We start from the raw sequence: 60948 nt of genomic DNA on the forward strand, positions 1-60948 counted from the left end.
TGACATTTGGTAACAACAGGCAATACACATACAGTATTAGATTTTAAACTGACATGTATTTCATTTCACTTGCCATTCAAAAGAATCTGGAATTTTGGACAACCCTACAACCATGCCTAACTCTAACACCCAGTTTATGAACTCAATATATGTCCCAGTACAAGTAAACACAGCGTCTTGAGGGGAGGGGGAGAAACAAGCTTATTTAACCCTTAGGACAGGAACTTTCCAAGACAATCCTGAAACTGCTTGTCATACACAAGATGGAAGGAAATAGAACTCAGATGTCACCGAATTCCACTAAAGAAGCTATTTTTGTACAATTTTCATACAGTAGTAACTCTAAAAAGTGGACTCAGGTAAACTAAATCTCTCTAAATGATATAAAATTAATTGCAAAAGTTAATGCTAGAAGAGCTTAAGGAAACAGCTCATTGTTCAGAAACTGAATAAGGGTAAATATCAAGCATTTCTCCCGCAGTAATTGCGTAGACAGTATTTCAGAGTAGGAAATCTTTGAACTGACACATAAACTGGACTGGTTTGGATAAGACCTGCAGATGCACATAATACATTGTCCATCATGGGAAAAGATACAACGATACAAGATGAAATAGAAATTCAACAACATGGTGGAGACTTCCCCACCATGAAGACAATTCCTTTTTCCAGATGAACTGATGTTTCAGTCTTGGGTGATGAGATAAGAGGACATTTTCAAACAGTGAAGACACAAATCCACTCTGCTGGACAGGGTGTTATTGAGTCACCACTTTCCTGGCATAGTCATTTCATTATGTCCAGAATAACAGCTATAATATGAATTTCCATTTCCATGATCAAGAACTGAAATGGTTTTACACTTGAGAAATAAAGGAAAGGAATTGTTATTATGATAGTAATACAATTCAGAATATCCATAAATCAAGATAGCCAATTTTTTTCTTTTGTGGCAAGAGTCTTCTTTAAATGTATAAAGAAAATAAATAAGTAAAATTTTGGAAAACAATATTAAAATTAACTAATGTGCAGAAAACAGTGAGTGAAAACCAAAAACTATATTTAAGCCATAGGATTCATTTTAAGTAATAGCAGAGAAAACTTTTGCCTTGGATGGAAATTTTCCCAGTGTGAATAATTCAGTTCTCACTAAGAAATATGCTACTGAATAAAAATTCCAATGAAAATTGAATACTAATATCAAAACAACACAAATTTTGTAGAAAAAAAAATTTAGTTTAACAAAGTGAACTTGCCTTACATGAAGTATGGTAATAATTACACATTGCCACTGACAATAGAAAAAAGCAGAACAGAACAAGGAGCTTGCATGTTATCTATGTTTGCAGGTATTTATATCATAAGTCTACATAGAAGTTTATATATGATAAAAGTTCATGAATTATATTAAAGCAATTACTTATTTAATATATGGTATTAGATTTAATTAGGACATTAGAGCTATATTTCCAACTTTAATCTCAGAGGAAAAAAATAAATACTAGATCTGCATTTAAGGAATTGTTAATGTCTTAGGTAAAAATGTTGAAATATATCCTCATAATGTTGCCTGGACAAAGTATTACTACGCATGTACCAAACCTGAGGATTTAAAACATTTTTCGCATATTTGTATTTATAAAAATTATAACTTTTTTCACTTTTATAATATCCTGTGCTGAAAAATTCCTAAAGCAAAGAAAATAAAGCCCAATGAAAACATTTAATGCAGATGGCCCCTGGTGCCCAGCTGCGGAAGTCCCCAGCAACGCCCAGGGCCTTCAGGGATTTCTCCCTGGCCTGACCTCGGCCTCAGGCACTTCTGGGCCCAGGGGGGCGGGTGGGGTAGGCCCTGCTGGAGCACCCATGGGGTGGGGGGTGGGGGGTGCTCAGAAAACCAGGCCACCCGCCCGGCCCCTCCCGGGGCAGCACCCGGCCCAGCGGCCCTGGGAGCACCCAAAGTACCGGCCCTGCTTCTCCAGGAGCAGCGGCCTGTCCTCCCACCCTCCTGGCGAGATGCGGCCAATCATCTCCATCTCAGATTGATTTCAAATAAGGAAGAGTCAACAAAATCACGAAAGAATAATTTATCACTCGTTAATAAAAGAGCAACTACTTATTCAGTACAAATAAAAGCTCAATGAAAATATTTAAATATATAGAACACCAAGAGGTGATTATAACCTCAGTGCTTTTGGGGGGAACTAGACAGGAATACGGAGAAGGCAATGGCACCCCACTCCAGTACTCTTGCCTGGAAAATCCCATGGACGGAGGAGCCTGGTAGGCTGCAGTCCATGGGGTCGCGAAGAGTCAGACGTGACTGAGCGACTTCACTTTCACTTTTCACTTTCATGCACTGGAGAAGGAAATGGCAACCCACTCCAGTGTTCTTGCCTGGAGAATCCCAGGGATGGGGTCGCACAGAGTTAGACACGACTGAAGTGACTTAGCAGCAGTAGCAGATAGGAATAACCAATTTCTAGAAATCACACATTATAAAATATGATGTTCCATAAACCAAAAAAGGCCAAATTATATTGAAATGGGCACTGAATGATTCATATATACACATATGAATGCTGAAATTTCATTTTAGGGTCAAGTCGTCTAATACAGAATTACATAATCTACCTTTTCTATCAAGATCCTAGTCAAATAAGATCACGGAGGCGTCTGCTTGCGGAGCCCGGCTCCGGGGCCAATGAGTGCTCCACCACCGAGGACCCGGCCTCCGCAGTTGTGACGCTCAGCTTACTGCCCTGCAGCTCACCTCGTGGACTTCGGGGACGGTGGGAATCAGGACAGCGTTCCCAAGTGCTTCCCGGTGCCCAGTGCTTGAGGAAACTGGAGCCGGGAGTGGGGCAGGCCGGGCGGGCAGGCTGCCTTCCTGTCTGGGGAGGGGGCTCGGACGCCCGGGGAGGCGTGGTGGCCGGGGTGCGCCGGGCCAGGGCGGCTGCTGTGCTGGGGCCGGGCTGAGGTTCACGGACAGAAGCAGGAGGCAGCCGGGGCCCCGCTGGGCAGGATGCCGCCTGTGGGTGAGGCCCTGAGTGTTGCTGCCCAGCCAGTCCTGCGGGTCAGGGGCCGCGCGGAGCGAGCGCTGTGGATGCAGCGCGGGCTGAGCTCACAGTCAACCCCTGGGCCCTCCCATTTCCCTTCCGGTGGGGCCCCACCTGACACCCCGCCTGGGGGCAGAAGAGACAGCAAGCACCGAGCTCACACCCCAGGCCCCCCGCCCTCCTGGCCCTGGGCCTGGTCAGCAGCCCCAGGCACAGAGGGTCCACCCTGGCCCTCCTGGCTCAGGCCCCGGCCCTTCCCACTGGGAGGGCCCCGCCCCTGAGGACAGAGAGGAGGAGTGAGCTGCGGGAAGGTCTGCTGATGCCTGCCCTTCTGGGGCAATCCTGGCGCCCATGCCGCCCTCTGAAATTTCATTTTAGGGTCCAGTCGTCTAATACAGAATTACATAATCTATCTTTTCTATCAAGATCCTAGTAAATATGATCTAAACTTTGGAGTTTGTAAAAAAAAAAAAATAATGACTCAGACATCCCTGTCGGTCCAGTGGCTAAGACATAGAGCTTTCCTGGTGGGGGAATATCCTGTATGCTGCACAGTGCAACAACAACAAAAAGAAACATTTAAAAAAGAAACCCAAAACCTGACTGTCTCTACTGTAAATTTTAAAACTTCATACTTTCCTGCTGTCTGAACATCCTCACGGGGTGTAAACATCCCACCAAGATGGCCAGGTGCCCCAGCGTGAAGGCTGGCCCTGCCACCAGTTGCTTTCTTGCCCTCCCCTCACCGTGACCACGGGCATTCAGACTTGCCATTGAGATCCCCCTTCACCCTTTGCTCTCGAAGAACCTCGGGAAAGGCACTGGCCCTCCGATCCATCCGCCCCTTCTCTCTCTCCTCCCCGCCTACTTGACAGAGCCCACTGCCTGGGTGAACTCTCCCCTGTGGCCTCCTCATCCACCAGTGACTGTCTCCCTGGGACCTGAGAGTATAGAAAACTGTGTTTTCCTGGGCCTCTCCCGTGTTCCATCTTGTAGCTGCTTCTGACAGAGCATATAAAAGGATACATGTCAACCACAAATTTAAGTCCTTTTGAAAATTAGTGTGCTAAACACATAAAATTTTATCTATTTTTCTAATCTTGTATGCAAAATGACTGTGCAGTTTAGGATTAGGTAAATCAAATGCTGTGTAAAATATATTTCAATCAAATTTCAAAAACTGAAATAATGAGAACAGTTTGTATTAAAGTAGGAGGACATGCCTTGGTAAACAAACTACAACACTTTTGAAGAAAAAATCTGGTGGGTTGAGGGGTGAGTAGGAGACTTACATATCTCATTACTGATGTCCATTCATATTCCTTGGACATTGATTAGCATGTTTTAGTAAAAGAGACGCAGAAGATGAATTCACTCTGCCATATGTCAGCAATTGTGATTTTAAGAGAAATCTTAGTGACTGAGTATAAGTTCGCCAGAACTATACTCACTGAGGGAAGCAAGTTTAACTATATAAGGTGAGAAGGTGGACAGGGTAGGGGCAGGGTAGGGGGTTTCAGAGTGAAATTTATCCATGAATTGATTTGTAAAAGTTTTCACAATCACATTTATAGTTCTACAATTAAAATTTTATCATTTGTGAAGCCCTTGAGATGAAAGGAGAAAATTGGGCATAATGGAATAACAATATGGAATTGCCTTGGGACAGTGAAGTACACTACATTAGGAAGCCTTAGGAAGAGACATCAGAAGTTAATTTAAAAGTAAAACATGCAAGAAGACATGGTAGAAAGATTAATAAAAATTTGTTTAACTAGAAAGCCAGGATGCTATGCATATGGAAGTTTCTGTGGTTACTATTCACTCCAGCTCTTAAAGAATTCAGCAACACATTACAATAAAGGATCATGATATTTCCCTGATCATAGGGTTTTGGGTAACAAAGGGAGGCTCCAAATTAAGTGCCTCCTATTCTCAGAGAGAAGCACATGGACCTGGCTATCAATGAAGTTCTCCAAGCAGAATTTTATTTTACTGTTTTATCTGTTTAGACTGATCAACATACATCATAGAGAGAGCAAGAAATTATTCGCAGAATGTAAATAGCAAAATATTTTAATATCTGGTTATGTTTGGGGAAGCACACTGACCAAAATCCCCCACCCTGGCCAGGCACCATAGTAACCATTTGCAGGAGCTCTTTTATGACAAGAGGTCCTGGTAAGGAACACGGAACTAATAAGCCACCACCAACTGGAAGAGTTGTGGAAAGGTCAAAAGGAGACACCACATGTCCGACCAGGTTCCAGAGTCCTTCTTGCTGGCATCCATCTTGGCTGAACAAGGCGCGCACCACCAGAAAGGACTCTGAGTTAGACTGGTTGGCTAAAGACAACCCGGAAACTAATCCCATCACCCTGAAACCCAAGACTGTGAGCCATGTGACAGAGCAGTTCTCCTGGGTTCCCTCAGCCTACTGCTCTCCACCCCGGTGCCCTTTCCCAATAAAATCTCTTGCTTTGTCAGCACACGTGTCTCCTCGGACAATTCATTTCCGAGTGTTAGACAAGAACCCAGTTTCGGGCCCTGGCAGGGATCCCCTTTCCTACAACAGTCATATTACATGTCAGGGTAATATTACTATCCTAAGATAGTGAAGCCTTTCATTCATCTTTTTTGTTCAGACCCCACAATCATTAGAGATAATTTCTTTGAAGATAAAGACTTCATTTCCTTACATGGAGAATGATAAGACTTTCAGTTCTCTAATCTGGAGAGAAATGTGAGCACCCTAGCTGATGAGAGAACTCTATTATAAAGACTCACCTTTACCACACAGGCTAACAAGAAAATACAACAAAACCAACTGTGCATTCCATCCTCTCAGTCAGACCTCAGGTAATTCACCACTCAGAGCTGGGAGATCGGCATCGTTATCTAGTTGCTGGCACTTGCCTGCTGAGTGAAGTCTTTAGTGAATGGTGACAGCTTCGGCATCTTTAGTCAGAGAAACATGAAGGAAGATTTCATAGAAACTGAAAATGTGAGGAAAGAGCAGAGACATCAGGCAGCAGAGGAGCGGGCAGAGAGGGAGGAATGCATCAAATGTGTGCAGGAAGCCTAATCCTCACTGTATACAAAGGTATATTTGTGTTCCAATCCCAGGAAACACGAGAGAGAGAAGCTGATTTATATTGGTGTTTCAAACTGAATTTTCTGTGATATAGTTATCCTGCGAATCTGACCCTTGACTAAAAAAGAGACACTTACCAAATAACATTCTCAATCAGAACCGTGTGTTCCCAGACAGCATCTGTGCAGAGGTGGAAAGGGCATCTGAACCCAACCAAGATAAAGGTTTGGAATACCCTGATGTCATCGCCTTACTGGGAAGTGATTATCCTGCCACCTGTCACTTCAGTGACAATGCTTTCAAAGGGAGTTGAAATTATCTTTGAAAAATAGTTGCAGATTGAACAATTCATTGAAAGCAATTATTATTGATTATAGTGTTTCCTATTGAAAATTGCAGAAATACCTCGGGAACAATTTTCCTGTGGAATATTTTTTAAAGACTCACAGAACATGGAGCAGGAGAGAAAAACTGAGATCTAATAAGTAAAAAACAATGCTGTCTTCTCATTATCTCATGTCAATAGAGATAATCACTGGTGCCCGTGTTGAAGAACCGGCTACCAATGAAGGAGACATAAGAGACACAGATTCGACCCGTGGGTTGGGAAGATCCCCTGGAGAAGGAAATGGCAATCCGCTCCAGTATTCTTACCTGGAGAATCCCAAGGACCGTGGCGCCTGGCAGATTACAGTCCATAGGATTGCGAAGAGCCAGACAGGACTGAAGTGACTTAGCACACTCAGCACACAGTAGGAATAGGAAACAGTTTTATTCAAGCCAAACTGAGGACTACAACCTAGGAGATAGGCAAGATGATAGTTCAGCAAATATTTTGAAGAGGTGAGGAGTGTTAACCAAAATTTTCATGAACAGAGACCTGATCGAAATAAAGAGATGTTTATTTGGGGTTGGTTAGGACTGTGGCGGAGAAGGCAATGGCACCCCACTCCAGTACTCTTGCCTGGAAAATCCCATGGACGGAGGAGCCTGGTAGGCTGCAGTCCATGGGGTCGCTAAGAGTCGGACACGACTGAGAAACTTCACTTTCACTTTTCACTTTCATGCACTGGAGAAGGAAATGGCAACCCACTCCAGTGTTCTTGCCTGGAGAATCCCAGGGACGGCAGAGCCTGGTGGGCTGCCGTCTATGGGGTTGCCCAGAGTCGGACACGACTGAAGCGACTTAGCAGCGGCAGGACTGTGGCAGGGGTGGCACTGATCCAAGAGGTATTTGAATGGTGTTCTGCCAGACTACAAAATTGGGGAGGGGGGCTTCTACAGGCAACCCCCCTGCAAGGTTACACAAATTCTTTGTTAAAAAGTTAGGATTGTATGGAAACACAATAGACCGTGAATAGCCACACACACAATGGAACACTATTAATAATAAGCCATAAGAAATATGAAATATTGTCATCTGTGACAACATGGATGACCTTGAGGGTTTCACACTAAGTGAAATAATCAGATGGAGAAAGATCATAAAATAAGATTCCTCTCACATATGGAATGGAAAAAAAATAAATTAACACACCAAACAAAAACAAAAATGTATAGACAGAGAACAGATTAGCAATTACCAGAAGGGAAGAGGTGGGGTGGGAGGGACAAATGGGTAAAAGGGGTCCACAGTATGTGATAAGTGGATATTAAACTTTTGGTGGTGAGCATGGTGTAGTGTGTGCAGAAGTAGAAATATAACATTTTACATAGAAATCTTATATAAGATGGAGTTGAATCATGCTTAGGGGGATCTGAGCGGCTTTTAACGAAAAATGTTTGGCCTTGCTCCCGGTGACATGTGGGATCTTAGTTCCCTGACCAGGATTGGACCCATGCACCCTGCATTGGAAGTGTGGAGTGTTAACCATTGGACCCCGAGGGAAATCCTTGAGTCCCTTTTCATATGTTCTGTCCTGAGCTGTTCTCCCAGACACTCCCCATCCCTTAATCTTGCAGCTCACAACTTAACACTCTGATTAAGATGAGAGAGACATGAGCCGCCTGGGAATGGGAACTGAGTGTCCTGAGCAGCTGGGGGAGCAGGCACTTCCTCACACGCTCTCCTTCTCCCCTACAGGAGAAATTGCAACTGAGAAGGCCTCTCTTGGAATTGGTTGTACTTCTTGGGGTGGGTTGACAGGAGAGTCAACTGATTCTCTTACTCTCGTCAATGTGCTCAATGTTCATTTTTTTTTTTCTCCAGTGATGAGCTGAAATTTCTCATCTGTACTGCTATGTTCCCACAAGGACCCTCTTCTCTGGACCCCCATTGCTGGGAATAAACCTGAAAGAATTGAAAGCCCAGACCCAAACACATTATTGTGCACCAGAGGTCATAGCAGCGTTATTTATGATAGCCAAAAGGTGGAAACAACTCAAGTGTCCATTAACACATGAATGGATTTCTAACACGTGGTACATTCATACTCTGGGATATCATTCAGTAATAAAAAGCACTGAAGTTCTGACACATGCTGCAATATGGCAAACCTTGAAAACAGCCTAAACAGTTAAAGCAAGACATAAAGGGAAAAATAATGTATGATGCCACTTATAAGGAATATCTCAAATAGACAAGCTTGCGCCAACTGAAAGTAGGTCAGAGATTTCCTGAGCCAGTGCCGAGAGGCGGATGGGGAGTTATTGCTTTATGGGTATATATTTTCCATCTGGCTTGATCTTTTTTTCAAGCTAGTGGTGGTAGATGCAAAACATTGCAAATATATTTATTGCCACTTAATTGAATACTTGAAAAGTATTTAAATGGCAAATTTCTTGTTATATATAATTAAACACTGTATATACACACACCAAAAAAGCTGCAAAGTGAGAGATTTTTGTCCAAATTGTCCCCAAAATTTTCCTCTTAGACTACTTGAAACCTTCATGAACTTTTCTGTTATTGAAGCTAACACAGCTAGTTTGATGGTATAAATATTCACCAACAATCTTAGACCTCTTATACAGATAAACATTTAGGACATAATTGTTTCCACCTACATAAAATATACTCTTTTATGAACAATCTGAAAATTGTGGCAATAATAACATATTGATAAATACCTTAAATGTAAGTGGATTAAATGATCCAACCAAAACACATAGACCACTTGAATGGATACAGAAATAAGACCCATATATATGCAGTCTATGAGACACACATCAGATCTAGGGATGCATATAGACTGAAAGTAATGGGAGGGAAAAAAGTATTCCACAGAAATGAAAATTAAAAAAAAAAAAAGCTGGAGTAGCAATATTCATACCAGACAAAGTAGAATTTAAAGTAAAGACTGGTATAGAGACCAAGGAGGGCACTACGTAATGACTAAGGGATCAATTTAAGAATATATAACCATTGTAAATATAGATGCACTAATATAGGAGGACCTCAATATATAACGTGAATACTAACAGCCATAAAGGGAGAACTTGACATTAATGCAATAATAATAGGGGTTGTTTATCACCCCACTTTCATCAATGGGCGGATCATCCAGACAGAAAATCAATAAGGAAACATACTTTTAATGACACATTAGACCAGGTGTACTTCATTGATCTTTATTGAGCATTTTATCCAAAAGCAACAAATCACACCTTCTCATATGCATGTGGAACATTTTCCAGTATGGACCACATGCTGGAACACAAACTGATACTCAGTAAGTTTAAGAACATTGAAAACATATCGAGCATCATTTCCAATCATAATGCTAGGAGCTTCAAAATAAAGTTCAGGAAAAAACACTGTGAAGAGTAGTCTGAAAATTCCTAGTATATTAAATGTAAACAAATGAGGGAAAGAAATCAGATTTTCTATGGAGAATAGAGTCAACTTTTCACAGCCAAATTAGCAAAAAGTGTTTTCCTTGCCTAGAAGATGAAGCAAATATATTATGAGTGACACGAGTATCCCTGAAAATAAGCACAAAGGGGCTGAGTGTTGGGAAACACAAAGACAAAAATACAGACGTATCTACCAGCCACTGGCCCGGAATAGCAAATAGACTCATCCAAAAGGTCAAAAGAGCACACACTGAGTACAATAAGCAAAAGGAGCTCGCAAGGATCAAGATGGTAGTTGTGGCTCTCGCCTCAGCACAAGCTCTGGAAGAATGGCTGTTGCTGTGAATGTGTTGGACTCGCTGCTTGTGCCTGAGCAGGAAAACAACCGTGGAGCCACTAGCCCAGGCCATGAGACTCAAACATATGAAGTCTGCTGTGAAGAATATGGCCGGATATACAAACCTTACATTTCTGTTTGGCTTCAAAGTGGAACAGTATCCATAATTTATCCTTACACTAAGGTTTTCAATGTGAGTTGGACTAGTCATATAGAAAGGAATACAGATATTTATCAAAAGATTCAGGATCCAGCAAAAGAAGCAGCAGAAGGCAATGCACATTGATGATCTCATTCTGAGCTCCAGCCACCTAGAGAAATGGGGGCAAAGTCTAATGGCTTGGAAGCCACTGAGGAGGGAGGTCATGCTAAGGCAAATCCCTCTGCTCACCCTTTGAAAATAGAAGAGAAGTTTACATCCAGCCTCGTTCAGGAAATTCCTGGATCCAAAAGTTGCCATTGTATGAGGGATCCCTTTGCAGAAAAGCATCAAGGAGTTGGCTAAGACGAGTTGATGGAGAATCAAGTCTGTGGGTCTCACATTGTGTCCAGTGAGCAAAGTGAAGTTATAAAAACAAAGGAGGAATGAGTTCCCAAGGATCCCCACTCCCGTCTGAGTGACTAAGATAATTCCCATTTCCCACTTTGAAGAAGCCATCATATTGGTATCTATGGGACACTGATTTTAGTTGGAACCTGAGAAATGAGTAGTTCAACAAACAAAAATAAATCTGTTCCCACCACCACCATGCCCAGTATTCTCCAGTGCTAAGGCTGATACATCCTTTCCCAGTTTAGATGAGCATCAAGTATGTGTTTATGGGTGGAGATTTTACTCCTGAAGATCCTGGTTCTACTTGGAAACCGGTAATGTCTATTTCTAGGATGTGAGTGAATGCATTAGGCCCCGAATGAGCAACAGAGTTTTGTACATGTGTAAATTGAGTGAAAAGGTTCTCTACCCTCTTATCTACAGTTATGTCCCAGATGCATTGAAAAGCTGGGTACAAAACTGTGTGTAGAGTGTCCTTGAGTATTCCCAAATGTACAGAAGAATGACTATACAGACAAGGAACATGTATTTGTATAGAGTAGGGGAGAATTTAAATCTAGACCTTTTTTCCTCATTCACCAGAAGTTTTTCTTTTAATTTTTTATTTATTTATTTTTGGCTGCACTGGGTCTTCATTGTGGCCCAGGGGTTTCTCATTGCAGTGGCTTCTCTTCTTGAGGAGCACAGGTTTAGGTATGTGCGATTCAGTAGTTGCATGCGCTTAGTTACTCCACAACATTGGCATCCTCCTGGACCAGAGATGGAACCTGTGTTCCGGCATTGGCAGGTGGATCATAACCACTGGACCACCGGGCAAATCCTAAAGCTAGACGTTGAAGGAAAAAAAATTGGTTAGGATGTTTTATTTGTACAAGTGTACATATTTCCCATAGTTATAAAACAATATTAAAGTAAAGTAGATGTTTTAAAGACACTAAGTTTACAAATTTAAAAAAGTTAATGGTGGTCTCTATGTGCAAGGAAAATACTTCAAGTGACTTGAAAATACAGAACTTTGACTGTATGTCCTTAAGGAGATAGTATGAAGGTAAAACTACTTGCAATAAACATTACATATTACCTATATACTTCACTATAATGTAGTGGTAGAATATCTTGGAATCAAATACTTTCTATCAATGGGAACGAGTACTTATGGGAGATAAAATCTTTGCCGACAAAGTCGCTCTAGTCAAAGCTATGGTTTTTCCCATAGTCATGTGTGGATGTGAGAGTTGGACCATAAAGAAGGCCGAGTGCTGAACAATTGATGCTTTTAAACTGTGGTGTTGGAGAAGAATCTTGAGATTCCCTTGGACTGCAAGGAGATCAAACCATGATCCTAAAGGAAGTCAACAGTAAATATTCATTGGAGGGACTGATGCTGAGGATAAAGCTCCAATACTTTTGCCACCTGAAGTGAAGAGCCAAGTCATTGGAAAAGACCCTGATGCTGGGAAAGATTGAAGGCAGGAGGAGAAAGGGGTGAAAGAGAAGGAGATTGTTGGATGGTATCACCGAACCAATGAACATGACTTTGAGCAAGCTCTGGGAGGTGATGAAGGACAAGGAAGCTTGGCGTGCCGCAGTTCACAGGGTCGCAAAGAGTTGGACACAACTGAGTGACTGAACAACAACAAAATAAATGCCAATATAAAACCAAGGCATTTGAATAAAAGTTAAAATTGACATTTGGTAACAACAGGCAATACACATACAGTATTAGATTTTAAACTGACATGTATTTCATTTCACTTGCCATTCAAAAGAATCTGGAATTTTGGACAACCCTACAACCATGCCTAACTCTAATACCCAGTTTATGAACTCAATATATGTCCCAGTACAAGTAAACACAGCGTCTTGAGGGGAGGGGGAGAAACAAGCTTATTTAACCCTTAGGACAGGAACTTTCCAAGACAATCCTGAAACTGCTTGTCATACACAAGATGGAAGGAAATAGAACTCAGATGTCACCGAATTCCACTAAAGAAGCTACTTTTGTACAATTTTCATACAGTAGTAACTCTAAAAAGTGGACTCAGGTAAACTAAATATCTCTAAATGATATAAAATTAATTGCAAAAGTTAATGCTAGAAGAGCTTAAGGAAACAGCTCATTGTTCAGAAACTGAATAAGGGTAAATATCAAGCATTTCTCCCGCAGTAATTGCGTAATTACTAGATCTGCATTTAAGGAATTGTTAATGTCTTAGGTAAAAATGTTGAAATATATCCTCATAATGTTGCCTGGACAAAGTATTACTACGCATGTACCAAACCTGAGGATTTAAAACATTTTTCGCATATTTGTGTTTATAAAAATTATAACTTTTTTCACTTTTATAATATCCTGTGCTGAAAAATTCCTAAAGCAAAGAAAATAAAGCCCAATGAAAACATTTAATGCAGATGGCCCCTGGTGCCCAGCTGCGGAAGTCCCCAGCAACGCCCAGGGCCTTCAGGGATTTCTCCCTGGCCTGACCTCGGCCTCAGGCACTTCTGGGCCCAGGGGGGCGGGTGGGGTAGGCCCTGCTGGAGCACCCATGGGGTGGGGGGTGGGGGGTGCTCAGAAAACCAGGCCACCCGCCCGGCCCCTCCCGGGGCAGCACCCGGCCCAGTGGCCCTGGGAGCACCCAAAGTACCGGCCCTGCTTCTCCAGGAGCAGCGGCCTGTCCTCCCACCCTCTTGGCGAGATGCGGCCAATTATCTCCATCTCAGATTGATTTCAAATAAGGAAGAGTCAACAAAATCACGAAAGAATAATTTATCACTCGTTAATAAAAGAGCAACTACTTATTCAGTACAAATAAAAGCTCAATGAAAATATTTAAATATATAGAACACCAAGAGGTGATTATAACCTCAGTGCTTTTGGGGGGAACTAGACAGGAATACGGAGAAGGCAATGGTACCCCACTCCAGTACTCTTGCCTGGAAAATCCCATGGACGGAGGAGCCTGGTAGGCTGCAGTCCATGGGGTCGCGAAGAGTCAGACGTGACTGAGCGACTTCACTTTCACTTTTCACTTTCATGCACTGGAGAAGGAAATGGCAACCCACTCAGTGTTCTTGCCTGGAGAATCCCAGGGATGGGGTCGCACAGAGTTAGACACGACTGAAGTGACTTAGCAGCAGTAGCAGATAGGAATAACCAATTTCTAGAAATCACACATTATAAAATATGATGTTCCATAAACCAAAAAAGGCCAAATTATATTGAAATGGGCACTGAATGATTCAATATACACATATGAATGCTGAAATTTCATTTTAGGGTCAAGTCGTCTAATACAGAATTACATAATCTACCTTTTCTATCAAGATCCTAGTCAAATAAGATCACGGAGGCGTCTGCTTGCGGAGCCCGGCTCCGGGGCCAATGAGTGCTCCACCACCGAGGACCCGGCCTCCGCAGTTGTGACGCTCAGCTTACTGCCCTGCAGCTCACCTCGTGGACTTCGGGGACGGTGGGAATCAGGACAGCGTTCCCAAGTGCTTCCCGGTGCCCAGTGCTTGAGGAAACTGGAGCCGGGAGTGGGGCAGGCCGGGCGGGCAGGCTGCCTTCCTGTCTGGGGAGGGGGCTCGGACGCCCGGGGAGGCGTGGTGGCCGGGGTGCGCCGGGCCAGGGCGGCTGCTGTGCTGGGGCCGGGCTGAGGTTCACGGACAGAAGCAGGAGGCAGCCGGGGCCCCGCTGGGCAGGATGCCGCCTGTGGGTGAGGCCCTGAGTGTTGCTGCCCAGCCAGTCCTGCGGGTCAGGGGCCGCGCGGAGCGAGCGCTGTGGATGCAGCGCGGGCTGAGCTCACAGTCAACCCCTGGGCCCTCCCATTTCCCTTCCGGTGGGGCCCCACCTGACACCCCGCCTGGGGGCAGAAGAGACAGCAAGCCCCGAGGTCACACCCCAGGCCCCCCGCCCTCCTGGCCCTGGGCCTGGTCAGCAGCCCCAGGCACAGAGGGTCCACCCTGGCCCTCCTGGCTCAGGCCCCGGCCCTTCCCACTGGGAGGGCCCCGCCCCTGAGGACAGAGAGGAGGAGTGAGCTGCGGGAAGGTCTGCTGATGCCTGCCCTTCTGGGGCAATCCTGGCGCCCATGCCGCCCTCTGAAATTTCATTTTAGGGTCCAGTCGTCTAATACAGAATTACATAATCTATCTTTTCTATCAAGATCCTAGTAAATATGATCTAAACTTTGGAGTTTGTAAAAAAAAAAAAAAAAATGACTCAGACATCCCTGTCGGTCCAGTGGCTAAGACATAGAGCTTTCCTGGTGGGGGAATATCCTGTATGCTGCACAGTGCAACAACAACAAAAAGAAACATTTAAAAAAGAAACCCAAAACCTGACTGTCTCTACTGTAAATTTTAAAACTTCATACTTTCCTGCTGTCTGAACATCCTCACGGGGTGTAAACATCCCACCAAGATGGCCAGGTGCCCCAGCGTGAAGGCTGGCCCTGCCACCAGTTGCTTTCTTGCCCTCCCCTCACCGTGACCACGGGCATTCAGACTTGCCATTGAGATCCCCCTTCACCCTTTGCTCTCGAAGAACCTGGGGAAAGGCACTGGCCCTCCGATCCATCCGCCCCTTCTCTCTCTCCTCCCCGCCTACTTGACAGAGCCCACTGCCTGGGTGAACTCTCCCCTGTGGCCTCCTCATCCACCAGTGACTGTCTCCCTGGGACCTGTGAGTATAGAAAACTGTGTTTTCCTGGGCCTCTCCCGTGTTCCATCTTGTAGCTGCTTCTGACAGAGCATATAAAAGGATACATGTCAACCACAAATTTAAGTCTTTTTGAAAATTAGTGTGCTAAACACATAAAATTTTATCTATTTTTCTAATCTTGTATGCAAAATGACTGTGCAGTTTAGGATTAGGTAAATCAAAGGCTGTGTAAAATATATTTCAATCAAATTTCAAAAACTGAAATAATGAGAACAGTTTGTATTAAAGTAGGAGGACATGCCTTGGTAAACAAACTACAACACTTTTGAAGAAAAAATCTGGTGGGTTGAGGGGTGAGTAGGAGACTTATATATCTCATTACTGATGTCCATTCATATTCCTTGGACATTGATTAGCATGTTTTAGTAAAAGAGACGCAGAAGATGAATTCACTCTGCCATATGTCAGCAATTGTGATTTTAAGAGAAATCTTAGTGACTGAGTATAAGTTCGCCAGAACTATACTCACTGAGGGAAGCAAGTTTAACTATATAAGGTGAGAAGGTGGACAGGGTAGGGGCAGGGTAGGGGGTTTCAGAGTGAAATTTATCCATGAATTGATTTGTAAAAGTTTTCACAATCACATTTATAGTTCTACAATTAAAATTTTATCATTTGTGAAGCCCTTGAGATTGAAAGGAGAAAATTGGGCATAATGGAATAACAATATGGAATTGCCTTGGGACAGTGAAGTACACTACATTAGGAAGCCTTAGAAAGAGACATCAGAAGTTAATTTAAAAGTAAAACATGCAAGAAGACATGGTAGAAAGATTAATAAAAATTTGTTTAACTAGAAAGCCAGGATGCTATGCATATGGAAGTTTCTGTGGTTACTATTCACTCCAGCTCTTAAAGAATTCAGCAACACATTACAATAAAGGATCATGATATTTCCCTGATCATAGGGTTTTGGGTAACAAAGGGAGGCTCCAGATTAAGTGCCTCCTATTCTCAGAGAGAAGCACATGGACCTGGCTATCAATGAAGTTCTCCAAGCAGAATTTTATTTTACTGTTTTATCTGTTTAGACTGATCAACATACATCATAGAGAGAGCAAGAAATTATTCGCAGAATGTAAATAGCAAAATATTTTAATATCTGGTTATGTTTGGGGAAGCACACTGACCAAAATCCCCCACCCTGGCCAGGCACCATAGTAACCATTTGCAGGAGCTCTTTTATGACAAGAGGTCCTGGTAAGGAACACGGAACTAATAAGCCACCACCAACTGGAAGAGTTGTGGAAAGGTCAAAAGGAGACACCACATGTCCGACCAGGTTCCAGAGTCCTTCTTGCTGGCATCCATCTTGGCTGAACAAGGCACGCACCACCAGAAAGGACTCTGAGTTAGACTGGTTGGCTAAAGACAACCCGGAAACTAATCCCATCACCCTGAAACCCAAGACTGTGAGCCATGTGACAGAGCAGTTCTCCTGGGTTCCCTCAGCCTACTGCTCTCCACCCCGGTGCCCTTTCCCAATAAAATCTCTTGCTTTGTCAGCACACGTGTCTCCTCGGACAATTCATTTCCGAGTGTTAGACAAGAACCCAGTTTCGGGCCCTGGCAGGGATCCCCTTTCCTACAACAGTCATATTACATGTCAGGGTAATATTACTATCCTAAGATAGTGAAGCCTTTCATTCATCTTTTTTGTTCAGACCCCACAATCATTAGAGATAATTTCTTTGAAGATAAAGACTTCATTTCCTTACATGGAGAATGATAAGACTTTCAGTTCTCTAATCTGGAGAGAAATGTGAGCACCCTAGCTGATGAGAGAACTCTATTATAAAGACTCACCTTTACCACACAGGCTAACAAGAAAATACAACAAAACCAACTGTGCATTCCATCCTCTCAGTCAGACCTCAGGTAATTCACCACTCAGAGCTGGGAGATCGGCATCGTTATCTAGTTGCTGGCACTTGCCTGCTGAGTGAAGTCTTTAGTGAATGGTGACAGCTTCGGCATCTTTAGTCAGAGAAACATGAAGGAAGATTTCATAGAAACTGAAAATGTGAGGAAAGAGCAGAGACATCAGGCAGCAGAGGAGCGGGCAGAGAGGGAGGAATGCATCAAATGTGTGCAGGAAGCCTAATCCTCACTGTATACAAAGGTATATTTGTGTTCCAATCCCAGGAAACACGAGAGAGAGAAGCTGATTTATATTGGTGTTTCAAACTGAATTTTCTGTGATATAGTTATCCTGCGAATCTGACCCTTGACTAAAAAAGAGACACTTACCAAATAACATTCTCAATCAGAACCGTGTGTTCCCAGACAGCATCTGTGCAGAGGTGGAAAGGGCATCTGAACCCAACCAAGATAAAGGTTTGGAATACCCTGATGTCATCGCCTTACTGGGAAGTGATTATCCTGCCACCTGTCACTTCAGTGACAATGCTTTCAAAGGGAGTTGAAATTATCTTTGAAAAATAGTTGCAGATTGAACAATTCATTGAAAGCAATTATTATTGATTATAGTGTTTCCTATTGAAAATTGCAGAAATACCTCGGGAACAATTTTCCTGTGGAATATTTTTTAAAGACTCACAGAACATGGAGCAGGAGAGAAAAACTGAGATCTAATAAGTAAAAAACAATGCTGTCTTCTCATTATCTCATGTCAATAGAGATAATCACTGGTGCCCGTGTTGAAGAACCGGCTACCAATGAAGGAGACATAAGAGACACAGATTCGACCCGTGGGTTGGGAAGATCCCCTGGAGAAGGAAATGGCAATCCGCTCCAGTATTCTTACCTGGAGAATCCCAAGGACCGTGGCGCCTGGCAGATTACAGTCCATAGGATTGCGAAGAGCCAGACAGGACTGAAGTGACTTAGCACACTCAGCACACAGTAGGAATAGGAAACAGTTTTATTCAAGCCAAACTGAGGACTACAACCTAGGAGATAGGCAAGATGATAGTTCAGCAAATATTTTGAAGAGGTGAGGAGTGTTAACCAAAATTTTCATGAACTGAGACCTGATCGAAATAAAGAGATGTTTATTTGGGGTTGGTTAGGACTGTGGCGGAGAAGGCAATGGCACCCCACTCCAGTACTCTTGCCTGGAAAATCCCATGGACGGAGGAGCCTGGTAGGCTGCAGTCCATGGGGTCGCTAAGAGTCGGACACGACTGAGAAACTTCACTTTCACTTTTCACTTTCATGCACTGGAGAAGGAAATGGTAACCCACTCCAGTGTTCTTGCCTGGAGAATCCCAGGGACGGCAGAGCCTGGTGGGCTGCCGTCTATGGGGTTGCCCAGAGTCGGACACGACTGAAGCGACTTAGCAGCGGCAGGACTGTGGCAGGGGTGGCACTGATCCAAGAGGTATTTGAATGGTGTTCTGCCAGACTACAAAATTGGGGAGGGGGGCTTCTACAGGCAACCCCCCTGCAAGGTTACACAAATTCTTTGTTAAAAAGTTAGGGTTGTATGGAAACACAATAGACCGTGAATAGCCACACACACAATGGAACACTATTAATAATAAGCCATAAGAAATATGAAATATTGTCATCTGTGACAACATGGATGACCTTGAGGGTTTCACACTAAGTGAAATAATCAGATGGAGAAAGATCATAAAATAAGATTCCTCTCACATATGGAATGGAAAAAAAATAAATTAACACACCAAACAAAAACAAAAATGTATAGACAGAGAACAGATTAGCAATTACCAGAAGGGAAGAGGTGGGGTGGGAGGGACAAATGGGTAAAAGGGGTCCACAGTATGTGATAAGTGGATATTAAACTTTTGGTGGTGAGCATGGTGTAGTGTGTGCAGAAGTAGAAATATAACATTTTACATAGAAATCTTATATAAGATGGAGTTGAATCATGCTTAGGGGGATCTGAGCGGCTTTTAACGAAAAATGTTTGGCCTTGCTCCCGGTGACATGTGGGATCTTAGTTCCCTGACCAGGATTGGACCCATGCACCCTGCATTGGAAGTGTGGAGTGTTAACCATTGGACCCCGAGGGAAATCCTTGAGTCCCTTTTCATATGTTCTGTCCTGAGCTGTTCTCCCAGACACTCCCCATCCCTTAATCTTGCAGCTCACAACTTAACACTCTGATTAAGATGAGAGAGACATGAGCCGCCTGGGAATGGGAACTGAGTGTCCTGAGCAGCTGGGGGAGCAGGCACTTCCTCACACGCTCTCCTTCTCCCCTACAGGAGAAATTGCAACTGAGAAGGCCTCTCTTGGAATTGGTTGTACTTCTTGGGGTGGGTTGACAGGAGAGTCAACTGATTCTCTTACTCTCGTCAATGTGCTCAATGTTCATTTTTTTTTTTCTCCAGTGATGAGCTGAAATTTCTCATCTGTACTGCTATGTTCCCACAAGGACCCTCTTCTCTGGACCCCCATTGCTGGGAATAAACCTGAAAGAATTGAAAGCCCAGACCCAAACACATTATTGTGCACCAGAGGTCATAGCAGTGTTATTTATGATAGCCAAAAGGTGGAAACAACTCAAGTGTCCATTAACACATGAATGGATTTCTAACACGTGGTACATTCATACTCTGGGATATCATTCAGTAATAAAAAGCACTGAAGTTCTGACACATGCTGCAATATGGCAAACCTTGAAAACAGCCTAAACAGTTAAAGCAAGACATAAAGGGAAAAATAATGTATGATGCCACTTATAAGGAATATCTCAAATAGACAAGCTTGCGCCAACTGAAAGTAGGTCAGAGATTTCCTGAGCCAGTGCCGAGAGGCGGATGGGGAGTTATTGCTTTATGGGTATATATTTTCCATCTGGCTTGATCTTTTTTTCAAGCTAGTGGTGGTAGATGCAAAACATTGCAAATATATTTATTGCCACTTAATTGAATACTTGAAAAGTATTTAAATGGCAAATTTCTTGTTATATATAATTAAACACTGTATATACACACACCAAAAAAGCTGCAAAGTGAGAGATTTTTGTCCAAATTGTCCCCAAAATTTTCCTCTTAGACTACTTGAAACCTTCATGAACTTTTCTGTTATTGAAGCTAACACAGCTAGTTTGATGGTATAAATATTCACCAACAATCTTAGACCTCTTATACAGATAAACATTTAGGACATAATTGTTTCCACCTACATAAAATATACTCTTTTATGAACAATCTGAAAATTGTGGCAATAATAACATATTGATAAATACCTTAAATGTAAGTGGATTAAATGATCCAACCAAAACACATAGACCACTTGAATGGATACAGAAATAAGACCCATATATATGCAGTCTATGAGACACACATCAGATCTAGGGATGCATATAGACTGAAAGTAATGGGAGGGAAAAAAGTATTCCACAGAAATGAAAATTAAAAAAAAAAAAAGCTGGAGTAGCAATATTCATACCAGACAAAGTAGAATTTAAAGTAAAGACTGGTATAGAGACCAAGGAGGGCACTACGTAATGACTAAGGGATCAATTTAAGAATATATAACCATTGTAAATATAGATGCACTAATATAGGAGGACCTCAATATATAACGTGAATACTAACAGCCATAAAGGGAGAACTTGACATTAATGCAATAATAATAGGGGTTGTTTATCACCCCACTTTCATCAATGGGCGGATCATCCAGACAGAAAATCAATAAGGAAACATACTTTTAATGACACATTAGACCAGGTGTACTTCATTGATCTTTATTGAGCATTTTATCCAAAAGCAACAAATCACACCTTCTCATATGCATGTGGAACATTTTCCAGTATGGACCACATGCTGGAACACAAACTGATACTCAGTAAGTTTAAGAACATTGAAAACATATCGAGCATCATTTCCAATCATAATGCTAGGAGCTTCAAAATAAAGTTCAGGAAAAAACACTGTGAAGAGTAGTCTGAAAATTCCTAGTATATTAAATGTAAACAAATGAGGGAAAGAAATCAGATTTTCTATGGAGAATAGAGTCAACTTTTCACAGCCAAATTAGCAAAAAGTGTTTTCCTTGCCTAGAAGATGAAGCAAATATATTATGAGTGACACGAGTATCCCTGAAAATAAGCACAAAGGGGCTGAGTGTTGGGAAACACAAAGACAAAAATACAGACGTATCTACCAGCCACTGGCCCGGAATAGCAAATAGACTCATCCAAAAGGTCAAAAGAGCACACACTGAGTACAATAAGCAAAAGGAGCTCGCAAGGATCAAGATGGTAGTTGTGGCTCTCGCCTCAGCACAAGCTCTGGAAGAATGGCTGTTGCTGTGAATGTGTTGGACTCGCTGCTTGTGCCTGAGCAGGAAAACAACCGTGGAGCCACTAGCCCAGGCCATGAGACTCAAACATATGAAGTCTGCTGTGAAGAATATGGCCGGATATACAAACCTTACATTTCTGTTTGGCTTCAAAGTGGAACAGTATCCATAATTTATCCTTACACTAAGGTTTTCAATGTGAGTTGGACTAGTCATATAGAAAGGAATACAGATATTTATCAAAAGATTCAGGATCCAGCAAAAGAAGCAGCAGAAGGCAATGCACATTGATGATCTCATTCTGAGCTCCAGCCACCTAGAGAAATGGGGGCAAAGTCTAATGGCTTGGAAGCCACTGAGGAGGGAGGTCATGCTAAGGCAAATCCCTCTGCTCACCCTTTGAAAATAGAAGAGAAATTTACATCCAGCCTCGTTCAGGAAATTCCTGGATCCAAAAGTTGCCATTGTATGAGGGATCCCTTTGCAGAAAAGCATCAAGGAGTTGGCTAAGACGAGTTGATGGAGAATCAAGTCTGTGGGTCTCACATTGTGTCCAGTGAGCAAAGTGAAGTTATAAAAACAAAGGAGGAATGAGTTCCCAAGGATCCCCACTCCCGTCTGAGTGACTAAGATAATTCCCATTTCCCACTTTGAAGAAGCCATCATATTGGTATCTGGGGGACACTGATTTTAGTTGGAACCTGAGAAATGAGTAGTTCAACAAACAAAAGTAAATCTGTTCCCACCACCACCATGCCCAGTATTCCCCAGTGCTAAGGCTGATACATCCTTTCCCAGTTTAGATGAGCATCAAGTATGTGTTTATGGGTGGAGATTTTACTCCTGAAGATCCTGGTTCTACTTGGAAACCGGTAATGTCTATTTCTAGGATGTGAGTGAATGCATTAGGCCCCGAATGAGCAACAGAGTTTTGTACATGTGTAAATTGAGTGAAAAGGTTCTCTACCCTCTTATCTACAGTTATGTCCCAGATGCATTGAAAAGCTGGGTACAAAACTGTGTGTAGAGTGTCCTTGAGTATTCCCAAATGTACAGAAGAATGACTATACAGACAAGGAACATGTATTTGTATAGAGTAGGGGAGAATTTAAATCTAGACCTTTTTTCCTCATTCACCAGAAGTTTTTCTTTTAATTTTTTATTTATTTATTTTTGGCTGCACTGGGTCTTCATTGTGGCCCAGGGGTTTCTCATTGCAGTGGCTTCTCTTCTTGAGGAGCACAGGTTTAGGTATGTGCGATTCAGTAGTTGCATGCGCTTAGTTACTCCACAACATTGGCATCATCGTGGACCAGAGATGGAACCTGTGTTCCGGCATTGGCAGGTGGATCATAACCACTGGACCACCGGGCAAATCCTAAAGCTAGACGTTGAAGGAAAAAAAATTGGTTAGGATGTTTTATTTGTACAAGTGTACATATTTCCCATAGTTATAAAACAATATTAAAGTAAAGTAGATGTTTTAAAGACACTAAGTTTACAAATTTAAAAAAGTTAATGGTGGTCTCTATGTGCAAGGAAAATACTTCAAGTGACTTGAAAATACAGAACTTTGACTGTATGTCCTTAAGGAGATAGTATGAAGGTAAAACTACTTGCAATAAACATTACATATTACCTATATACTTCACTATAATGTAGTGGTAGAATATCTTGGAATCAAATACTTTCTATCAATGGGAACGAGTACTTATGGGAGATAAAATCTTTGCCGACAAAGTCGCTCTAGTCAAAGCTATGGTTTTTCCCATAGTCATGTGTGGATGTGAGAGTTGGACCATAAAGAAGGCCGAGTGCTGAACAATTGATGCTTTTAAACTGTGGTGTTGGAGAAGAATCTTGAGATTCCCTTGGACTGCAAGGAGATCAAACCATGATCCTAAAGGAAGTCAACAGTAAATATTCATTGGAGGGACTGATGCTGAGGATAAAGCTCCAATACTTTTGCCACCTGAAGTGAAGAGCCAAGTCATTGGAAAAGACCCTGATGCTGGGAAAGATTGAAGGCAGGAGGAGAAAGGGGTGAAAGAGAAGGAGATTGTTGGATGGTATCACCGAACCAATGAACATGACTTTGAGCAAGCTCTGGGAGGTGATGAAGGACAAGGAAGCTTGGCGTGCCGCAGTTCACAGGGTCGCAAAGAGTTGGACACAACTGAGTGACTGAACAACAACAAAATAAATGCCAATATAAAACCAAGGCATTTGAATAAAAGTTAAAATTGACATTTGGTAACAACAGGCAATACACATACAGTATTAGATTTTAAACTGACATGTATTTCATTTCACTTGCCATTCAAAAGAATCTGGAATTTTGGACAACCCTACAACCATGCCTAACTCTAACACCCAGTTTATGAACTCAATATATGTCCCAGTACAAGTAAACACAGCGTCTTGAGGGGAGGGGGAGAAACAAGCTTATTTAACCCTTAGGACAGGAACTTTCCAAGACAATCCTGAAACTGCTTGTCATACACAAGATGGAAGGAAATAGAACTCAGATGTCACCGAATTCCACTAAAGAAGCTACTTTTGTACAATTTTCATACAGTAGTAACTCTAAAAAGTGGACTCAGGTAAACTAAATATCTCTAAATGATATAAAATTAATTGCAAAAGTTAATGCTAGAAGAGCTTAAGGAAACAGCTCATTGTTCAGAAACTGAATAAGGGTAAATATCAAGCATTTCTCCCGCAGTAATTGCGTAGACAGTATTTCAGAGTAGGAAATCTTTGAACTGACACATAAACTGGACTGGTTTGGATAAGACCTGCAGATGCACATAATACATTGTCCATCATGGGAAAAGATACAACGATACAAGATGAAATAGAAATTCAACAACATGGTGGAGACTTCCCCACCATGAAGACAATTCCTTTTTCCAGATGAACTGATGTTTCAGTCTTGGGTGATGAGATAAGAGGACATTTTCAAACGGTGAAGACACAAATCCACTATGCTGGACAGGGTGTTATTGAGTCACCACTTTCCTGGCATGGTCGTTTCATTATGTCCAGAATAACAGCTATAATATGAATTTCCATTTCCATGATCAAGAACTGAAATGGTTTTACACTTGAGAAATAAAGGAAAGGAATTGTTATTATGATAGTAATACAATTCAGAATATCCATAAATCAAGATAGCCAATTTTTTTCTTTTGTGGCAAGAGTCTTCTTTAAATGTATAAAGAAAATAAATAAGTAAAATTTTGGAAAACAATATTAAAATTAACTAATGTGCAGAAAACAGTGAGTGAAAACCAAAAACTATATTTAAGCCATAGGATTCATTTTAAGTAATAGCAGAGAAAACTTTTGCCTTGGATGGAAATTTTCCCAGTGTGAATAATTCAGTTCTCACTAAGAAATATGCTACTGAATAAAAATTCCAATGAAAATTGAATACTAATATCAAAACAACACAAATTTTGTAGAAAAAAAATTTAGTTTAACAAAGTGAACTTGCCTTACATGAAGTATGGTAATAATTACACATTGCCACTGACAATAGAAAAAAGCAGAACAGAACAAGGAGCTTGCATGTTATCTATGTTTGCAGGTATTTATATCATAAGTCTACATAGAAGTTTATATATGATAAAAGTTCATGAATTATATTAAAGCAATTACTTATTTAATATATGGTATTAGATTTAATTAGGACATTAGAGCTATATTTCCAACTTTAATCTCAGAGGAAAAAAATAAATACTAGATCTGCATTTAAGGAATTGTTAATGTCTTAGGTAAAAATGTTGAAATATATCCTCATAATGTTGCCTGGACAAAGTATTACTACGCATGTACCAAACCTGAGGATTTAAAACATTTTTCGCATATTTGTGTTTATAAAAATTATATAACTTTTTTCACTTTTATAATATCCTGTGCTGAAAAATTCCTAAAGCAAAGAAAATAAAGCCCAATGAAAACATTTAATGCAGATGGCCCCTGGTGCCCAGCTGCGGAAGTCCCCAGCAACGCCCAGGGCCTTCAGGGATTTCTCCCTGGCCTGACCTCGGCCTCAGGCACTTCTGGGCCCAGGGGGGCGGGTGGGGTAGGCCCTGCTGGAGCACCCATGGGGTGGGGGGGTGGGGGGTGGTCAGAAAACCAGGCCACCCGCCGGGCCCCTCCCGGGGCAGCACCCGGCCCAGCGGCCCTGGGAGCACCCAAAGTACCGGCCCTGCTTCTCCAGGAGCAGCGGCCTGTCCTCCCACCCTCCTGGCGAGATGCGGCCAATCATCTCCATCTCAGATTGATTTCAAATAAAGAAGAGTCAACAAAATCACGAAAGAATAATTTATCACTCGTTAATAAAAGAGCAACTACTTATTCAGTACAAATAAAAGCTCAATGAAAATATTTAAATATATAGAACACCAAGAGGTGATTATAACCTCCGTGCTTTTGGGGGGAACTAGACAGGAATACGGAGAAGGCAATGGTACCCCACTCCAGTACTCTTGCCTGGAAAATCCCATGGACGGAGGAGCCTGGTAGGCTGCAGTCCATGGGGTCGCGAAGAGTCAGACGTGACTGAGCGACTTCACTTTCACTTTTCACTTTTATGCACTGGAGAAGGAAATGGCAACCCACTCCAGTGTTCTTGCCTGGAGAATCCCAGGGATGGGGTCGCACAGAGTCGGACACAACTGAAGTGACTTAGCAGCAGTAGCAGATACGAATAACCAATTTCTAGAAATCACACATTATAAAATATGATCTTCCATAAACACCAAAAAAGGCCAAATTATATTGAAATGGGCACTGAATGATTCAATATACACATATGAATGCTGAAATTTCATTTTAGGGTCAAGTCGTCTAATACAGAATTACATAATCTACCTTTTCTATCAAGATCCTAGTCAAATAAGATCACGGAGGCGTCTGCTTGCGGAGCCCGGCTCCGGGGCCAATGAGTGCTCCACCACCGAGGACCCGGCCTCCGCAGTTGTGACGCTCAGCTTACTGCCCTGCAGCTCACCTCGTGGACTTCGGGGACGGTGGGAATCAGGACAGCGTTCCCAAGTGCTTCCCGGTGCCCAGTGCTTGAGGAAACTGGAGCCGGGAGTGGGGGCAGGCCGGGCGGGCAGGCTGCCTTCCTGTCTGGGGAGGGGGCTCGGACGCCCGGGGAGGCGTGGTGGCCGGGGTGCGCCGGGCCAGGGCGGCTGCTGTGCTGGGGCCGGGCTGAGGTTCACGGACAGAAGCAGGAGGCAGCCGGGGCCCCGCTGGGCAGGATGCCGCCTGTGGGTGAGGCCCTGAGTGTTGCTGCCCAGCCAGTCCTGCGGGTCAGGGGCTGTGCGGAGCGAGGGCTGTGGATGCAGCGCGGGCTGAGCTCACAGTCAACCCCTGGGCCCTCCCATTTCCCTTCCGGTGGGGCCCCACCTGACACCCCGCCTGGGGGCAGAAGAGACAGCAAGCCCCGAGCTCACACCCCAGGCCCCCCGCCCTCCTGGCCCTGGGCCTGGTCAGCAGCCCCAGGCACAGAGGGTCCACCCTGGCCCTCCTGGCTCAGGCCCCGGCCCTTCCCACTGGGAGGGCCCCGCCCCTGAGGACAGAGAGGAGGAGTGAGCTGCGGGAAGGTCTGCTGATGCCTGCCCTTCTGGGGCAATCCTGGCGCCCATGCCGCCCTCTGAAATTTCATTTTAGGGTCCAGTCGTCTAATACAGAATTACATAATCTATCTTTTCTATCAAGATCCTAGTAAATATGATCTAAACTTTGGAGTTTGTAAAAAAAAAAAAAAAAATGACTCAGACATCCCTGTCGGTCCAGTGGCTAAGACATAGAGCTTTCCTGGTGGGGGAATATCCTGTATGCTGCACAGTGCAACAACAACAAAAAGAAACATTTAAAAAAGAAACCCAAAACCTGACTGTCTCTACTGTAAATTTTAAAACTTCATACTTTCCTGCTGTCTGAACATCCTCACGGGGTGTAAACATCCCACCAAGATGGCCAGGTGCCCCAGCGTGAAGGCTGGCCCTGCCACCAGTTGCTTTCTTGCCCTCCCCTCACCGTGACCACGGGCATTCAGACTTGCCATTGAGATCCCCCTTCACCCTTTGCTCTCGAAGAACCTGGGGAAAGGCACTGGCCCTCCGATCCATCCGCCCCTTCTCTCTCTCCTCCCCGCCTACTTGACAGAGCCCACTGCCTGGGTGAACTCTCCCCTGTGGCCTCCTCATCCACCAGTGACTGTCTCCCTGGGACCTGTGAGTATAGAAAACTGTGTTTTCCTGGGCCTCTCCCGTGTTCCATCTTGTAGCTGCTTCTGACAGAGCATATAAAAGGATACATGTCAACCACAAATTTAAGTCTTTTTGAAAATTAGTGTGCTAAACACATAAAATTTTATCTATTTTTCTAATCTTGTATGCAAAATGACTGTGCAGTTTAGGATTAGGTAAATCAAAGGCTGTGTAAAATATATTTCAATCAAATTTCAAAAACTGAAATAATGAGAACAGTTTGTATTAAAGTAGGAGGACATGCCTTGGTAAACAAACTACAACACTTTTGAAGAAAAAATCTGGTGGGTTGAGGGGTGAGTAGGAGACTTACATATCTCATTACTGATGTCCATTCATATTCCTTGGACATTGATTAGCATGTTTTAGTAAAAGAGACGCAGAAGATGAATTCACTCTGCCATATGTCAGCAATTGTGATTTTAAGAGAAATCTTAGTGACTGAGTATAAGTTCGCCAGAACTATACTCACTGAGGGAAGCAAGTTTAACTATATAAGGTGAGAAGGTGGACAGGGTAGGGGCAGGGTAGGGGGTTTCAGAGTGAAATTTATCCATGAATTGATTTGTAAAAGTTTTCACAATCACATTTATAGTTCTACAATTAAAATTTTATCATTTGTGAAGCCCTTGAGATTGAAAGGAGAAAATTGGGCATAATGGAATAACAATATGGAATTGCCTTGGGACAGTGAAGTACACTACATTAGGAAGCCTTAGGAAGAGACATCAGAAGTTAATTTAAAAGTAAAACATGCAAGAAGACATGGTAGAAAGATTAATAAAATTTTGTTTAACTAGAAAGCCAGGATGCTATGCATATGGAAGTTTCTGTGGTTACTATTCACTCCAGCTCTTAAAGAATTCAGCAACACATTACAATAAAGGATCATGATATTTCCCTGATCATAGGGTTTTGGGTAACAAAGGGAGGCTCCAAATTAAGTGCCTCCTATTCTCAGAGAGAAGCACATGGACCTGGCTATCAATGAAGTTCTCCAAGCAGAATTTTATTTTACTGTTTTATTCTTATCTTTTTAGACTGATCAACATACATCATAGAGAGAGCAAGAAATTATTTGCAGAATGTAAATAGCAAGATATTTTAATATCTGGTTATGTTTGGGGAAGCACACTGACCAAAATCCCCCACCCTGGCCAGGCACCATAGTAACCATTTGCAGGAGCTCTTTTATGACAAGAGGTCCTGGTAAGGAACACGGAACTAATAAGCCACCACCAACTGAAAGAGTTCTGGAAAGGTCAAAAGGAGACACCACATGTCCGACCAGGTTCCAGAGTCCTTCTTGCTGGCATCCATCTTGGCTGAACAAGGCGCGCACCACCAGAAAGGACTCTGAGTTAGACTGGTTGGCTAAAGACAACCCGGAAACTAATCCCATCACCCTGAAACCCAAGACTGTGAGCCATGTGACAGAGCAGTTCTCCTGGGTTCCCTCAGCCTACTGCTCTCCACCCCGGTGCCCTTTCCCAATAAAATCTCTTGCTTTGTCAGCACATGTGTCTCCTCGGACAATTCATTTCCGAGTGTTAGACAAGAACCCAGTTTCGGGCCCTGGCAGGGATCCCCTTTCCTACAACAGTCATATTACATGTCAGGGTAATATTACTATCCTAAGATAGTGAAGCCTTTCATTCATCTTTTTTGTTCAGACCCCACAATCATTAGAGATAATTTCTTTGAAGATAACGACTTCATTTCCTTACATGGAGAATGATAAGACTTTCAGTTCTCTAATCTGGAGAGAAATGTGAGCACCCTAGCTGATGAGAGAACTCTATTATAAAGACTCACCTTTACCACACAGGCTAACAAGAAAATACAACAAAACCAACTGTGCATTCCATCCTGTCAGTCAGACCTCAGGTAATTCACCACTCAGAGCTGGGAGATCGGCATCGTTATCTAGTTGCTGGCACTTGCCTGCTGAGTGAAGTCTTTAGTGAATGGTGAGACCTTCGGCATCTTTAGTCAGAGAAACATGAAGGAAGATTTCATAGAAACTGAAAATGTGAGGAAAGAGCAGAGACATCAGGCAGCAGAGGAGCGGGCAGAGAGGGAGGAATGCATCAAATGTGTGCAGGAAGCAGAATCCTCACTGTATACAAAGGTATATTTGTGTTCCAATCCCAGGAAACACGAGAGAGAGAAGCTGATTTATATTGGTGTTTCAAACTGAATTTTCTGTGATATAGTTATCCTGCGAATCTGACCCTTGACTAAAAAAGAGACACTTACCAAATAACATTCTCAATCAGAACCGTGTGTTCCCAGACAGCATCTGTGCAGAGGTGGAAAGGGCATCTGAACCCAACCAAGATAAAGGTTTGGAATACCGTGATGTCATCGCCTTATTGGGAAGTGATTATCCTGCCACCTGTCATTTCAGTGACAATGCTTTCAAAGGGAGTTGAAATTATCTTTGAAAAATAGTTGCAGATTGTACAATTCATTGAAAGCAATTATTATTGATTATAGTGTTTTCTATTGAAAATTGCAGAAATACCTCGGGAACAATTTTCCTGTGGAATATTTTTTAAAGACTCACAGAACATGGAGCAGGAGAGAAAAACTGAGATCTAATAAGTAAAAAACAATGCTGTCTTCTCATTATCTCATGTCAATAGAGATAATCACTGGTGCCCGTGTTGAAGAACCGGCTACCAATGAAGGAGACATAAGAGACACAGATTCGACCCGTGGGTTGGGAAGATCCCCTGGAGAAGGAAATGGCAATCCGCTCCAGTATTCTTAGCTGGAGAATCCCAAGGACCGTGGCGCCTGGCAGATTACAGTCCATAGGATTGCGAAGAGCTGGACAGGACTGAAGTGACTTAGCACACTCAGCACACAGTAGGAATAGGAAACAGTTTTATTCAAGCCAAACTGAGGACTACAACCTAGGAGATAGGCAAGATGATAGTTCAGCAAATATTTTGAAGAGGTGAGGAGTGTTAACCAAAATTTTCATGAACCAAGACCTGATCGAAATAAAGATGTTTATTTGGGGTTGGTTAGGACTGTGGCGGAGAAGGCAATGGCACCCCACTCCAGTACTCTTGCCTGGAAAATCCCATGGACGGAGGAGCCTGGTAGGCTGCAATCCATGGGGTCGCTAAGAGTCGGACACGACTGAGAAACTTCACTTTCACTTTTCACTTTCATGCACTGGAGAAGGAAATGGCAACCCACTCCAGTGTTCTTGCCTGGAGAATCCCAGGGACGGCGGAGCCTGGTGGGCTGCCGTCTATGGGGTCGCCCAGAGTCGGACACGACTGAAGCGACTTAGCAGCGGCAGGACTGTGGCAGGGGTGGCACTGATCCAAGACGTACTTGAATGGTGTTCTGCCAGACTACAAAATTGGGGAGGGGGGCTTCTACAGGCAACCCCCCTGCAAGGTTACGCAAATTATTTGTTAAAAAGTTAGGGTTGTATGGAAACACAATAGAACGTGAATAGCCACACACACAATGGAACACTATTAATAATAAGCCATAAGAAATATGAAATATTGTCATCTGTGACAACATGGATGACCTTGAGGGTTTCGTACTAAGCGAAATAATCAGATGGAGAAAGATCCTAAAATAAGATTCCTCTCACATATGGAATGGAAAAAAAATAAATTAACACACCAAACAAAAACAAAAATGTATAGACAGAGAACAGATTAGCAATTACCAGAAGGGAAGAGGTGGGGTGGGAGGGACAAATGGGTAAAAGGGGTCCACAGTATGTGATAAGTGGATATTAAACTTTTGGTGGTGAGCATGGTGTAGTGTATGCAGAAGTAGAAATATAACATTTTACATAGAAATCTTATATAAGATGGAGTTGAATCATGCTTAGGGGGATCTGAGCGGCTTTTAACGAAAAATGTTTGGCCTTGCTCCCCGTGACATGTGGGATCTTAGTTCCCCGACCAGGATTGGACCCATGCACCCTGCATTGGAAGTGTGGAGTGTTAACCATTGGACCACGAGGGAAGTCCTTGAGTCCCTTGTTATATGTTCTGTCCTGAGCTGTTCTCCCAGACACTCCCCATCCCTTAATCTTGCAGCTCACAACTTAACACTCTGATTAAGATGAGAGAGACATGAGCCGCCTGGGAATGGGAACTGAGTGTCCTGAGCAGCTGGGGGAGCAGGCACTTCCTCACACGCTCTCCTTCTCCCCTACAGGAGAAATTGCAACTGAGAAGGCCTCTCTTGGAATTGGTTGTACTTCTTGGGGTGGGTTGACAGGAGAGTCAAACTGATTCTCTTACTCTCTTCAATGTGCTCAATGTTCATTTTTTTTTTTCTCCAGTGATGAGCTGAAATTTCTCATCTGTACTGTTATGTTCCCACAAGGACCCTCTTCTCTGGACCCCCATTGCTGGGAATAAACCTGAAAGAATTGAAAGCCCAGACCCAAACACATTATTGTGCACCAGAGGTCATAGCAGCGTTATTTATGATAGCCAAAAGGTGGAAACAACTCAAGTGTCCATTAACACATGAATGGATTTCTAACACGTGGTACATTCATACTCTGGGATATCATTCAGTAATAAAAAGCACTGAAGTTCTGACACATGCTGCAATATGGCAAACCTTGAAAACAGCCTAAACAGTTAAAGCAAGACATAAAGGGAAAAATAATGTATGATGTCACTTATAAGGAATATCTCAAATAGACCAGCTTGAGCCAACTGAAAGTAGGTCAGAGATTTCCTGAGCCAGTGCCGAGAGGCGGATGGGGAGTTATTGCTTTATGGGTATATATTTTCCATCTGGCTTGATCTTTTTTTCAAGCTAGTGGTGGTAGATGCAAAACATTGCAAATATATTTATTGCCACTTAATTGAATACTTGAAAAGTATTTAAATGGCAAATTTCTTGTTATATATAATTAAACACTGTATATACACACACCAAAAAAGCTGCAAAGTGAGAGATTTTTGTCCAAATTGTCCCCAAAATTTTCCTCTTAGACTACTTGAAACCTTCATGAACTTTTCTGTTATTGAAGCTAACACAGCTAGTTTGATGGTATAAATATTCACCAACAATCTTAGACCTCTTATACAGATAAACATTTAGGACATAATTGTTTCCACCTACATAAAATATACTCTTTTATGAACAATCTGAAAATTGTGGCAATAATAACATATTGATAAATACCTTAAATGTAAGTGGATTAAATGATCCAACCAAAACACATAGACTAGTTGAATGGATACAGAAATAAGACCCATATATATGCTGTCTATGAGACACACATCAGATCTAGGGATGCATATAGACTGAAAGTAATGGGAGGGAAAAAAGTATTCCACAGAAATGAAAATTAAAGGAAAGCTGAAGTAGCAATATTCATACCAGACAAAATAGAATTTAAAGTAAAGACTGGTATAGAGACAAAGGAGGGCACTACATAATGACTAAGGGTTTAATTCAAGAATATATAACAATTGTAAATATAGATGCACCCTCCTATTGAGGAGGGCCTAAATATATAAGGTGAATACTAGAGGATGAGATGGTTGGATGGCATCACCGACTCAATGGATGTGAGTTTGGGTAAACTTTGGGAGTTGGTGATGGATAGGGAGGCCTGGTGTGCTGCAGTTCATGGGGTCACAAAGAGTCGGACACGACTGAGCGACTGAACTGAACTGAACAGCCATAAAGGGAGAACTTGACATTAATGCAATGATAATGGGGGTTGTTTATCACTCCCACTTTCATCAATGGGCAGATCATCCAGACAGAAAATTAATAAGGAAACATATGCTTTTAATGACACTTTAGACTGGGTGTACCTAATTGATATTTATTGAGCATTTTATCCAAAAGCAACAAAATCCACCTTCTCATATGCACGTAGAGCATTTTGCAGTCTTGACTACATGCTGGGACACAAAGTGATACTCAGTAAATTTAAGAACATTGAAATCATATCGAGCATCATTTCCAATCATAGTGCTATGAGATTCAAGATAAAGTATAGGAAAAAAACTGTGAAGAGCAGTCTGAAAATTCTTAGTAAACTAAATATTAACAAATGAGGGAAAGAAATTGAGTTTTCTATAGAGAATAGAGTCAAATGGTCAGAGCCAAATTAGCAAAAAGTGTTTTCCTCACCTCCAAGATGACAAAACTGTCTTATGAGTGACACGGGTATCACTGTAAATAAGCACAAAGGGGCTGAGTGTTGGGAAACATAAAGACAAAAATACAGACATATCTACCAGCCACTGGCCCGGAATAGCAAATAGAATCATCCAAATGGACAAAAGAGAAGACAGTGAGTACAATAGGCAAAAGGAGCTTGCAAGGGTCAAGATGGTAGATATGGCTCTCACCTCAGCACAAGCTCTGGAAGAATGGCTGTTGCTGTGAATGTGTTGGACTCGCTGCTTGTGCCTGAGCAGGAAAACAACCATGGAGCCACTAGCCCAGACCATGAGACTCAAACATATAAGGTCTGTTGTGAAGTATATGGTCATACATACAAACCTTACAATTCTGTTTGGATTCAATGTGGAACAGTATCCATAATTTACTTTTATACTATAGCTTTCATTGTGTGTTGGAATAGTGATATACAGAATAATAGAGATATTTACCAGAAGATGGAGGATCCAGGAAAGGAAGACACAGAAGCCAATAAACTTTGATGATCTCATTCTGAGCTCCAGCCACCTAGAGAAATGGGGGCAAAGTCTAATGGCTTGGAAGCCACTGAGGAGGGAGGTCATGCTAAGGCAAATCCCTCTGCTCACCCTTTGAAAATAGAAGAGAAGTTTACATCCAGCCTCGTTCAGGAAAATCCTGGATCCAAAAGTTGCCATTGTATGTGGGATCCCTCTGAAGAAAAGCACCAAGGAGTTGGCTAAGATGAGTTGATGGAGAATCAAGTCTGTGGGTCTCACCTTGTGTCCAGTGAGCAAAGTGAAGTTATAAAGACAAAGGAGGAATGAGTTCCCAAGGATCCCCACTCCCGTCTGAATGACTAAGATAATTCCCATTTCCCACTTTGAAGAAGCCATCATATTGGTATCTGGGGGACACTGATTTTATTAATCGTTGGAACCAGAGGAACAGTTAGTTCCAGAAAGAAAAGGAAAAGTTGCCACCATCTCCATGCCCAGTATCCTCGTTTAAGCCTAACACATACTTTCTCGATTTAAACGAGCATCAAGTATGTGCTTATGGGTGCAGACTTTACTCATGATGATGTGGTTCTACTTGGAAATGTGATCTGTGTGAAAGCATTACCTGTGTGGCATATCTGTGCGACCGAGTTTTGTACACGTGTAAATTGAGTGAAGAAGGTCTGTACCCTCTTATCCACAGTTATGACCTGGATGCATTTGGCATTTAAACGCTGGGTACCAAACTGTGTGTAGAATGGGCTGGAATTTTCCCAGATGTCTGGAGAAGTGAATATACAGGCATCAGAACACATATTTATATAGGGTGGGGAGGAATTTAAAGCTAGACTTTTTTTTCTCATTCACCAAATGTTTTTAAAAATTATTAACTGTTTATGTATTTATTTTTGGCTGTGCTGAGTCTTCACTGTGATGTGGTGCAGGGGCTTCTCATTGCCGTGGCTTTTCTTGTTGAGGAACACAGGCTCTAGGCAGGCGGGATCCAGGGGTGGCCGTGCCGGACTTCGTGGTTCCACGGCACTGGAATCTTCTTGTACCAGGGACTGAACCCGCGTCCCCTGCATTGACAGGTGGATTCCTAACTACTGGATGACCAGGGAAGTCCTCAAGCTAGACTTTGAAAGAAAAAAAAGACTGGTTAGAGTGTTTCATTTGTAGAAGTGTACATAGTTCACCTAATTATTAAAAGATATTAGAGCAAAGTAAATGTTTTAAAGACATTAAATTCACAAGTTAAAAAATATATTGACTAGTGGTGTCTATATGTAAAGGAGTACTTCAAGTAATTGAAAATACATAATTTGACTGTATATCCCGAAAAGGAAACTATGAAGGCCAGACTAGCTACAAAGAAAGCTTATGTATTGTCTATATAGCTTACTATAATGTATTGGTAGTTTGAATCAAATATGTTAATATCAATGGGAAAGAGTAATTATGGGAGATGGGATAAATGCAAATATAAAACCAAAGAATTTGAATAAAGTTAAAATTCACCAGTGATGAGAGCAGACAGTACTAACACAAGTATTATTAGATTTTAAATTGATATGTATTTGATTTTGCTTTCCATTGAAAAAAATCTGAAAATTTTGGACAACCCTACAACAATGCCTAATTCTAGCACCCAGTTTATGGATTCAATATATGTCCCAGTATAAGTAAAGAGATTTTTGAGGTGGGGGGGGAATGTTTATTTCATACTTAGGACAGGAACTTTCCAACAGTTAATTGTGAAGCTACTTATCATATACAGAAAGCAAGTAAACAGAACACTGATGTCAGTGATTCCACCTTAAGAAGCTGCTCCGGTGCGATTTTTGTACCACAGTAACTCCCCAAAAGAGACTCATATAAGCCAAATGCCTATAAGTGTTATAAAAATAACTACAAAAGTTAAAGTTGGAAGAGCTTAAGGAAACAGCTCATTATTCAAAAAACTAATAAAGGGTAAATATCAACCATTTCTCTTGTAGTAACTGTACATACTACATTTCACAGGAAGAAATCTTGGTGCTGAACACAAGAAGAAATCTTTGTATTGAACATAAAATTGAACTGTTTTGGATAAGACCTGTGGATGGACATAAAAACATTATTCATCATGGGAAAATATACAGAAATACAAATTAAATAATAAAAAATAAATTCAACAACATGTTGGGAGAGACTTCCCCATGAGGACAACTCCTTCTTCCAGATGCACTGATGTTTCATTATTGGAGGATGAAATACAAGGACATTTTCAAATTGTGAAGACACAAGTCCACTATGCTGGACAGTATGTTATTGAGTCACTATCTTCCTGGCATGCTCATTTCATTATGGCTGGAATAACAGCTGTGAGATAATTTCCACTTCCATGATCAAGAACTGAAATCATTTTACACTTGAGAAAAAATGGAATCATTAGTAGAATTGGTAATATAATTTAGAATAGTCACAACTCAAGATAGCCACTTTTTTTCCTTTTGTAGCAAGAGTCTCCTTAAATGTATAAACAAAAATACATAAATATAATTTTTAAAAACAATATTAAAATTAAGTGGTGTGCAGAAAACACTGAATGAAAACCTATAACTATATTTAAATCACAGGATTCATTTTAAGTAACAGCAGAGAAAATTTTCCAGAATGGCTATTTTCCCAATGTTAATAATTCAGTTAACACTAAGAAGTATGAATAAAATTCCAATGAAAATGGAATACTAATATCAAAATAACACAAATTTTGTAAAAAAAAAAAAAAGTTTAACAAAATGAACTTGCCTTACTATGTATAAAATAGAACAGTAATTACAGGTTTCTACTGGCAAAAGCCCAAAACAGAATAGAGCATGGAGCTTGCAAGTTTATATTTGCAAATATTTATATGATAAGTGTGAAAGTGCTGCACTCAATATGCCAACAAATTTGGAGAACTCAGCAGTGGCCACAGGACTGGAAAAGGTCCGTTTTCATTCCAATCCCTAAGAAAGGCAATGCCAAAGAATGTTCAAACTACTGCACAACTGCACTCATCTCACACACTAGAAAAGTAATGCTCAACATTCTCCAAGCCAGTCTTCAGCAATGTGTGAACAGTTGAACTTCCAGATGTTCAAGCTGGTTTTAGAAAAGGCAGAGGAACCAGAGATCAAATTGCCGACATCTGCTGGATCATTGAAAAAGTAAGAGAGTTCCAGAAAAACATCGATTTCTACTTTATTGACTACACCCAAGCCTTTGACTGTGTGGATCACAACAAATTGTGGAAAATTCTGAAGGATATGGGAATACCAGACCACCTGATCTGCCTCCTGAGAAATGTGTATGCAGGCCAGGTAGCAACAGTTAGAACGGGACATGGAACAACAGACTGGTTCCAAGTGGGAAAAGGAGCACGTCAAGGCTGTATATTGTCACCCTGCTTATTTAACTTATATGCAGAGTACATCATGAGAAACGCTGGGCATGAGAAACGCTGGGCTGGAGGAAGCACAAGCTGGAATCACGATTGCCAGGAGAAATATCAATAACCTCAGGTATGCAGATGACACCACCCTTATGGCAGAAAGTGAAGAGGAACTGAAAATCCTCTTGACGAAAGTGAAAGAGGAGAGTGAAAAAGTTGGCTTAAAGCTCAACATTCAGAAAACTAAGATCATTGCATCCGGTCCCATCACTTCATGGCAGATAGATGGGGAAATGGTAGAAACAGTGGCTGACTTTATTTTTTGGGGTTTCAAAATCACTGCAGATGGTGATTGCAGCCATGAAATTAAAAGACGCTTACTCCTTGGAAGGAAAGTTATGACCAACCTAGACAGCATATTAAAAAACAGAGACCTTACTTTGTCAACAAAGGTCCGTCTCACCAGGGCTATGGTTTTTCCAGTAGTCGTGTATGGATGTGAGAGCTGGACTATAAAGAAAGCTGAGTGCCGAAGAATGGATGCTTTTGAACTGTGGTGTTGGAGAAGACTCTTGAGAGTCCCTTGGACTGCAAGATCTAACCAGTCCATCCTAAAGGAAATCAGTCCTGAGTGTTCATTAGAAGGACTGATGCTGAAGCTGAAACTCCAATACTTTGGCCACCTGATGCGAAGAGCTGACTCATTTGAAAAGACCCTGATGCAGGGAAAGATTGAAGGTGGGAGGAGAAAGGGACGACAGAGGATGATATGGTTGGATGGCATCACCAACTCAATGGACATGAGCTTGGGTAAACTCTGGGAGTTGGTGATGGACAGGAAGGCCTGGCGTGCTGTGGTCCATGGGGTCACAAAGAGTCAGACACGACTGAGCGACTGAACTGAAATGAACTAAACTGAACTGAAGTCTATGAAGTTTATATATGATAAAAGTTCATTAATTAATTTAGAGAAATTACCTATTTAACATAGAATATTAAAATCTTTGGAGATTTAGTTAGGACACTAGAGCTATGTTTCCAACATTAATCTTAGGGAAAAAAATAAATACTAGCTCTACATATAAGGAACTGTTAATATCTTAGGGAAAAACGCTGCAGTGTAGCCTCTCGATGTTGCCTGGGCAGAGTATTACTAAGCATGTATGAAACCTGAGGATTTCATTTTTTCATCTCCATATTTATAAAAATTAGAAGTTTTTCACTTTTATAGTATCTTGTGCTGAATGATTCCTAAAGCAAAAAAATAAAATGAAAACATTTAGATACATAGAACACCAAGAGGTGATTATAACCTCAGTGCTTTTTTGGGGAAACTGAATATGAATAAACAATTTTTAGAAAAGAAATCACACATTATAAACTATCATTTTCTCATAAGCCAAGTTATATTGAAAAGGACACGGAATGTTTCACATATTCATGTGAGTGCTGAAATTTCATTTTAGGGTTAATGTCCTCTAATAAAGAATTAGATAATGTATCTTTTCTATCAAAAAATCCTCTATCAAAATCCTAATCAAATATGATTTAAACTTTGAAATTTGTAAAAAATGGGCTTGGACTTCCAGGGTGATGCAGTGGTTAAGAGTCTGAGCTTCCAGCTCAGGGAGCACAGGTTCATTAGCAGGTTGGGAAATATCTCAGATGCTAGGCAGTGCAACAACAAAAAATTTTTTTTTAATTTAAAAACTGTAAAAATGTTAAAATGTATAATTTTAAAATTGTAAACAAATTTTGCAATTTTCGATATTGTACATTTTAAAACTCCAAATTCTCCTGCTGCCTGCACGTCCCCACAGACAGGGTGTAGACACCCCACCAGAGCGACCGGGGCGCCAGCGTGAAAGCCGGCCACCACCACCGGTCCCCTCCCTGCCCTCCCCTCCTGTGCCCGCGGAGCACGCACCCCGTCCAGTGAGGTCCCGTCTTTCACCCTGTGTGTGTGCGCCCCCCTGAACCCCAGGAAAGGCCCTGGCCCTCAGATCCACCCCCCTTTCTCTCTCTCCGCCCCACCTACTTGGGTGTACCTCTCGCTGGGTGAGCTCTCCCCCTGTGGCCTTCTCTTGCCACCAGTGACTGTCTCTCTAAGACCTGTGAGGATAATAAGCTCTTTTTCCCTGGACTTCTTCCATTCCTTCCTGTATCTTCCTCTGATGGAATATCAAAGGATACAAAGCAAGCACAAATTTAAATTTAAAAATTCATTTAGTGTGCTGAACACATAAAATTCTATACATTTTATCAATATAAAATTCTACATATTTGTAAGATTTGTTTTCTCATCTCGTCTCCAAAATGACTGTGCAGTTTAGGATTAAGTGAATTAAATGCTGTGTAAAATACATTTCAGTCATATTTCAGTAACTGAAACAAAAAAAGCATTTTGTATTAGAGTGTGCGGACATGCCTCAGTAAACAAGCTACAACACTAGTGATGAAAAAATCTAGCCAGGTGGAGGATGAGCAGGAGGTGAACATATCTCATTATTGATGTTCATTCACATCACTTGGACATGATTAGTATGTTTTATAAGAGATACAGAAGATGAATCACTCTGCCATAAATCAACAGATGTGGTTTAAAAGAAATCTTAGTGACTGAGTATAAATATTCACCAAGTGAAGCAGGGCTACTTATCTGAGGTAAGAAAGTGGAAAGGAGAAGGGTAGGGGGTGTCAGACTGAATATTCACCTTAAATTTATAGACATCTTGATGTGTGAAAATGTTCATAATAAAATTTGTAGTTTTACAATTAAAATTTTATCATTTAGAAAATATTTAAGACTTAAAGGAGGAAGTTTGACTATAACTAATGAAATAAAAATATGTAATAACATTAAGACAGTGAAGTAAATGGTGAGAAAGGCAAAGATTTGAGAATCTTTAGGAAGAGACATCAAAAAACTGAATATAACACAGGTAGGAAGAACTTACGGCTGATTCATGTTGTTGTATGCCAGAAATCAACACAATATTTGAAGTAATTATCCTCCACTTAAAAAGAAATACATTTTCAAAAAACAAGTAAGAAGATAGAACATGCCAATTAATAAAACTTTGTTTACATAGAAAAACCAGGATTCCATAAATTTGGAATTTGCTGTGGTTATTAATCATTCCAGCTATTAAAAACTTCAGCAATACATGATAGTAAAGGATCATGATATTTCCTGAATTGCAAGGTTTTGAGTAACAAAGGGAGGCCCTAAAATAAGTGACTCCCGTTCTCCTAGAGAAGGATTTGAACATGACCATCAAACAAATTCTCTAGTCAGAATTTTATTTGATTAGTATTGTTATCATTTTAAATTAATGAACATACATTTTAGAGAGTAGACAGAGCAAAGATTAATCACAGAAGGTGAATAGCGAGGCACTTAACATCTGGTTACATTACATACCATGATAATATGATGATCTTAAGGTACTGAAGTCTTTGATTATTCTTTTTTTTTCCTAAACCCCACAAAAATTAAGCATATTTTGGGGTTTTTAAAAAATAGACATTTTATTTCCTTAAAAGGAGAACGACAAGACTTTCAGTTTTCTAAATAAGAGCTAAATGTTAACACATTGATGACTGAAATTGTAGAATTATATTATTAAAGACACGATTTAGCACCACAGGCTAACAAGAAGATACAACAAACCCAAATATGCGTTCCATCCTCTCACTCAGGCCTCAGGTAACTCGCCACTCAGAGCTGGGAGATCAGCATCGTTCTCTAGTTGCTGGGCACTTGCCTGAAGTGTGAAGTCTTCAGAGGGAACGCTGTGAGGTCAGCACCTTTACTCAAAGAAACGTGAAGGAAGATTTCATAGAAGCTGAAAATGAAAGGGGAGAGACATCAGGCAGCAGAAGAGTGGGCAGAGGGGGAGGAATGCATCAAATGTGTGCAGGAAGCATAATCCTCACTGTATACAAAGGTATATTTGTGTTCCCATCCCAGGGAACACAAGAGAGAGAATTTGATGTATATTGGTGTTTTAAACTGAATTATCTGTAATATAATTATCTTGTGAATCTGACAGCTAAAAAGTAGATCCTTACCAAATCATTGGCAGTCAGGACTGTGTGTTCCCAGACAGCATCTGTGCAGGTGTTGAAAGGCGCAACTGAACCCAAGATGAAGGTCTGGAATACCATGATGTCATCTCCTTATTGGGAAGTGATTATCCTGTCACCTGTCATTTCAGTGGCAATACTTTCAGAGGGAGTTGAGATTATCTTGAAAAAATATTTGTGCATTATTCAAATCACTGAAAGCAATTACTACTGATGGTAATGTTTTCTATGGAAAATTACAGAAACAACTTGGGAACAATTTACCTGTGAAGTATTTAAGAAGTCTCAGGGAACACCAGTGTTGTCAACCAGGCAGGCAAATGTATAACTTGGAAAATCATAAGACCCCCCCGAGTGGCTGTGGTTCCAACCACTGGCCAATTTTTAACTTGTGTTACCACCTGATGCAAAGAGTCCACTCATTGGAAAAGAACCTGATGCTGGGAAAGATTGAAGGCAGAAGGAAAAGGGGGCAACAGAGGATGAGAAGTTTAGATAACATCATCGGCTCAATGGACATGAATTTGAACAAACTCCAGGCGATGGTGAAGGACAGGGAAGCCTAGCATGCTGCAGTCCATGGGGTCACAAAGACATGACTTAGCAACTGAACAACAGCAAAACCAGGTCATCAGATCCAGATGGCTGTTTGAAAGATTCTCAGTTTTAAGAATTACAAAAATTATAGCTGAAACCATATGCAGGCAAACAAATGATGTCTTTGATATAAGTGAAGTATGTGATCTCCCCCTTCCTGACCTTGGTAGTGAATAATCGTGCAGTATATTAAGGCGATAAGCTAATGTACAATATATATTTTCTAAAAAAACTCAGACATAGTAATTTTTTCCTTTCTTTTTTGCTTCTATTATGCTATGGTTATATCTTCAGTAGCAGTTTAAAATTGGGTAGAAATCTAATCGCATTGCTGGAAACCACTACTTAAGCATTAAGTGTGTGGCATTCTCAATCAAAAAGACAAAATATTACCATGAATATATTTATGGGCATACATGAATTCAGTTTTAATACTGGTATATAACTCAGTTGTATATATGCCAAATATGCTAGAGTAAAATTATTTTCTATTCATATTAATGAGTTTAGAATATACACAAATGCAAGGTTTTGTTTTTTTTTAATGTTGTGACCATAACATGGATCTTAGTTCCTCAACCTGGGATTGAACCCACAGCTCCTGCAGTGGAAGCATGGAATCTTAACCACTGGATCATTAGGGAAGTCCTCAAATGCAAATTTTTTAAAAATACAAATTTTCTCTCCAGAGAGAATATTATCTTGAAAATATGAGGAAAAGCATCTTATGGAAATGTGTTCAACCATAGAATTAATATGTGAAAACATTGAAACAAACTGAAGAACTTAAAAGCAGATCTAAATAAACATAAAGACAAAGCATAGTCCTTTGTGGGAAACTTAAATATAATAAAAACTCAATCAGCTAGAATGGTATGATTTTTATAATGTAAATGCTAATATTTCTAAATACCTGATAAAAAGAAGACAAATAGGAATTTCCTGGCAGTCCAGTGGTTAGGAGCCAGCGCTTTCACTGCAGTGGTCCAGGTTCAGTTGCTGGGTGAACCCCCAGCTTCAGATCCCCACAAGCCACATGACACAGACAGAAAAACAAGAAGTCAAATAAAATCATATTTAGAGGGAGATACAGTTCTACTAGATTTTTTAAAATTTCAAACGCAATGTATTTAGTAAAGAATCATATATTAAAGTCAGTGATATTGAATATGTATTCGAGAGTAAATAACATAAAGCATTGTGTGTAAATAACATAAAGTAGTGAGGGTAAGAGAGACAGGACTGAAGAGACTGAGACATAAGTAGGAAATTAGTGTATAATATGCAAAATATAAGGGATTTAATAGTTGAGTGAAAATGAATTTTTAAAATATGAGCGCTATTGGAAAAAGAGAACTAAAACTCTACTTCGTGTCATTAAAATAAGTACATAATTTATGTGCTTGTACATAAACACAAAAACTAAAACCTAGCAGATTTAATATATAAAAGTGCAGGCGTTTAAAACATGGATAATGGCACAGACCTATTAACAATTAAAAAAATGGGAATGATTCAATGTTTTAAGCAGATTTTACAGTTTGCAAAGTTGTTCAAGTCATAGACGGTGCTTTAGAGAAAAAAAGAATAAAACTGTAGGAGAAAACAAACTGTCAACATCTGGTAACTACCGAAACATTTTAAATGTTATGGAATCTAACAAACATTTGCAAAATTGAAAAGGATGGAGTAACTGTGTGAATCCATCACAACCATCGACAGAACCAATTCACAGAGAAACTCAGTTTATGTTATCCTACCCTGCCACCCTTGCAAACCTTCTCCTGTTAAAGCTAACCCCAGAAGTTGTATCACTGCACCCCTAAATACTTCAGTGACTATCTCTGGAAGACAAAGACACTTTAAAAACATACGTATATTTTTGGTTCCACTGGATCTCTGTTACTGCGGAAGCTTTCTCCAGTTGTGACCAGTTGGGGCTATTCTTCGCTGCGGTGAGCAGGAATGAGAGAGCCTCACCCCGACCCCCGCCCTGCAATAGGGAAAGCACCGGGCAGCAACGGAAGTCCCCCCACAGCCAAAAATAAATAAATATATCAGCTCAGTTCCCTCGCTCAGTTGTGTCCGACTCTTTGCGACCCCGTGGACTGCAGCACACCAGGCCTCCCTGTCCATCACCAACTCCGGGAGCTTGCTCAAACTCATGTCCATTGAATCGGTGATGCCATCCAACCATCTCATCCTCTGTCGTCCCCTTCTCCTCCCGCCTTCAATCTTTCCCAGCATCAAGGTCTTTTCAAATGAGTCAGCTCTTCGCATCAGGTGGCCAAAGTATTGGAGTTTCAGCTTCAGCATCAGTCCTTCCAATGAACACCCAGGACTGATCTCCTTTAGGACGGACTGTTGGATCTCCTTGCAGTCCAAGGGACTCTCAAGAGTCTTCTCCAACACCACAGTTCAAAAGCATCCATTCTTCGGCGCTCAGGTTTCTTTATAGTCCAACATCCATACATGAACTACTGGAAAACCATAGCTTTGACTAGACGGGCCTTTGTCGTCAAAGAGATGTCTCTGCTTTTTAATATGCTGTCTAGGTTGGTCATAACTTTCCTTCCAAGGAGCAAGCGTCTTTTAGTTTCATGGCTGCAGTCACTATCTTGCAGTGCTTTTGGAGACCAAGAAAATGACGTCTGTCGCTGTTTCCATTGTTTCCCCATCTAAAATTACTAGAAGTTGCCAAGCCTACTCAGAGTTGGTGTCAGCGATGGCTCTGATTCTCTTTCTCAATGATTATCTGAGATTACTTACCCTTTAAAGAAAAGAAGAAGAAGAAGAAAGTGTGTTCAGGCAGACGGGAAGGAGTGGGGTGGTGGGATGGGGGTGGCAGGTCCTTCCCCTCCCAGTTTGGGAAATTCTAACTCAAGGTGGGGCCGCAGCAGGACAGGAGGACTGGAGAACGGGCTCCCTCTAGTGGCCACGTTAAGAATAGACTGAAGCCTGGCGAAAAGACGAGAGGCCAGTCAGGAGTTGACTCCAGCAAGCCAAGAGACAGAGGATGGACTAATGACATAAAACTTATACTTGAAGGTAAGACAAGGCAACTTAAGCATAAAATTCTCTGTGTGTTTGTTTGGGCCTCGCCTCTCCCCCTTTTGTGTGCATCTGTGTTATACATTAACCAGATTCCCTCACAGGAGGGAATTCCTGGTGAACCATAAAAAGAAATGTGTTTTGTTTTTTTTCTTTCTTCTGACACTAGCGTCATAACTTTTTTTTGTTTGGCCACGTGGCCTATGGGATCTTAGATCCCTGACCAGATATCAAACTCATGCCCTCTGCAGTGGAAGCGAAGTATCTTAACCACCAGACGGCCAAGGAAGTTGCATAATGTAAATTCTTTTTAAAATATATATATATATATATTTTTTTTTAAATTTATTTGGCTGTGCTGAGTTTTATTTGTGGCATGTGGGATCTAGTTCCTGACCAGGGATTGAACCTATGCCCCCTGCATTTGGAGCATAAAGTCCCGGTCACTGGACCACCAGGGAAGTCCCCACAGTTACTTCTTAAACATCAGTCCATAACCTTTCTGTCCCACAACCAGGGACAACTTTTTTGTTTTTTCAATTTTTTTGGCCGCGTTGCACAGCATGTGGGATCTTAATTGTCCAGCCAGAGATTGAACCTGGGCCCCCTGCATTGGGAGCACAGAGTCTTAGCCACTGAAATACCAGGGAAGTCCCCCAGGGACAAGTTTTGTGGAAAACTATTTTTCCATGGAATGGGGCGCAGGGGATGGTTGCAGGATGATTCAACTACATTATATTTATTGTGCACTTTATTTCTATTGTTATTACATCAGGTCCACCTCAGATCACCAAGCATTAGATCCTGGAGACTGGGGACTCCTGTCTTAAAGGATTAGCGTTGTTTCCCAACTCTGTAGGAGTCTTAGGGACTTGTTGCTTGCCTTGTACATGCGCTGACCTGGACCCTGTAGCGTTAGTGAAATTTATGTAAAATGTCTGTATGTCACTTTGATGTACGGTCGTTTGTCTCAAAAATGTATACAACTGTGCCTTCGACTTCTAACAGGTGCAACAGTTCTCAGAGATTCTGAAATCCTGTCTTCTGGGTTATAACCTTCAGTTTGTCTTGAATAAAAGTTATTTTCTTCTTGATTGTTAGTTGAATTTTAGTTGACAGGACTGAGGGTCCTGGCAGTGGAAGGGCGACAAGTGGTTTGACCCTGGATCCAACTGAAAGAAGAGAACAGATAATGACCAGGCTATTGCACTGGTCCCTTTCTTGTCAAATACAATCCTTTTGTTTTCCACACTCTTACTCTCCCTCATCTTATATGGGGTGGTCACTCACTCCACGTGAGTTGGGAAAGGGAGGTGGGGAGTTCCAAAGAATCTCCTCCTGTTGTCTTTCTTTTTTTTCTTTTTTAAAAGCTATTTATTTGGCTGACCAGGTCTTGGCCATGTCACATGAGATCTTCAGTCTTCACTGAGGTGCACGGGATCCTTAGTTGCAGCGTGAGAACTCTTGGTTGAAGCGTGCGGGACCTGGGGGAGCCCCTGTTGCCTTTCTTCCTGCTCAGTACATGACCCTGCCAACAGCCAATTTTTAAACCAGGAGCCTTAGAACATTAAAACTCCAACTTCACGCTCAGTCCTCACATTCAGTCTCTCAAATGATGTACTTCGTCAGTGTAAAATAATCAACACTCTCTCTCTTCCCACTGAAATGATCTTCGTTTCAGCCCCTGCAACTTTGCTGGACTAGGAACCTCTCCGGTGGGGTCCTGGGGCAACCCTCTGACTCACAAGCCCCAGACTAGCACAGGAGGAAAGAATATTAACCTTGTTCTCTGGCTCGCTCGCGATCCACAAGTCCTGGAAAATTAGCAAGTGGTACCAAAGGGGCTTCCCTGGTGCCACAGTGGGTAGCCCACCTGCCAATGCTGGAGACACCAGTTTGCTCCCAGGTCCGGGAAGATCCCACATGCCGTGGAGCAACTAAGCCCGTGTGGTGCAACTACTGAGGTCTGTGGAGCACAAGAGAAGCCACCACAATGAGAAGCCAGGGCATTGTAATAAAGACCCAGCACAGCCAAAAATAAATACATGCATTTTTTAAAAAAAAGTTTCTATTACACTCACTTAGAACAAAACCTGATCAGTATTCACTGAGGCAACACAGGTACTAAAATTGGAATGACACAGAGATGGTTAGCATGGCCCCTGAGCAAGGACAACAGGCATATTTATGAAATGTTCTATATTCAAAAAAGAAAACTTGACCAGAACATGAGACTAAACTTTATACCTCCAATTAGTGTGCGTGTTCTTACACTTCACTGCAGAAATATTAGTTTAACTATAGAAAGCTGGAGCTGGATGAAAATTCCGAAGATTGCATCAACAGGCACATTTTATCCAATCATGTCTTTGAATGCATTACTGTCCTAGGCCCTATCAAAGGGAGGAGCTTTGGGAGGGCAGACCAGATGAACCCAGTTCAGAGAGCAAGTCACACGGTGAAGAGTCCTCAGCTGTCAGCCCAGGATCACCCAGCTTGAGGTTCAGTCTTCTGGAGGAGGTGAGTTTCCTGGACAAAGGCAAAACTTTAAACTTTGTATTCGAGCCAAAGCTCAGTGCATTCGTATGTGGGGAAAATTCATAGGAACCGGCTTTTCCAAGCTTTCAGGTACAGGCACTCAGTCGTGTCCAGCTGTTCGTGACCCCGTGGACTGTAGCCAGGCTCTCCTGACCATGGGATTCTCTAGGCAAGAATACTGGAGTGGGTTGCCATTTCTCCAGGGGATCTTCCCCACCCAGGGATGGAACCTACATCGCCAGTAGTTCCTGCATTAGCCAGCGGATTCTTTACCACTGAGCCACATGGGAAGCCCACTTTTCCAAGCTTAGAGGATGTTTTTTTTGACAACTTCTCTGGCCCCAGAGAGTTTGATGTTATGAGCTCTGTTTAAAGACCTGGCCTGATGGAAGACACTTCTTTCTTTTTCTTCCCTTCCGCGCTCTGGCACACTTTGGGGCATGCGGGATCTTACTTCCTGGAGCAGGGATTGATCCTGTGTCCCCTTCATTGCAAGGCAGATCCTTAACTGGACCACCGGAGAATTCCCAAATTCCAAGGTCTTAACCTCAATGCCCCACAGTGTCCCTGTGGGATTAAGTGCATGTCTGCAAGTGTGACCAGATGGTCTGTGTATGCCTGGAGTTGTCCTGAAAGAACTTGTGGGAGGCCCAGATGGAGAGGCCGTGGGATCTACAGAAAAATAACCAAAGACCAGTGTACTTGGATATGGAGAACCACCTAGAACACCTAAGATGTGGGTCAGGGGAATACATGCCCCAGCTAGGCCCTATGCTGCTAGGAAGGATTTGATATTTTTCGCTGAGAGAAAAGAATGGTAAAACGTGGTGTCCTTAGAAGATTAGCATTATAGGGCCATCTGCCAGTATGTAATAAATGCATTAAGAAAAGGAAAGAATGTATTAAATTTTCTCCTATGGGGTCCTTCTGGGTTTATCTTTGCTTTTTTATTGATGAGATCAAGGCAGTTGATCTGATCAGACTGCTTAATGAGGTTGACACCAAATGTGAAATATCATCAACTAACAGAAACCAGGGCTTCCCAGGTGGCATTAGTGGCAAAGAATCCGCCTGCCCATGCAGGAGATGTAAGAGATTTGATCCCTGGGTGGGGAAGATGCCCTGGAGGAGGAAATGGCAACCCATTCCAGTATTCTCACCTGGAAGATCCCATGGACAGAGGAGCCTATCAGGCTACAATCTATGGGGTCAAACAAAGTTGGACATGAAATGACTTAGCATGCAGGTATGCAACAGAAAACAACTTGATTTCTGTGTGCCTGTCATGCTCCCACCAAGCCCTTTTGTTTTATGGTATAAAATTGAAAAAAAAAAATATATATATATATGAATCCTTGAATTACTAACCATATAGAAAATTGAAAAGGACACAGAAATAGGCAAATTATATACAAGATGGACTTAATAATTTTTTAGTGAGGTATAATTGATATATGACATTATTAGTTTCAAATGGGGAATTCCCTGTCAGTTTAGTGGTTAGGACTCCATGCTTTCACTTCCAAGGGCCCAGCAGTGCAAAAAAAAAAACCAACAACCAAAACATCAAACAAACTTTCAGATGTACAATATAATGATTTTATATTTATAATATTGTGAAATAATCACTAAAATCAGTTCAATTCAGTTGCTCAGCTGTGTCCTCCTCTGCAACCCATAGACTATAGGATACCAGGCTTCCCTGTCCATCACCAAGTCCGGGAGTTTGCTCGAACTCATGTCTATCAAGTCAGTGATGCCATCCAACCATCTCATCTCTGTTGTCCCCTTCTCCTCCTGCCTTCAATCTTTCCCAGCATCAGGGTCTTTTCCATGAAGTCACTTCACATCAGGTGGCCAAAGTACTGAAGCTTCAGCTTCAGCATCAGTCCTTCCAATGAATATTCAGAATTGATTTCCTTTAGGATTGACTGGTTGGATCTCCTTGCAGTCCAAGGGACTCTCCAAGAGTCTTCTCCAACACCACAGTTCAAAAGCATCAATTATTTGGCGCTCAGCTTTCTTTATGGTCCAACTCTCAAATCCATACGTGGCTACTGGAAAAACCATAGTTTTGACTTAGAACTTTGTTGGCAAAGTGATGTCTCTGCTTTTTAATATGCTGTCTAGGTTGGTCATAGCTTTTCTTCCAAGGAGCAAGTGTCTTTTAATTTCACGACTTTTTAAATAAAAAGCTTATTTTCATGGCTAATTAAAATCACTAAAATAAGTTGTTAATATCATCACCATATATAGTTGTGAAAATTTTTTTCTTATGATGAAAACATTTAAGATTTACTCTCAAAAAGTAAAAATAAAAAATATTTACTTTCTTAGCAACTTTCAAATATGTAATTCTGTATTATTAACTATAGTGCCATCGGTACTTGCTTCCACACACCAGTGGGAAAGGGCAGGGATTAGAAACAGATAGACCATAATAAAGTTGTCAATTTGATAAACACAGTGAAGCAGAGACAAATGTTGTTCACAAGGAAGAGTAACTTTGGAGGGAAAAACAAAACTGGAAGTGCAATGAGGGAAATTTTCCTAAGTGATGTATCATTGAACTGTGTCTCAGTGATGTAACTGGGGTAGGCAGCAAGATGTCTGTGCCTGATGCAGTTTTCAGCACAGAGAAATAAAGTGTATGAGTTCCATCCTATTGCTTCGATTTGGTTCCTTTTCTCTATTTTTTCTAATATTTTACATTCTTACAATAATTAAAAGGACATACTTTATACAGATCATTGCCTTTTTAAACTGGGGGCTTCCCTGTTGGCTCAGATGGTAAAGAATCTGCATATAATGCAGGAGACCAGTTTCAATCCTCCGGGAAGATCCCCTGGACAAGGAAATGGCTACCCACTCTAGTATTCTTGCCTGGAGAATTCAATGGACAGAGGAGCCTGACTGGTTACAGTCCATGGGGTTGCAAAGAGTCAGATAGGACAGAGCAACTAACGCTTTATTTAATTGTATTGAGCCAGTCTTATGTCTTCCATAAATCAGGTGACTGAATATATGTCACTCTGTATTGGGACCCTTTTCTGTTATGTTGCTCTATTTTTGTGGCACTATGACACCATCTTAGTTATTATAATTTCAATAGTATTTTACTATCTGATTGTGTGAATCCTCCAAGTTTATTTTTTAATATTTATTTTTATTTATTTATTATTTGTTTGGCTGCACCGAGTCTTATTTGCATCATGTGGGATCTAAGTTCCCTGACCAGGGGTTGAAGCCAGGCCCCCTACATTGGGAGCTCAGAGTCTTGGCCACTGGACCACCAGGGAAGTCTCCCTCCAAATTTATTCTGCAGAAATACCCTATTTTTTGGCTTTCCGCTACATGTCATTTAGAATTGCTTTGTCAGTTTTCTCTCTCTCTCTCACACACACATCTTCTGGATTGTCCTGGAAAATACATTGACTATACAATCCATCCAGAGAGAACTTCCATTTCCAATAATATTGAGCCTCTGAATCAATTCATAAATGTGACTTTTCTCTTCATACATTTATTATCTTGTAGTTGTCTACAGATAACTTGCATATCTTACATTAGATTTGTTCATAGGTATTTAGTGTTGGAAATCATGATAAAAGTTATTTAATTTTATGTTTCTCTTTTGGAATATTGACTTTGTAAAAGGCACCTTGCTAAATTCATCTAGTCTAATATTTGTAGATATTTAGGGTTTTTTCCCAAACAAAATCGGGCTGTCTATAAATAATAGTTGATAATTTTCTTTTTTACATTTTTAAAATTTTAAATTGTTTTCAGCCATGCCATGCAGCATATGCAATCCTAGCTCTCTTACGAGGGATGGAGTCCATGTCCCCTGCAGGGAAAGCACAGAGTCCTAACCACTGGACCACCAGGGAAGTCCTTGGTACATTTTCTGATCTTATTTAACTGGCTGGATACCAGTCATATGTTGTATAGAGTTGACAATGGACTTCCATCTCTCAATCCCAAGAATAAAACTTTTAAGAACAATTTTTGTTGTACTTTTAAGTGTAATTTTTGTTGTAGTTATTTTGTAATTATTTTATCACAGTGAAAGTGTCCTTCTATTCCTAGCTTAGCAAGTGTCTTTCTTAGGATTGAGTACTGACTTTTATTAAACATATTCAATGTATCTGCTTATGTGGTAGTATGTTCTTTCAGTTCTATTAACGTGGTATTTTTGAAATTATGTGGCTTTTTGAAATTTAACCCAAAATGCATGCAGAACATAGAATTCATCTACACATAATATACTTTCTTTACACATGACTTGGTTTCTTTTTTTTTTTTCAAGTACAGATCAGTTCTTTTATTTTATTTATTTATTTATTTTTTATTTATTTTTATTAGTTGGAGGCTAATTACTTTACAATATTGTAGTGGTTTTTGTCATACATTGACTTGAATTAGCCATGGATTTACATGTATTCCCCATCCCAATCCTCCCTCCCACCTCCCTCTCTACCCGCTCCCTCTGGGTCTTCCCAGTGCACCAGGCCCGAGCACTTGTCTCATGCATCCAACCTGGGCTGGTGATCTGTTTCACCCTAGATAATATACATGTTTCGATGCTGTTCTCTCAAAACATCCCACCGTCGCCTTCTCCCACAGAGTCCAAAAGTCTGTTCTGTACATCTGTGTCTTTTTCTGTTTTACGTATAGGGTTATCATTACCATCTTTCTAAAGTCCATATATATGTGTTAGTATGCTGTAATGTTCTTTATCTTTCTGGCTTACTTCACTCTGTATAATGGGCTCCAGTTTCATCTATCTCATTAGAACTGGTTCAAATGAATTCTTTTTAACGGCTGAGTAATATTCCATGGTGTATATGTACCACAGCTTCCTTATCCATTCATCTGCTGATGGGCATCTAGGTTGCTTCCATGTCCTGGCTATTATAAACAGTGCTGCTATGAACATTGGGGTGCACGTGTCTCTTTCAGATCTGGTTTCCTCAGTGTGTGTACCCAGAAGTGGGATTGCTGGGTCATATGGCAGTTCTATTCCCAGTTTTTTAAGAGATCTCCACACTGTTTTCCATAGTGGCTGTACTAGTTTGCATTCCCACCAACAGTGTAAGAGGGCTCCCTTTTCTCCACACCCTCTCCAGCATTTATTGCTTGTAGACTTTTGGATAGCAGCCATCTTGACTGGCATGTAATGGTACCTCATTGTGGTTTTGATTTGCATTTCTCTGATAATGAGTGATGTTGAGCATCTTTTCATGTGTTTGTTAGCCATCTGTATGTCTTCTTTGGAGAAATGTCTGTTTAGTTCTTTGGCCCATTTTTTGATTGGGTCATTTATTTTTCTGGAGTTGAGCTGCAGGAGTTGCTTGTATATTTTTGAGATTAATCCTTTGTCTGTTGCTTTGTTTGCTATTATTTTCTCCCAATATGAGGGCTGTCTTTTCACCTTGCTTATAGTTTCCTTTGTTGTGCAAAAGCTTAAAAATATGGAACGCTTCACGAATTTGGGTGTCATCCTTGTGCAGGGGCCATGCTAATCTTCTCTGTATCGTTCCAATTTTAGTATATGTGCTGCCGAAGCAAGCACATGACTTGGTTTCATTTGCAGATATTTAGTTAAGGATTTTTACATCTCTACTCATATAAATTACTGGACAGTAGTCGTCCTTACTTTAATGCACTTGTAAAGTTTCATGATCAGGAGGGTTCATTAATTAAAATAGGAATGTCTTCTCTTTCCCTATGCTCTGTGAGAATTTGTGTATTATTAGAGTTATTACTTTCTTAAGTTTCTCAAAATTTACCTATGAAGTTATCTGAGCCTGAAATGTATGCTTTCTCTTTCTTTTTTAATTATACTGGTGATATATATAATTAGATGCAAATCTCCTGTTTCTATTGTATGATCTTTAAGCATCCAACACTATCAACAAATGCAGCATTTATGCAACATTTGATTGTTACCTAAATAGTGAGATAAGAAAATAATAGGAAAACTTATAAAATATTATTTATAAATGTCCTAATGTTGTTTTAAAGCAGATCTCCAGAAACAAAGGACATCAAGAACTAAATCCTGGCAGCTGAATCTATAAGAAACATTGCCAAGAATGGATTTAGGTTTCAGAGCATCATTTCAGTGTGAACCATCCAAGGATGACCCAAAGTCAGCAAACACAGACTTTATCCCCAGGCGAGGACCCACTCTGCAAACAGCAGAGGATATCTCTAAGTTGCAGAACACCCAGCCCAGCTTATTGCAAAATGGCAATAACTCATGTGCAAGGCAGGAACTGCAAAGACTCTATAAGTCATTTCATTTATGGCTGCAGCCAGAAAAACACAGCAAGGATGAAATTATTTTTCAACTTGCCCTGGAACAATTTATGATCAATAAGCACTACAGTGAAAAGTCTACTTTGAAAGAGAAATGGAAAGCAAGTGGTGGAGACCTGGAGAAATTCACAGAAGATCTGCATGATGACTGCATGAAGCTACCTGACTTGGTAAGTGGAGCGTTCTGACCTCTGGGATGAGGGGCAGAAAGGAATAAGGAATAAATAATACATTCAGTTGTCGGAGCCTGGAAGAAGAGAAAGAAAAGTTATTGTAGACCAAGTTATTAGTCAGATCACTCTTCCTCACCCAGACAAATATTTACTAGCCCATGTAAGCAAGAATCAACATTTTATGTGTTTATTCAGTGAGGCATATAGGAACCAACATGTTAATTAGTGTAATTGATTTTCATTGGTGAAGTGCTAAGAGGACCCCACTGAGAAAATGTCAATTGGGCAGAAACCTCGGGATGAGAAATGCCTTGACAAGAGCTGGTTCTTCCCTCAGAAAGCCTTGTTATTGTTCACTCAGTTGTGTCCGACTCTTTGCGACCCCAGGGGCTGCAGCAGGCCAGGCTTCCCTCCCTCCACTATCTCCTGGAGCTTGCTCAAATCCATGTCCATTGAGTCGGTTATGCCATCCAACCATGTCATCCTCTGTCGCCCCCTTTTCCTTTTGCCTTCAATCTTCTCCAGCATCAAGGTCTTTCCTAATGAGTTAGCTCTTTGCATCAAGTGGCCAAAGTACTGGAGTTTCAGATTCAGCTTTAATCCTTCCAATGAATATTCAGTGTTGATTTCCTTTAGGATTGACTAGTTTGATCTCCTTTAAGTCCAAGGGACTCTCAGTATTCATCTTTTTTCATTATGGAAGACACACTAAAAAAGAAATTACCATGAAATTTGATACAAGCAGAAACAAGGGCAGGACAAAGAGGTGTGGGAGCCCACAGTACAAAGATATTGGGAAAGCTTGACTGAGGCGGGTTTTCCAAAACCGGCTTTATCACATAGTAGATCCGTGTGTGAATAATCACGCCTTTTTTTTTTAATAGGTCCGTGTCCGCATGCAGGGGCAGGAAGCCCTCTTTTCAGAAAATATGCCCTTAAAAGAAATCATCTTTCATCTAACCAATCAGTTGTCGACAGGAGGGGTGAACATGAGGACTCCACCCCAGACTATGCAAGATACGTCCCTAGAAACAGGACAAAGTGAGTGGGCAGAGTCCAGATCCCAGTGGGGTGGCCTGTGTGGGCTCTTTCTTGGGTGCAACTTCACTGAGTCACTTTTTCACCTCCTACAGGAAATGAAGATAAAGAAAATGATGGCAATATTTCTGTGAAAACTCATCAAGTAAATGACAGTATTACTAGTCCAAGCAATCAAATACCTTCCCTACTCCAAGTTCTGTCCAAGTTCTGTCCAAGAACAGAACTGTCCGAGGCTGGAAGAAGGAGGTGTTTCTCTGGAGAATCCACGAAGCTCCAGAAGAGGAGCAAGTCCAGGCCCCTCCAGGCTTCAGGACAGATTCCTGAAAGGACCCTCTTCTCAAGATGTCCTCATGGAGGTGGAACCAGACCAGGTCACCCCTGAGCCTGTTTCTACCCACCAGAGCTCTGAGGGGACTTCTGCACATGGGGAGCACCAGGAAAGATCCCATAGAGCCCCAGAAGTATACAGATGTGAGAGGTGTCCCAAGACCTTCAAGTATTCCTCTCGGTTCAGAGTTCACCAGAAAAGACACGATAATGAGAGGACATGTGTTTGTGCCGAGTGTGGCAAAGGCTTCTTCCAGGCATCAGACCTCCATGTGCATCAGAGGATTCACACAGGAGAGAAACCCTTCGCGTGCAGCACATGTGAAATGGCCTTCACCCACAAAACCAACCTTCGGGCTCACGAGAGAACCCACACGGGAGAGAAGCCCTATGAGTGTTCCCTCTGCCAGAGATGCTTCCGCCAGTCCTCCACCTACCACCGCCATCTTAGGTTTCACCAGAAAACTACCCTCAAAAGTGCTCCACACTAAATTAATCTTCCTTGGCTACGGCCCCAATGTAATGGATATAAATATGTATGTGAATATGTAGATTTCCATAGTATTTCTCCATTTAGATTGTACTTTATAATTTCCTCATGTTATTCCCATTGTCTCACACCACCCAAATATAAGTTTAAGGAAGACATGTGGTTTCTCAGTATTTTTCACTAACTTTTCCCAGGTGCTTTGAAATAGCTGACACATTTCAAACAACTAGTAAATACCTGTTTAGTACATGAATTTATCTTTAAGATTGGTGTTATTTTTAAAATTTAGCCCCACATGGGAAGACAATGTGTTCCCATGCCAGGACACATGATCCCCTGCTCATAGAGGTCCACTGAAGCTTTTGCTGCCTGCTACCCTGCTCTCTGTCCACACCCTTTATCTTGTGGGCTTCACCTTTTCAGAAACTGTGAATCTGGGGCGATCTGGGTCCCGCTGAGGATATCAGATCTTATTGTCCTCCCAGGCCTCGACCTTCCCCTGAAGCTCAATAGGTTCTTGGCCTCCTTTCTTAATCAACAGAAATTGATCAGAGGCCAGAAAAGAAATTCATGCAAGGCTTTATTGAGGTCCCTGCTGCAGCAGAGGGGAGCAGAAACAAATTATACGTTCCCTTGTTTGCTTGCTCCCCAAGGTGGGGCTCAGCACCCTACTTTTGCTCCTGACCCTCTACTTTTGCTCCAGGCTCTTCAAAAGTGGCAGTTAGGGACTTCTCTGGTGGTTCAGCGGTGGAAAATGAGCCTGCGAATGCAGGAGACACAGGTTGGCTTCCTGATACAGGAAGATCCCACATGCTGCAGGGCAACAAAGTCCCTGCGCCACAACTATTCAGCCTGTGCTATAGAGCCCTGGAACTGCAACTACTGGACTGGCGTGCTGAAACTACTGAAGCCTGAATGCTCTAGAGGCTATGCTCCACAGCGGGAGAGGCGATCACAATTAGAAATCCATGCTTCACAGCTGGAGAGTGGCCCCCACTCACCGCAACGACAGAAAAAGCCCATGGAGCAATGAAGATTCAGCACAAATTAGTAAAAAATAAGTAAAAAAATCCAAATGCAAAAGAATGAAATTGGACCCCCAACCTAACACCAGATACAAAAATTAACTTGAAACGGATCAAAGACCTAAATGTTAGAGCTTAACTCTAAAGCTCTTAAATAAATATTCATGACCTTGGATTAGGTCATGGTGTTTTAGATAAGACACCAAAAGCAGAAACAGCAATAGAAAAAATAAACTGGACTTTATAAAAAGAAAATTTTTTTTTAAGTGGCAGTTGGATTTTTTGGAGTGGACAGAATTCCCGGCCTGCACAAGCTTGAGTGACTTACTCCAGGTGACACGAAATGTGGTCCATAGATCTGGACATTTCTCTGCTCCAAACAGCCTCATCCCTTGAGTGGCTGGCGCCTGACGGGGAGAATCCCTCCCAGTTCCCTGGAGCAAAATGATGACTCCCTGGAGCAGTTTCTGGGAACTTGGGAAGGGGCTGCCCCTGGCCGGGATCAACCTGCTGTGGGCACAGAGGTCCTATCTGGGGTGCCATAAATTGTTACTGAAATCGCAAGTCCTTGTGCCTGACACAGAATGAAGCCCATCAATACTAAATATTAGAGTCTTAAACAGAGAAAGGTTTATTACAGATTCGTACAAAGGTGGGTGGCTCATGCCCTAAGAACTCCAAAGTTATTTAAAAGCTTTCAGCAAGTCCCTTTAAAAGCAAGAGGTGAGGGATGGGCATGGTTGGCTGTTGCAGACTTCTCAGTGTCAGATCCTTTGTTCTTGAGGTCCGGTCATGGTCAGGTAATGATGTTCCTGTAAGTCTCTACCAGATGGATGTTATTATCTGTCCTGACAAGAAAGGGCAAAGTCCCAAGGCACAACTTTCACCCTCCAAGGTCCCAGTCCTAGCTAAGAGGAGGCAGATCTCAGTTGGCAGCTCCTTCAGGGCCAGGTTCCCATATCCTGCCCAGCTGTCATCCCTGAGGAAGCCAGGCATCCAACCCAACTGGCCCTCTGTCCCCTCAGGCCACCCAAATTGGAAGACCAGATCTCACAGACTGCAACTCACACAAACAGCCACTGCTATTAGATCACAGAGAAAGGGATGGGGGAGAGGTTCACCGCTGCCTCAAGGGCTGGGCCACGGCTAGTGGAAGGCCTTAATAAGGGCTCTGGAGCTCTCAGGATGTAGACCTCAGTCTGTTTCCTGGGCTCTCCAGTTCACCCACTAGCCCAAGGTGGGTGAGCTGGAGGGCCTCCAAGAGAAGGTCTGAATCTGCTTCTTACCTCACTCTCCACTTAATGACCACCACATCATGAACCTTGGACTGAATCATTTCCCCAGTGGCCCCTCATTGACAATTACCTGTGGGCGGGGCCCACTCGGTGCTGACCAGTAGCTAAGCAGGACAACTACCAGGGTGCTCAATGACGTTGGTTGCTTGTGGGCGGGGCCCACTGAGGCACTGGCCAATGGCTGAGCAAGACCTGTTGCCTAGTAACAGGGTGCTGCGTGACGAAGCACAACAAGGTTACCTGCTAAGGGCTGCACTTCCTGCTCTGTGAGGCTTTCCCTACCTGTGCAGCCAAGCAGTTATTTTTAGTCCCAAATAGAAGTAGCTGCGCTTGATGGAGGCTGAAGTGATTTCTTTCTCAACGTTCTGGTGATCTACAGACAAGATTCCCAGAAATCAGTCTTTGGCCTCTTTTAAAAGGAGTTAAGTTCTTCCTCTGCTCCTGGAAGTTGGCAGCGCCACTTCCCATTGTCCCTGTTGTCGCTCAGTGGTGTCTGACTCTTTGCAACCCCACAGACTGCAGCACGCCAGGTTTCCCTGTCCTTCACCATCTCCCGGAGTTTCTCAAACTCATGCCCATTGTCCCTAGTAGGGCCGGTTTACACTTGTTCCCTGTGGCTGACGCAGCGCGCCCCTTGCCAAAGCCTATAGAGCGGTGGGAACTCTGGGTAATGCGGAGTGTCTGGACCATGGGCTTGGGGCAGGACTTCCGGCATCACACAGGTGGCGGTCATTGTCTGTTGCTGGGTCTGTACACTCCATCATAGCTTCAAGAATGTGGTGTCTGGCCCCAGGAAGTCTCGAGAGAAATTTCACCCCCACCCTAAACTTCACAGCGATGTCTGAAGGTCAACGATGGTGAATAACAAATGTGCTTGGATCCTGTACTTCTCCTCCTCCCCTTAGGGATCCCGCTCAACCCACACCTGGGGATGGCAGTCACCGTGTTGAGCAACCCTCGTCATGTAATTCAGGGTTCTCCATGTCCTCACCCTACCTTACCCCCATCCGTGTCCTAAGAATAAGAGGCGCCTAATCAGGTCACTTCTTTCTGGCCACAAAAACGTTCTTGATCACCATCTTAGAGTCTGCATTAGGAAAAGGCTTTACAAGTCTAGCAAATGTAAGGAAGCTTTTACAGCAAGTGCTCAGGTGTTCAGCTCTAGGCAGTACACACTGGGAAAGACCTTATTTGTAGGATAGGGAATAGGGTAAATCTGTTAGCCAAACTCCCATCTCAGTGGCCACTTGGGAGTTCACACTGGAAAAAGGCTTTACGGCTGTGTGGAATGTGGCAAAAACTTTTACGTAAATACAAAACTACAGTAGAGCTTGAAAATCAGTAGATACTCATTGAACATTTAATTTTTTATTAAACATTTAATTATTAAAGAATTGAATGAACGTGACACCCCAGATTCCTATCCATTTTAGGTTTTTACTGTTTTAAGGCTACTTGAAAAGTCTTAAAACTATACTTCAAAGTATTACTGTATTAAAGAATGAAAAAATAATCAAATTTCTAAGACAAAATCCTGAATGGCCAAAGTTTCCACATAGCCACTGCTCAGATAACTGTCGATTCTCAGACTCACATGTCCTGTTCAGTTTTCTTTGAGATCTTTTGTTTTTCAATCCTCTGCAGATATGTTGCCAGAGCTATCCAGCCACTATTTTTTAAAAACTACGTTAACAGTTTTCAGTGATTTTCATTTCACAATGTTTTCTGGAATCATCTCCACTCCCCACGCAGATGCAATCGTTGCAATAACAGTAGCAATCAATGCTCATTGTGTTGACACAAGGATGAAAGAGCAGATAAAACGAAGGAGGG

The 60948-nt window shown here is 41.8% G+C and overlaps 1 protein-coding gene and 2 non-coding genes across 3 annotated transcripts; 2 read left to right on the forward strand and 1 right to left on the reverse strand.

Annotated features, from left to right (window-relative positions):
- The first annotated feature begins 48002 nt into the window (after window positions 1-48002).
- On the forward strand, window positions 48003-48109 carry LOC122692941. The gene has a single exon (XR_006340753.1). It is a non-coding gene; the product is annotated as a U6 spliceosomal RNA (small nuclear RNA).
- Window positions 48110-53908: 5799 nt separating this feature from the next.
- Window positions 53909-54015, reverse strand: LOC122693030. The gene has a single exon (XR_006340828.1). It is a non-coding gene; the product is annotated as a U6 spliceosomal RNA (small nuclear RNA).
- Window positions 54016-54538: 523 nt separating this feature from the next.
- On the forward strand, window positions 54539-56796 carry LOC122692892 (zinc finger and SCAN domain-containing protein 4-like). The gene is given in 4 exon segments (XM_043900706.1): window positions 54539-54934; window positions 55822-55978; window positions 56071-56168; window positions 56170-56796. Coding segments are annotated over 4 exon segments (1278 nt in total).
- Window positions 56797-60948: the final 4152 nt, after the last annotated feature.

Source organism: Cervus elaphus, chromosome 4 (assembly GCF_910594005.1).
Source record: "Cervus elaphus chromosome 4, mCerEla1.1, whole genome shotgun sequence".
Lineage (NCBI taxonomy): Eukaryota > Metazoa > Chordata > Mammalia > Artiodactyla > Cervidae > Cervus > Cervus elaphus.